This window comes from Kogia breviceps, chromosome 8 (genome assembly GCF_026419965.1).
Source record: "Kogia breviceps isolate mKogBre1 chromosome 8, mKogBre1 haplotype 1, whole genome shotgun sequence".
NCBI classification, from domain to species: Eukaryota; Metazoa; Chordata; class Mammalia; order Artiodactyla; family Physeteridae; genus Kogia; species Kogia breviceps.
In genome coordinates, this window is record NC_081317.1 from 112038665 (window position 1) to 112110753 (window position 72089).

At 39.5% G+C, this 72089-nt stretch overlaps 1 protein-coding gene across 1 annotated transcript; it reads left to right on the forward strand.

The window, feature by feature from the left end:
* Positions 1 to 7596: 7596 nt before the first annotated feature.
* On the forward strand, positions 7597 to 39795 carry HPGD (15-hydroxyprostaglandin dehydrogenase). The gene is made up of 7 exons (XM_059071052.2): positions 7597 to 8039; positions 8336 to 8459; positions 11610 to 11716; positions 19198 to 19294; positions 31973 to 32049; positions 34654 to 34817; positions 35832 to 39795. Exons 1-7 carry the CDS (start codon positions 7947 to 7949, stop codon positions 35968 to 35970), a joined length of 801 nt encoding a protein of 266 aa, XP_058927035.1. The 5' UTR covers positions 7597 to 7946; the 3' UTR covers positions 35971 to 39795.
* The last annotated feature ends 32294 nt before the right edge of the window (positions 39796 to 72089 follow it).

Below are 72089 nucleotides of genomic sequence, written 5' to 3' on the forward strand. Positions count from 1 at the left end.
TTTAGAAGTTGACATCAACAGGTTAACAGAAGAAGACCTTACAAACAATTCTGAAAAGACTCAAGAATTAGAGAGAAAAAAAGCATAGAGTGCAAGGTCAGGAAACTCAAGGCAAGAAAATGTTTCAAGAGCTAAGTGATAAAGAGGGTTAGGTGGGGAAGAGGAGTAAATGTGATCAAGACCGAAATGTGCCCGGGCCTTGCGGTGTGGGTACTGTCATCATCTTAATGGAAATTTAAGATGGTGCTGTTTCATCTGCCCACTCTCAGTGCCCAGCTCACTAACCACCATCCATTCACTTACTCAGAAAATATTTATTAAGGGCCTATTATGTCCCAATAAATGGAGTTCTTTCAAAAGAAAAGGTGAGCTTTTTCAAGTTGGGGATATATCAAAGACAAAACAGACCCAACTCCTTGCCCTTGTGGTGTACCCATTCCACAGGTAGGGAAGACAGACAATAAAAAATATATATATTTTTAATGGATTGAAGAATGAACGGAAAGTGATGGATTTAAGATAATGAATATATACCAATATGAAAATATGTTAACTAAATATGACAGCAAGATATTTTTTTCTAATTCAACAGAAAAGAAACTGGAAAATTTTCACATAGCATTGATGCTAGCAGAGAAAGAAGAACTGAAAATAAGGGGAGAAGAATACAGATAAATGGTGAATTAGCATTGCCATGAAGAGGGAAAGGACTAGATTTCAAAGTACAGATGGAGGGATTAGACTTACATCAAAGTGACTTTGCCAGCATGATCTGGATACAAGGAGAAAGGAAGTAAAGTCACAGGTAGGTTGATAATAATAGAGGAAATTCCATTTTATATTTTCAGGGAAAGTAAAAGGTTTCCTCCTGACAGTGAAAGGAAAAGAATAGCGATAAAGGGGTTAGAAGAGAATTCAAATGCTTGAATTATATAATTACCATCGGGCATGAGAGAGGACAGCAAAGACAGCCACTCCCATTGTTAGGGTTTATGATTTGCCCTCGTAGCACCCTAGCTGCCTGAATTTGAAAATAGAGAAGCTGGATAGTTGTGTCGTTATAGGTCCAGCAGACGGACAATGGCGCCAAGGTTACTGGCAAGAAGGTAATGCACTAATGGGTTGTGGGTTCTAGAAAAGATGAGGAACAGGGAAAAGCAAGAGAGGCCTGATAGGCAAGAAGGGGAATGCCCAAAGATCTAGAGTGCAAGTTTGAAAGCCTCACGAAGTCCAGCTTATCGATTCTTTCTTTCATGGATCGTGCCTTTGGTATTGGATGTACAAAGTCACTGCCAAACCCAAGGTCAACCTAGATGTGTACCTACGTTATCTTCCAGGAATTTTATATTTTTGCATTTTATATTTAGGCCTGTGGTCCATTTTGAGTTAATTTTTGTGACAGGGTACTGTGAAGGTCTGTGACCATTCATTATTTTTGCATGTGGATGTTCAGCTGTTCCAGCACTATTTGGTGAAAAGACTATCTTTGCGCCATTATATTGCCTTTGTTCCTTTGTCAAAGACTGGCTAAATATAAAGATCTTCCTTGACCTATGATGTTGTTACATCCTGATAAACCCATCATAAGTTGAAAATATCATAGGTCAATAATGCATTTAATACACCTAACCTACCCCTTAGGGGGACATTGTTCCCTCCTCTCTGACCCCATTTTGGCCAAGAAGACCCAGTCTGAACCAGCTGTATAAAAAAACAAATAAGATAAAATTTAAAAATTAAAAAAAAAAAAAGACCCAGTCTGGATATTGCTGGCAACTTGCAAAGAATTTTTTCTTCTCCCAGTTTTGATCTACTTGGCATTGCTGACAAATGCCACCTAGGAAAGACTACAGCACTTCGTGGTTCTCTTCTGTGGCCTGGATGCCAGGGTTTTTTGAGGATCCAGAAGTCACCCTGAGGAGGGGGAAGTTGTCATGACAACCTCTAGTGGTCTGGGGAGAAGGATGGATTGACTCCCTTTTTCCCAAGAGATGTCACATAACACCCAGCATAGAGAGGGGGAGCTGCTCCCAGGTACTACAAGGGAACATGCACCCTGATGTCCAGAATTTGATTTGCTAGAGTCACTTGTGGTAAGACTACAGGGGCCAAGCTGAAACCAAAATTGGTACAGAGACACTGTGCGTGATATGAATCACACAGGGGCTGGAGGAAACTGTACCAAACTAGAGAGGCAGTACCTTTTCTGAAAGTGCATCCACAGATGTCTTGGTGACTACGGTTATAAGAGATGAGTGTGTACCTATCATACTGGGGCTTTTCCTGGAGTTGAGGTCATTGTCAGAGCAAATAAGGGTTTGTTTACTCCTGCAGCCAATGAACTGTTCACCTCAAGGCTATTGCTGTACAGACAAGAAAATGAAAATGGAAGAAAGGGAAATCCTATAGTCGTTTATCATCCAGCCAGAGTGTTGTAGACTCAGAGAGGAATGATCTTTACTGCTTACCAATGTTGCCGGCCACTAAGGAGGGCTACCCTTCCCAAGGCATGGAGAGACAGAAGGTCAAGTCAATATAAGCTTGAGAAATCTTCTGGTTTCTGGAAAAAAAAAAAGAAGTAGATCCAAACTTTTACTGAACCATTTTTTAAAAAGTTCTACTGACATCTGACATGCTATAGACTGCACATAATTAAAGTGTACAATTGGATTTGTATGATGTACATATAAACACACGAAACTGTGGTAACCGTTCTAAAGAACACTTCCATCACCCCTATATTCACCATGTGCACTTTAGTAATCTCTCCCTGCCCTCACTGACCCTCCGGGAAACCATTGATTGACTTTCTTTGACAGTAAATTAGTTTGTATTTTCTAGAATTTCACATGACTGGAATCATAACATGTTTGCTTTTCAAAAAAAATCCTGGTTTCCTTCATGGCTCATAATTATTTTAAAATTCATCAACGCTATTTCTGTGAATAGTTCATTATCTTTATTGCTGAGTAGTGTATTCCACTGTATGGATACGCCAGTACTTGTTTACCTATTCAGCTGTTAATAGACATTGGGGCTGTTTCCATTCTGGGGCTATTACAAATAAAGCTGCAATTTTATTATTTTTTTTGCGGTACGCGGGCCTCTCACTGCTGTGGCCTCTCCCGTTGCGGAGCACAGGCTCCGGACGCGCAGGCTCAGCGGCCATGGCCCACGGGCCCAGCAGCTCCGCGGCATGTGGGATCTTCCCGGACCGGGGCACGAACCCGTGTCCCAGGCGCGGGCTCTCAACCACTGCGCCACCAGGGAAGCCCTTTACCTGTCTTTTATCTCTAAATCCAGAAATAAATATGAACATTAAGGAAGAACCTAATAACAAGGATTCATTGGTCAAAGTATACGTGGCAGGTCCTGTAATGGGTGCTTCACAGGACGCCAGTTTACTCTGCACCTAACAGTCCAGGGCACTTTGGGCCATAGACATTGTGTAACCAGCCCAAGATCATACCCTCAGCACAAAGGTAGGGACGGCATTTGAACGCACCTCTGTCAAAGAGCTGAGTTTGCTGGAAGGAGCAGAGGCTTGGGTTTGAGCCCAGGTGTGTTGCTAAATCTCAAAGTCTGACCTTGGGAGAGATTACTTGTCTTCCATGAGCCTCAGTTTCTTCATCTGTAAAACGAGGGGAGTAATATTTACTTTGCAGGATTGGAAAAAGGATACAATGAGATAACATGCAGAAGAACGAGAATATAGTAGCTATCCAAAAGTGGTCAGCTCCTCTGCTGTAGCTTGCAGAGGCAAAGCCAAGACAAGAATCCTTGACCCTGGTGTTAGAAGAAACTGCCTTATTTTTAACAGGGCTTTTCAGTTTCAATGAGGAAAAAGCCTATTTCTGTGTTGCTTTATATGTGATCATTTAAAAATTAAACAAGCTTTTATCTATCAGGTGACTGATCTGTCACAGGTAGATCAGTCACCTGACAGGCTGGGGCCCTCACAAGCTGGGACCTGTGACTAGGCATATTTTGGGATGTCTGTGCTCACCCCTGGGCACAGGACAAAGGAAAATCAAGTGGAGACTGGCCTTTCTTAACGAGGCAGGGCTGAGCTGCAAGCACTAGTGTGTGTGTGAAAATATAATGTGATCACGGAATTCTGATTTGAATTTAAGTCTGTTTTTAACTTGTGTTTCTTAAAGAAATCACTATCCAATCATGGTGAAAAGTACTGCTCAGCTACAATTATCTCAAAAAAATAAAAAGTTTAATTTAAGGAAAAGAAGAAGGAGGAGTACCACTCAGGAGTCAGCCACACTTGGAGTCAAAGTCAGCTCCTTCTATTTTCTAGATGAGTGACCTTGGCCAAATTGCCTAACCTCCCCAAACCTGTTTTCCTCATCTGTAAAATGACCACAGTAATAACCACCTCACAGTTTGGTAGTGAATAACCAATTCCATTACATATGTAGTGCTTATTTAACTCGGTATAGTCTTCGCAACAACTTTATGAAATAGGTACTATCATCATCCTCATTTTCCTGATGAGGAAGCTGAGATTCAGAGAAGTTACGTCACTTGCCCAAGGTCACACAGCCAGTAGGCAGGAAAGCTGGATTCCAGAGGCTATGCGTTTAGCCTTTATGGGATGACTGCCCCTGAGTAAATATCAAACACCTACAATTACATCAAAGGAAAAATAATCCCTTTTTTTTTTAAACATCTTTATTGGAGTATAATTGCTTTACATTGTTGTGTTAGTTTCTGCTGTACAACAAAGTGAATCAGCTATACGTGTACATATATCCCCATATCCCCTCCCTCTTGCGTCTCGTGGGATAAAAATAATCCCTTTTAATTCGACTGTTAATTAATTTTGGTTTTTATTTTAAGAGAACTTTGTACAACACACTAAATAAAACATAACCTATAAATAGGAATGCTTTCACAAAATTACATGAATGATGGTTTGTTTCAGATTTAACCTAGTTTTAGCTAAGAATTATGTTTTTAATTACACAAATTACATTGACAATAGAATTACAGAGTTAATGTAAATGAAATTAAATAATGTTATGAGCATGGAAGATGAGAAATGTTTATCAAAAAACCACAGAGGAATGTGGAATTTGTTTCCTGGGTAAAGAGTGCTTTCTTTGGTTTTCAAATATACTATACATAATGTCCTTTAGATATTTTGAAATCAAAATGTACATTTAATATAAACTATCAAAACATTCTTCTTCCAAACCGCCACACCCACGTATTTTTTCCAATCTTACTTTTAAGTTATATAAAAGGGTAATCACAGTATATGGGAATTTTCACCATTTTCCATCTTCTCTCAAACACATATCTTGTATTTCTCTGTTCTTTTCTTTATTCAACATGTATTAAGCACAGACCCTGCCCTGGATGCTCAGGACACAGCTTGAAGACACTCAGAGACAGGAAGGTAATTACAATAATGTGAGTGAGAAGTGTTTCCACTGTAGAGCTCTCCAGCTCCGTGGGAAGACAGGTGAAGAAAGCGGGAGGGGACTATACTCAGGTGAGCAGATACTGTATGGAAGAGTCCTGAGCCTGGACAGTGGGGTAGGTTGTAACTGATGTGGCTTCCCAGGCTGTAAAGAGGGGCTACAAGAAAGATATGGGGAGTGGAATGCCCCCCATGCCATGCCCTGGGGTTGAGATAGTCTAAGGGTTTTAAACATCAGAATATCTAAACATTCTGTGCTTTGGAACTTTTCTTGGGAGGAGTGTGGAAACCGAATTGGATCTAAGACATTTGGGGGCAAGGAAATCATTCAGGAGTCTAACTGCTGCTGCTGTCACAGGAAAAAGTATAAGGGTCTGAACAAAGGCAGTGGCCGTGGAAACCGACGGGAAGGAAAGGGGTTGGGGGTAGATCCCAGTCCTTCCTTTTGTGCTAATAAACCTGTTTCTCACATTTTTCTCCATCTCGTGTGTATTATTTGTTAATGACCCAGCAGTAATTAGTTGAACTAATATTGTTATTATTTTGTGCCAGACGTAATTTCATTGTTGCACGGAATCTGAGGCACAGAGTTGAAGCGACTTGTCCAAGATCACACAGCTGGGCGGGGGAAGAGAGACAAGATCCCAACCAGCTTCCTGTGAGTCCACAGCCAATGCTCTTCCAGTTCACCCACCCACTCCCACAATGCTTCCTGTTTCCAGTTCTTCTCTCAGTGACTGGTAGCCTTTTAACCAGAATCCGTCCCCTTCCTTTCTTAAAAGAATAACTTATTGGCTTACTAATCTTTCCAACTACTGTCCAATCTATTGCTTTCCATATCACGTTGGTCTGGAGCCTCTGCAATATTCATCTTCTCATCAGGCATTTTTTCCCTCAAATTTCAGCCATTTGGTTTCTGTGCCATCTAAATTTACTGACGTTGATTACTGTCTGGAAAAATTCAAAGTATTTCTTCATCCTTCCTTCCCTGTGCTTATCAGAGTACTTTGTGTGAGTAACAACTCCTTTACTCTTGAAACTCTTTTCTCCATGTGTGCTGCAACACTTAGCTTTCCCAACATGTCCCTGGGTCACTCCAGAGGCTCCTTCTCTGGCTTTTAAGGTGTTCTTTCTTGATAAAGAAAAGCAGTTCCTTTTCTCCTTCTATGTTCTGTGCCTGCCCCTAGAGGTGTTGGGTTTTCTTTTGTTTCCTATGTTTGTTTAAATCCTCTGCTGTTCTCTTTCAACGTGAAGACTTCTGTGTCAGTGATTTACTGACAACGTACGTTTCACACAACCTCCCCAAACATGACTGCCCTGCCAGTCACCTTGTCAGCCGGTGACGAAGAAGGTACACAAAGGATTCATTCTGCTGTGTAAGCTTTCTGACTGACCCCCACCTCCCCAGGTGCTTAAATTTCTTTGATCATGAAAATAAACGCCAAGCAGGTATTAAGCTTACAGAATTAGAACTGAAGCCTGCAGGTGAGAGAGAGAGAAAGACAGACAGACAGACAGACAGACTAGGTCAGCTGAATATTCCCGGCTGAATGCATCTCAGTTCACAGCTCAAGCTCAAGTTCCTGGAGGACCAGGAACCTCTGTCCATACTTAACTCATAGCCTCCAGAGCTAGTATGACTCAACCAGCAAGCATACCATTGAACCAGCACTTCACCAGGCTGACAGCGAGTCTGGGAGTCCTGCGCAGTCAGTGATGACAATTCTTGCTGAGCATTCTCAGGACGCCCCAGGATTGATACTGATCTGAAACATAAGTGCCAATAAGACTCCTATTTCCAAGATTCAAGAGTTCCAGCCTTGAAATGATAGGATCCAGGGGTTTCTGTTCCGAGCACAGTGCACCTTTCATCTCCAACATCTATACAGGTTTGTCCAAAACACAATGAAGAAAGAAAAAACAAAAAACCCAAGAAACCTACAACGGTGTTCGTTCGTGACCTCTGCTCCCTCCATCCCCACCCCAATGTCCAGGAGATGGGAATTCAGACAAACACTTAGACAAAAAAGCAACATCCCTAAAATTGTGCTTTACTGTTTGCTGGGTTTGTTTGTGGGTTTTTTTCCCGGTTTTATTTTTCTTTGGGGGGGGGATGGGGGAGGAGAGGGGAGGACCTGGGCGCAGAGGAGGAATCCAGGCTCTCAAGCCTCTCCTCCACCCTTCTTTTGTGGGGTGGTCTTCAGCGCACTGAAAGGAACACTTCTTGGGGAGCACCCTTTCTGCTTGGTGCCTCCCCCCGTCTGTCGGGCAGCCACAGGCAGAGGGGAGGCTCTGATCTGGGCTTGGCTGCGAGCCAGGAAGGCAAAGATCGCGGAGCCGGCGCGCTCAGGGCCAGGTGACACAATCGTGGGTGCCCGGCGCTGCTTGACAGCTTCATCCCCGCCCACTGGCAGGAGAGCGCGGCCGGGCGGCACGCGCGCGCGCAGGGTCCTTAAAAGCGGCGGCCGCGCGGAGACGCCGAGCTCGCCCACCGCGCGCAGGCGGAGACATGCACGTGAACGGCAAAGTGGCGCTGGTGACCGGCGCGGCCCAGGGCATCGGCCGAGCCTCCGCCGAGGCGCTGCTGCTCAAGGGCGCCAAGGTAAGCGAGGCAGGGCGCACGGCGCGAACCCCGCCGGCCCACCCGAGACCCGCCCCCCAGCCGGGGCCCCGGGGGATGGGGGCAGCGACCTAGGCTGAGCCCCCGGTGCCCGCCGTGCAGTCTCCAGAGCTGCCCAGGCTGGCGCGCTCGAGCTTACCTCGAACGCTCCGGGAGAGAGAACCCGAACTGTAAACTGCCCCATCTCAGGTCCCAAAGAGGAGCGTCCTGTGGTCTCGTCATTGTTGGTCTATTTCAGGAGCCCTGCGGGATCTCGCTTCCTCTCCTCTCGTCTGTAGGTAGCGCTTGTCGATTGGAATCATGAAGCAGGTTTAAAGTGTAAAGCTGCCCTGGATGAGCAGTTCGAACCTCAGAAGACTCTCTTCATCCAGTGCGATGTGGCCGACCAGGAACAACTAAGAGGTAAGGGCGGGGAATCCATCCATCCACGCGGAGCGTGCCTTGAGCAAAAGCAGCAACCTGAACGCCACCCCCGGCCAGAGATCCAGCCTGGGGCGGGCGGCCGGCTACCTCCTGGAGAGCAGCTACCTCTGAGCTGCAAGAGATAGCCGGGACTGTTACATTTCCTCGGACGTCCCAGTAGCCCTAAAAGCTAAGGGGGAAGAAAAGCCAAGCATGCTTGAGAAGTCCTTTTATTTTAGTTATTTGGCCGCACGTAATGTAATCAAGATTCCTTGGTGTATTCCAAGAATACAGGTGCTGCTACAGTAATTATTAAATGATTGAACTTGCAGATGGAACTGGGAAAGACAAAGTAGCCTAGGCGAGTATGGCAAACAACTTGTCCCAGAAAGCTGGAAGACACAGAGTCCAATGACAATCAAATGTGGCAGTGTTTCTCTTTGGAACATACTAGAATGAAAGGTCAAGGGTTGTCATCACAGACGTGCTGGATGCTTTTAACCACATGCTCGCTCTGGTGTTTCCCCTATGAAATGATACTTTAAGAACAATAATAGCTGTACTGTAGTCTTAGAATTGCAGAAGAAAAGTTTCTACCAGACTTTCCTCAATGCTTTCCTGTTTCCGTCTACTTACTTAAAATAGACCAATCTAGTTGTGAAATATCAGGGACCGAATCGGTGTAGACAATTAACAGATTTGGTCATATAGAAACCCAATAGATCTATATGAAAAACATACACATTCTTCTGGGGAAAAAAGGGAAAATAAAATATTTGTATTTCACAAAGGTTTTTTGAAAGACTAAGCAAATTATTAGGCAGAACTTTAGTCGAGGGACCAAAAATATCTTCACAAAAGTCACTCTGGTACTTCTGTTCTTAACGTGGATGTGTGTGTTTTCGAAAATGTTGGGCTGTTCTGTGAGAGAGTGAAAATGGAGCTATCTATATGTTCGAAGGAAATCAACTGCTGTTCAGGGAAATTGTTTTCAAGGAAATGGTACAATTAAAATCTGAAAATGTTATAAAGACCTATAACATGGATTACAAGCCTGAGCAGAAGAGACCTGTAAACACAGTGCCAGTTGCTGGAGGATAAAGCTTTGCTGGTCGCACAGGATAGTTTTTCATCAGGGATAAAGTCATGTCAAATCCCAACAGCCGTGCTGACGGACTAGGGAGCAGATTCCCTATAGATCATCTGAAAGCTGTTTCTGTCTGAATTTATGTAGTTTCACATGTGACATTTAACCTTAATTGTTTTGCTTCTCAGTATTTAAAATTAGTACCTTGACTGTAAACACATTCCTTAAGGATAAGTGATTGTGAAGGAGGAAACCAGACACATAATGAGTGACCCGCAGAAGACATGTTGGTCGTGAGAAATCCACATGTTGTCTGGACATCAGCGTCTATTTGCATTTTCGGAAAACATGGCATTGGCTCTTCCAGTGTCAGGATTTAATGCTGCCTACAACTTTTAAAGCTGCTTAGACATGTGGACAGAGAGACTTCATTGAAATCATAAAAATACAGAGGTGAAAAAAGTTCTTGGAGATGACTTACAGATGAAAAATGCAACCTAAGGAGTTTAGGCAAATTACAAAGAGTGCCACTGCATATAAATGTCAGCAAGAGTTATCAATAGATTGTTAGTTGCTTGAGCCCCAAATTCAGTGGTGTGTTATAAAGAAGAAGACACCGATGTATAATTTGGTGTGTTCTACATCGGTAAGGGCAGAGTATAAGGAATAGAGTGGACACCGAAAGAGGGAAGAAAAGTAAAGAAACAATCAGACGTCCGTATTTGACAACCTAACTTCCTGTAAGGTGGATGTGGAGTTCTGAAGAGTAGAATACATTTAAGATGAAATGCAAAAATTAACAATAATAATATTCCTTAGATCTTTTCTACTGGAGGACCTTTTCTGGAATCAACTTGAGATCTTAAGAAGCATTTTAAAGATTCTTTGAAAAAGTGAACAGTTTTTATATATTTTGTTGTTTTCCATTCCAGTACAGTAAAAGGTACTGTAAAGGGTACATATTAGAAAGTCTTGGCACTAGTTTTGGCAGATAACTTGCATAGTAATTTATCCATTTGGCAAATCAGTCCATATTCTGTCTTCAATATGTCTGGTGGCTGTTAATAATTCTTTAATTTTACTTCAATCAATATAAAGTTTATGCGGATCTGTTTTTTTCAAGGAACTCATACGTTGGACCCAAGACCCGAGAACACATTTCTATCATTTGGAAGAATAACCACAATTGTTATCTATAGTTTCAAGGAATAGAACTAGAACCAGTGGTAAAAGGCCCAGGGAAACAACAGAACTATGTAAAAGGCTACTTTGAGAAATAATGTTTCGCAATACCAAGGGGTGAAGCCTAATTTTAACTGGTCAAGGAGGGTTTGCAAGGACTGGAAATGTGGTTGGACAACGTAACGAGGGACCTTCAAGCCTCAGAATCTATGCAGACTTGACCTTCCTTGAACATAGTTGTTATACAAACTTGCAATACAAAGCTGTCAAAATAGAAAAAGAAAAGGCAAACAGCGAAGTTACGATAATCAAATAAAATCAACTGAATGAAAAATAGACTTACTAGGATATCCAAATGCACTGAAATGATCATAATGGATCTGGATACATAACTGTTTAATATGACACTTTATGGAGAAAATATGGCTTATTTTTAAAGGGATGCTTGTCCTAGTCTAAGCCACAGAGCGTCAGTAACTTCTTAGGGACAGAGATGCTGGCTGCCCAGACTGACTTCTAAGAGCTCTTAGCATAGGGTGCTCAGTTCTCTAAAATTTACACCACTGAGTTGCTGCTTACAGAACTTTAATGTGCATACAAATCATCTGCGGATCTTATTAAGGTTAAGATTCCGATTCCATAGGTCTGTGGTGGCCACCGGTTCTGCATTTCTAGCAGGTTCCCATTTAATACTGATTGATGCTGCCCGCTCACAGAGCACACTTGAGAAGCGAGGCAGGAAGTCACAGTCTAAGAGTATAACTTTCACGAGAAGGGTGGATGAATTAAAGCCTCATTTCAGGGCATAGACTGTGATAAGTGTGTCTGTGCAAAATAGGAACGTATCTATGATGTCTTTTTTCTTTTTTTTTTTTTACTAGATACTTTTAGGAAAGTTGTAGACCACTTTGGAAAACTGGACATTTTGGTGAATAATGCTGGAGTGAATAATGAGAAAAACTGGGAAAAAACTCTGCAAATTAATTTGGTAAGCTGTCTTAGCCATGTTCATGGTCTACAATTATTTAATAAAATGTTTTAAAAGGAAAAAAGGGTTTTTTTTTCATGGAAACAATACAATGACCTACAATGTAGAAAAAGGGAAGTTATAAAAAGCTGGGGAAAAAAGCATTTCCTTTTACAAATAGGAAGACATCTGAGGTTTTCAATTATGAAAATAAATCTGTCTTAAAATATTAAAAGGAAATACAAGAAAAAAAACATCGTTTACTGTATAACTTAGGAGTTGGTAAACTACGGCCCTCAGGCCAAATGAGCCTGCCACCTGTTTTTGTGACCTGCAAGCTAAAAATGGGCTTTACATGTTTTAACAGTTGAAAAAATAAGAAAAAGAAGGAAAAAAAGAAAAATATGAATATACAAAATTCAAATTTCAGTGTCTATAAAGTGTCATTGGAACACAGCCAAGGTCATTTATTTACATGTTGTCTCTGGCTACTTTCATGCTACCGTGGTAGAATCAAATAATGTGACAGAGGCCCTAATGCCTGAAATGTTTACCATCTGACTCCTTGTAGAAAAAAAAATTCCCAACCCCTGGCTTAACTTACGTACTTAAAAAATAAATCTTTATTCCAGGACTATAACAGAAAACAAGGCTAAAGTGACCGTTGGACTCTGTAATTGTTAAGATTTTTATCCTGAATGCTGGTGTGTGTGTGCATGCGTGTGTGTAATTCCCACAATGTCTGATGATTATTTAGCTCTTCCTTGAATTGTAAACATGTAGAATAAGGAAATAAAATTTGTTTTATTCGTTATATCATAAGCTTGCTGATTATCTTATTTTATAAACAGATGACATAAGATATTAGGGTCTAGTAACAAACTTTAGCTAAGCCAAATGTCAGAGCTGGGCGGGGCATGGGGTCACCCTGTTTTTGGTAAGGTTTTTCTTACTAGTCTTGCAAAGCAGGCACATGTAAAGTACGAGGGGCAGCTGTGTGTATAGAAATGCACAGGGAGTGGTCCCTACTTCACCACATCCAACTCCTTAAAAACAGGAACCATGTGATATTTTTCTTTGTTCTTCTCTCAGTAATCAACACAATATCTTGAAGATAGTGCTTAGTCAATAAATGTTTGACTTGAATTGACATTCTCATGAGTAATGACTTAACTGTAATAACTTGACAGGAGTAATGAGAATTAGCCTAACTCACAAGAAAGCTGAATCTGTGAGTACCACTTTGATAAGGTACAAGCTTGACAGATGCCTAAAATCCTTTGACCCAGAACAAAAGGTACTATTTTAAAGTACAAACACTCTCCTTCCAGTTCTTTCTAAAATTTGTCTCAAGTGTTCCTGGATATCATTATAGTTCAAAATAACTTTAAAACCTATTTGTCAAGTGTCCCTCAAAATCTTTCTGGTGTGTGTGTGTGTGTGTGTGTGTGTGTGTGTGTGTGTGTGTGTGTGTGTGTATGTGTTTAGAGACATGACAACTGCTGTTCCTGAGTTGAGATAATTCTGATTTTCTTCTACTTTAGGCTAATAATGTAGTGAAATAAAATGAAACATTTTCATACTCTGAACCATACTTACATCTCTTGGCTAAATCTTACTTTATCATGGTATATCCATGTCTAAGATACCATTGAATTTGCTTAGTTAATATGTAATTTAATTTTATATTTGTGTCTCTGTTATAAATGATAAGAGCTTATAATTTTCTTTTCTTAAAATATTTCTATTTGGTTTGGCTGTCAGCTATTCCTTTGCCTACTTCTATCTCCTTGATCTGTCTGTTTCTGAATAGCATGTAGTCATATCTCAAATGACAAATGTCAACTTGCCTACCTCTTTCAGTCATTCTGTCAGTGTGAATTCTACATAAATGGCTGGTGATTATAATTTACTGATCTTTGATTTTTTAAAGTTGTAGCCCCATTTGCAACCTGTGATTTTTGATTTGTTTTATATTTCCAGAAATAATATTGGTACCCTATGTTTTCTTTTGATTCATATTTACCTAGGCATATCTTTTTCTATTTCTTTATTTTGAAAATGAAAGTAACCTTTTATGTGAATTTTGTTTCTTGCTAACAGTATAATGTGAGATCTTAGTTTTCAAATCACATCTAGAAACAAATCCTTTTTATATGTGTGAATTTAAGCCACTCATATTTATTTTTACTCTTCTATTAGGACTTATTCCTTCCACTTTAGTTCATACTTTATGGTCACCAAATTTTCTTTCTGTTTATGTTCTTTTTCCATTCTTGTCTTAAATTCCATTGGATCACTTTAATTTTCTTCAGCTGGTAAGAAAACCATACATTTTATATGCAGTCTTTCGTGGTTATCCCTGACTTATTATGAACCATACTTCATTACATCCTTTGGTTGCCAGATTTAAAATAATTTTTTTTGGAATATGCAACCAATTGGAAACTGCAGCAATTTTTAAAAACATGTTTTTATAAACTTATGCCCCTCTCCAAAACCACATAAAGTGACAAGACTTTTTTTTTGAATCAAGCTATGCTAATGAAAAAGCACAAATCACACAGCAGCTCTCTCCCTAGAACATCACTACTAATTTTAGTTTCATCAGTAAAACTACAGATATTTTATAGATAGAGGTCCCTAGGGTATAAAGTTCCTATATTCAGTGCATTCATAATGGGCACCTACTGTGCCTTTCTTCTGAGAAATCAGCTGTCCGAAAACATGTGCAATGATTAGAGTTAATATAAAGAAACATGAAAATAGTGAAGAGATTGTCTCAGAGGTAACAGGATTCGAATTATCTATCTTCATCCAGTGGAGAGGGCATGTTTGCTTTAATATAATAAATATACAGGTGAATAAACACCTGCTCCAATCTGGAAAGTTCCTGCATTATCTGCAAATAGAAAATTCTGCAAGACGGGAATTTTATTTGCCCTGTTTGGTTACAACTCACTCTCCTGGAGCTGGCCTTTATTTTTCTTTGAACTCTGCTGACAAAGGCCACTCCTTAGCTTAACTCCAGGGACTGATGACATTTATTTAATATTACATAAAAAGAACAAGCTATAACCTTTGTTACCCATATATAACTTAAAAACAAGTTACTTCCCCTCCTACTTACAACACCCATTGCAAAAGTAGATTAGAGTCTGACCAATCATTATCCTTATAACTTGATTATCTCTCTTAGTATAATGCAAATATTTGTGTGTGGTTTGTATAATAATTTTTTTCAACTCTGCTCTGGATGTAATTTACCTCCTTGTACAATTCCCTGTGTGGTCTCTTGCATATTTTTCCATGTTCTTGTCCATGTCAGAGAGTAACAGCTTAAAGGACCTCACCATGTATCTTTCCCTCTTCTGAAATTTTATACAACATAATTTATACCATCCTTATAAGGCATGTCAATTTTTAAATTTTATTAGAATTATTTCTATACATGTATAACTTATGCTAGTCTACTGTAAGTTCCTTGAAGGCAGAAAATTTTTGTTTTGCATACATAGATGTTCAATTAAAGTGTATTAGAAAAATTAACTGCTATTCTATGATATTTTGCATACATGGATATTCATTTTTGTGTTTCAGCACAATGTTTGGATGGTTTCCTAACACATCAGTGTTGCAAACAGTGTACAACAAACAGTATACATGTCCTTCCACTTTTACTCCTTAGCAAATTTGCCCTTTCTTTATTCTTCAGCCAGCTGCTCTCACCACTCTTCCCACACAGGAGATCCAGTAAACCTCTTCCCAGTCTTTTGTTCCCACTAGGCCCCTCTGTGCTTCCTCACTCTGAAACCAGCCACAGCTGCCTTATTTATAGCTGCTCAGGCACACAGGGAATGTTCAGGAAAGAATGAGTCTTTGTGTAACTCTCAAAGGTTGGTCTGGCCATTGGGCAGAGGTAGACTTAACTCTGAATATTGATAAGGCCATTTGGTAATGTATTTATTTAATAAGGCCATTTGGTAATGTATTTATTTTACTTTTTGAAGCTTTAATAAACCTAAATAATTCATTCCCACTCAGATGGGACTTACAATCTAATTTGGACATATGACTAACTTACAGTGACTCCTTTAGTATAGTCAAATAAAAATTAAACAAAATAGATGGCTATTGTTGGGGATTTTAAAAAAGATTTGTTTCAGACCTGAATTTAAAATTCATGAACTTTTATTTCATGTCTCTGTTCTTGAGTTTCCCAGTTTGTGAAAGGATGAAGGTAATCCTCTTACCTCTAAGGTTGGTTAAGCATCAATAAACCATAATTTGTATGAAGCATCCAGCACGGTGCTACTACATAGCAGTCACTCAATAAATTGCATTTCTCATCCAGAGACTAAAAACCTACGTTTTCTTCATTTGCACTATCTCATTTCTAAACGAGGTGGGTCCCTCTGCTTTATACTGCCTCTAGTGAAGAGTTGAGGAAATGGATAGAAACAGTGTTGTCAAGTGTACTCCTTTTTCTTGGTTCCAAGGGTGTTGATTACACCTTAAATTAGTAACTACTTTCTGTTATTGCTACTCTGCCATATCTAAAGATCCCATTGAAATGTTATAGTTAGGGAAAGCTTGCTAAATTTTATAAGTAGCTTCTGCAGGGGGGAAGACAATCATATCTACCCCCTAAATAAGCAGGAATTTTAAAAGATTGAACATGGAAGAATAAAAGATGAGAAAAGGTTTAAGGAATAAAATGATCATCTATATTAGTATCCCTTGAGAACTGGCTGGAGAAAAAACAAGAAACCTGAAAGGCAGAGTATCATGATTTAGATGACAGAATCTTTTAAAAAACTGCTTTAATTACAGTGTAGCACAAGAACCATAAATAAACTAAAAGCAACTGCAGACTGGAGGGAAATTAAATAAAGGAAATGACAGATTAGGAAAATTCCGTAGTGAATACATACACACACATACACACAAATGTTATAGGAGCATATATACATATATGTGTGTATAACAGGAAGACATTATGCCTAATAAGAGGAGTTAAACAAGTTCATCTATCCATTTATCTGTATTACTAGAGAATTATTTCCAGGATAGGGGAATTTATGAGAGTGGTTTTAAGTTATAGAATGCTTTAACTTGTTAAAAAATAAAAAGTATGTTAACATTTGGAATACTATACAATTTCAGTATTACATATAAAAATTGTCTCTTCGTAACTAAAATTGTTGAGTAAGCATGTGTTAATTATATCACTTTGTCAATAACTGAATTTTCATTTATCCTCACTAAGTAAAAGTAGACATTGGATTTTCCTCTTTTTTTGTTTGAGAGTCAAATACAAAAATTTAACTACCTTTACAAAATGGACTAAAATAATACTATAGATTCCAGCTTTTTTTGTATTTGTAGCGAGAACATATCTGTAATTTTTGTTTTCTTTTTTTCCCAAGATGCTTGATATTACAATGGCCCAATCTATACAATGTATAAACATTGCCAAAAGGCCACAAATATATTTAGGAAACATTTTTATTCTATGTTTTTCTAACAATTCCATTAATATATGATCTGGGATATGGAAGAAGTTGTCAAAGTAAAGGAAAAGAGGTGAAAATTTCTTGTATGTACAGCTAAAACCTTAGGCTTTGTTTTGCAGGTTTATCCTAAGAAGGCTTTCATTTGAAAAGTTACTCAGTTCTTAACCTGATAATGGATGGCAAGAGAATCCTTTGCCTTCTCCATCAAAAACCAGGAAATAAGTCTGGCTTTTAAAAAAAAATTTAAAACATTCCCAAATTTTCTATTTGGCTGCATCTTGTAGATGTTGAAAACACAAAAGCAGGTGTCAGCAAAGCTATAAATACCTGAGAATAAAAGCATAGCGCCAATACACACAAACAGAAATTCTGTTCAGACATGCTGGAGACTTGGGCAGAAACACACAGAATCTAACTGACTTCAGTAATTTCAGCCATCTACATTCTTTTCCTTCTTATATAAACCATTAAGGTTTTGTTTTTCCTTTTTAAAGGGAATCATGGGCAGGTTTCACTCATTCTCCCTAAGCCTACTTAATATCAAACTGCTGCATGGCTTAAGTGACTAGAATCTTCAGCTGACTTTTTTTGTGCTAGAACTACTGTTAGGTAGAGAGGCAACTCTGGATCCTTGTCCAAAAAACTCCAAAAGGACTTTTTAAAATAAAAAGAAGGTAACCACCAATATATACCCTCAGGTTCAGACTCGTTATCTCATTATCTGTTGTATTATTTTCTTTGCAGTGTTGTAAAGAATGAGAGATGTAGGAATTAAGATGTTGAAAGCAAATTTTCACCTTTCAAAAGTCTGAGTTGGAAGGGAGAGGAGTTCTTAAATCTAAAAGGGAATGTAAGGTTTCAAATATGTTTCATGTCACAAGTTGATTTTGATAGTGGTTAATTCTTAAGTGTTAGAATAAAACCGAAAAGGTGCCTATACATGGGTGTGAGTAGCAAAGCAGAGTAAGTTTTCAAAGGGACAGCTGCAGGAGGGATGAACAAAATTAAGTGATTTCATTACTGAAGACCCTATGTCCAAGGGACAGAAACCCCTTGCTCAGACTGGGTACAACAGCTATGTGATCTCATGCGACACAGAGCTCAGGATTGCTTGACGCCGCAGCTCCCAGATCTCATTCCCATCTGCCAACCATCCCGGTGGTTTCCTCTTAAAGATGCTACCAATATAACTTCATTCCAGCCATCGCCCCCATACAAAGCAATGAAAAAGGAGTAACGCAATCATTTCTTCCTGGTTTTCTTAAGAGCAATGAAAATTTTCTCTGCAGAGTCCTCTTCCATCGCCCTCCCCAACCCAGACCCCACCTCCAACGGATTGCTTCTCGGGTCTCGCCAGAAATGGTCACAGTTGGCTCCTAAACCAGTCACGGGCAAAGGGGAATGGAATTTCTGTGACTGAAATAGATTAATCACTGTCTGTACTCAAACAGGGGAGATCACCTTCCTCTGTATTACATGCAGAAGAAGTAGACACAAATGCAAAATAGAAGAAGGAAATCAAAACTGTGTAGGAAATCGAGGGTATCCACTATTACGTATTCCAAGATCCAACAGAATGAAACAGAGCAGACAGATGTGGAACAGTTGGACAGGAGAACCATGTACTAAGAAGGGTGAATACATTTTGTATCCAGTATTTAGAAAAGAAAAGGAATATACAGAACCCATGAATATGCTGAGGATTCGTGAAAGTAACAAGACACTTGGAAAATAACCTTTATCATAAAATCTCAGATCAGGCAACTAAGTGAAGTTTTGCAGAGATGTGATGAGCTCTACACGTTTAGGCAAATAAAAGAATCTAGTCAATGTGTCTAAAAAAACACAGCCACTTCAAAACCTTTCATTGATAACATGTGCAGGAATCTCCCTCGGTGTCTGGGATAGCAATAAAAACTTTGGTGTGTGACCATATGATAAAGTGTAATAGCTCTGTTGCTTTTCCCATTTCTGCCCCTGGACTAGGTTTCTGTCATCAGTGGAACCTACCTGGGTTTGGATTACATGAGCAAGCAAAATGGAGGTGAAGGCGGCATCATTATTAATATGTCCTCTTTAGCAGGTAAGGACAATTATCATGTTAATAATGATTTCTTACTGGTAATTGGGACCACAAAAGTAACTCTTCAAAGTATATTTATTATCAACTCAGGTTTGAAATTGAAACTTGGTTTACTTTTTTTTTTTACTGGTTCTATGGAATTTTCTATTGTATAATATCAGAAGTTCAAACTCTAAGTTTATTCCTATTATCTTAAATTGTGACTTTTTAAAGTTATCTTTCTGCAGTATTATTTTTTTTTTAATGTATAGATATTTTCCCAGAGTTGCTATTTGTCAAAGGTTATTGTGAGATTCCTAAGCAGTAAAACATGTAAAAGCACCTCTGATAGACTAAAAAGGACTAAAACAAAGTTAAGGTATCTCTACTCCTGTGTGATTTTAGTAAGCGTGTCTAATTTTAAAATATGGCATATATAGTTAGTTGGGATATACTGTAGGGGAAGCCAGACTTGATCTCTACTTTCTTAGCCTCTCTGGCCTAGCCTGAGAATGAAATTGACATAAGATAGATCAACAGGAGCAAAGCATACAGGTTTTCACATGTCCATGAGAGCCCCCCTAGGAAAATGAAGACCCAAAGAAATGGCAAGGCCTCGGTGTTTATAAACGAGGTTGAACAAAGTAAGGCAATTGTGGGAAAGTGACTAAAATATATGGGGAGACTAAAGAAAGATAAAGTTATTTTAACAACGTCTGTACAGATGTCTCTTGGCCTTGACTCCAATCTCCACCGATAAGGTTTCTTTTCTCCTGGTACCGGGACAGAATGTTTTTCATGGGATTCTGTGTCCTGCTTTCAGGAAGAAAAGGGAGATTAAAGTGCTCCCTTGCACCTGCTGTTTTACAAGTGCCTTTATCTCAAATTCACCCTTATGCCCATATTTTGGGGTGGCATATTCCATCTTCCTTCAGTGCTAAACTGCAGTAATAAATAGACCCAAAGGTGTAATGGCTTAAACATAGCGTAAGCTTATTCCTCACTCATGTATCAGCGCAGGGCAAGAACCATGCCGCAGGGAACCTCTTCTGTACGCACTCTCTTGGGAAACCAGGCTGGCGGAAGCTCTTCAGCGTGGCACTTCCAGGGTTACGCTGGCCCTGAGGGACTTCCTTCTCTCTTAACGCAAAGAGCGAGAGAACCCTGAGAAGGTGTGGCTCCTCTTCTAAATCCCAGCCCTGCCGTGGCAAACCTCACCCTGCCCACCTTCCTATAGGCTTTGACCTCATGGCTCACCTCACGACAGGGAGTCTGGGAAATGTAGTCTAGCTGTGTGTCTAAGGCTGGATGTCGGAGGAGAGCTGATCCTCCTTGCCACAAAGGGCAATCCAAACTGTGTTTTATTCGGGGCAGTGTGATTTACTACGGTCGGCTGATGCCGTCTTACTCAGTATCACCTATAAACCGTTGGCAGGAACTTTTGGAGCAGAAAGACTTTACTTTGAAAATTCTGGGAAAAAAATCATTAATGGGTCTTGAATAGTTAAAAGTGAAATCATGAAATTTTAGCACCCTGACCAAATATTGACAGCAAGTCTGAAGTATCTGTGTCCAGAAAACAGTGAGACTTTCTTCAGCCATTTGGTTGGCTTCAGTTGCTGTGGTCATTGCAGAATCGGTGTTCCTCGCCGCCCGCCGCCCCACTCCACCTGTCCTCCACCTCCCAGCTGCAGTAGCACCGGGGGAGTCAGGTTTGGAGGTACCTGTGACCACACTAGTGTCTGAGGCTCAGCGTTTTTCTCATTCCTCCAGGAATCATTGTCAGATGGTCTTTAAGCCACTGTGAACTTAGCACGAGTGGAAACTTAGACATCTCCCTCTTCAGAAGTTCTCAAAAATCAACCCGCATCTCATTTTCTGAGTTGCTTCAAGACAAAAATGTCACCCCCAGAGTTATTATAGCCCTAGTTCTCTAAATTGTTCAGGGTAATCTGGTTATTTTTCCTAACATGTCATCTACTTACAAATTGTAACATTTCAAATCCAAGAGTACATGAAAAGGTGAAAGCATGGGCAATACTTAAAAGAGATATTCAGCCCCAGAGAGGGCTGAAGTTTAGAGTCTCAGAGGCTGGAACCCAAAAGGCAAATTGTCACGGCTAAATCTACACTCTTTTGAGATGAAATCGTAAGAAAACTGTATAAATGATTGGAGAATTAAGAAGAAATATTTAATAGTTTAATACAAATGTAAATGTACAAAAGAACCTACGGTGGTGATTGAGACATAAGTCCATGAATTCTCTCTTAAAGTTAAGGGGCTGGTGACACTTGGAGAACCATGAACACCACACCAGGAGACTGCTGACCTTGTATCATTGGAGGCACTGACTGCAGTCTCAGGAAGGAGAGAAGGCCTCAGGGTTGAATCAATATAGGACTCTCTGGGACAGCCTCTGTACCAGAAGAGGCTTACTTGCCCCAAAGAGCATGAATAGAGAAATGCAGGGAAGTACTGCCTTCTATCCAAGAAAACTATTTAAATATATAGTAACAATGAACTTTCACTGAGCACTCACCATTGGCATGATACTCTTTTAAACACTGCGTATGTGTTCTCTCATTTGATACACTCAACAGCACTCACCATTGGCATGATACTCTTTTAAACACTGCGTATGTGTTCTCTCATTTGATACTCTCAACAGCACAGTGAAGTAGATTCTATCAGCTTCGTCTTGCAGATGAGGGAACCTAGCCTGGGGAGTGTAGGGTTCTTGCACAACCTGACATGCAGGGAAGCAGGGGACCTGCAGTTCTCAGGCTAGCAGCCTGATACGAGATCCCCTACTCTGCACCACTTGATTTTCTCTCTCTTCTATCTATGAGTCTGTCAGTCTGTCTCTCTTTCTGTGTCTATCTCAGCCTAATTACAGAGAAAGAAAAACGGAATTCCTGTCACTTGGTTAAGCCAGTGCAATTTGCTAGTACCTTCAGGCCTCCTGGGCACTGCTTTAATCTCAGGACTATTTATTAAACCTTCAGCGAAAGCTTAAGCTTTTGCCCCATTTGACACACACAGAGTAAAGCCCTGGAATCATCTGGGGAGCTTGCCAACACCAAAGTGAAAACATGCCGTGGAGAAGAGTAATTCAGGGATTACAATTAGATGTCCACTGGGCTTTCTTGGCTAAGAGCCTGCTTTCTCACAGTACCCTTCCTGGGGGAGAATTGTCTTCTTACTTATCTCAGAGCCAGTATTGGGAACCCTGTATGGATCCTTCTCTAATCGTGCACATAAAACAATGAATGGATATAAATTCAACGAGGAGACAGACCACTTTGGCTTTGAATTACCTTTCTGACACTCTTACAGTCTAGTGAATAGCAGAACAGTCTAAAGTGGAGTAGCACTGACGTATACACACCACCAAATGTAAAACAGCTAGCTAGTGGGAAGCAGCCGCACAGCACAGGGAGATCAGCCCTGTGCTTTGTGACCACCTAGAGGGGTGGGATAGGGAGGGTGGGAGGGAGGGAGACGCAAGAGGGAGGGGATATGGGGATATATGTATACGCATAGCTGATTCACTTTGTTACACAGCAGCAACTAACACGCCATTGTAAAGCAATTATACTCCAATAAAGTTATTTTTTAAAACAAACAAACAAACAAAAAAAGCAAAGTGGTTCTCCCTCTGATTTTCCTCCCAACAGGCAGGGTAACTCTGTTGATCATGGTTCAGTAGTTCACCTCCATCTATTATGCCTGATTGGGTACCTTCATAATGCCCGTCCTCCATACCTGTGGCATCTACACCATTTCCTTGTTGCCTCTGGCCAATCCAGACAGCCCCTCCTACCCCTCCTCTGACCCTGGGCTTTGTCACTGAGGTGTCCTCATCTCAGAAAGAGTATTCAAATGTATTGTCTTGAATTTTATCCACTCACCAAGAGCTTCTGTTCTTCCCATAATGAGATCAGTTTGATAAAAATACAGGATTTTGTAATAGTAGCAGAAGATAAATGTAGACGTCTCACATCCTCATACTTTCCTCAGAAATAATATCAACAATTTTGTTCTCTTGAAGTCGGAGCATGTCGGCAGAGGTCAGATGCCCAAAAAAGTCTTTGAGGGGTTACTGGAGTCGAAGTAATTCTTTTTTTTTTTTTTTTTTGACTCCTCAGCTTATATGAGGTATAATTGACAAATAAATGTGTAGGAAGAGTAGTTCTAATGCTTGCTTCCTCTGTGTTTTCCAAATATTCCTTCCTCACAGACTTTCCCTCTTTTCCCCCTATGGCTCACCCTGTTGAAGGAATGGTAGGTAATATTCAACCCAACCAGAGTCCATCCCATGATCTCTTGCACAGATCCAGTGGAATCATTTCGTGTCATAGTAAAACCTCAAGTTGACACACTGGTTTCGGCAGACGAGTTAATGAGTAATGGCCGCTGACGCAGGCCGAGTATCAGATGCAATTAGTAAGTTTAACAAACAGAGGAGTAGTTACAGTGGAGGGTGGCTCCTCGGTGTATTGAGGGAAGGGTGTGCTTGCCCCTGAAGTCCTGGAAGTTGTTCCAACCTCTGTTAACCACATAGATTCTTCTGTACGAGTTTTTGTCTATAAACATAATATATAAACCTGCACTCATTTTACCACATCCATCCTTAACTGTCAAACAAGAAAAAGTTGAACAAGAGAGAAGAGTGAAGTCTGGTTTAAAGCAGGCAAACAGGGCTTCCCCGGTGGCGCAGTGGTTGAGAGCCCGCCTGCCGACGCAGGGGACGCGGGTTCGTGCCCCGGTCCGGGAAGATCCCACGTGCCGCGGAGCGGCTGGGCCCATGAGCCATGGCCGCTGCGCCTGCGCGTCCGGAGCCTGTGCTCCGCAACGGGAGAGGCCACAACAGAGAGAGGCCCGTGTACGGCAAAAAAAAAAAAAGCAGATAAACAGCTCTGCCCCCATGAGACATCCTATAGGAGTCAGTTATGCTTCTTCTCTACTTAGTGGGAAAGGAGGAGTCGTCATCCCAGGGAAAGGAGTCTGCCCACCAACCCTGCGCCCACCTGCTCAGCTACTGAGGTCTTGGCGTTTGCTATGCCTCAAAAATAAGTCACTCGGTAGCATTTGGTGAGTGACACCGCAAAGGTCATATCTGCTCTGAATTGAAAACATTAGAGTCTCAAGAAAATACCTGAAAATCTTAGAATCTGTTCAGCATGTCTTAAACCCAGCCCAGTGACATACTCACTTGAGCTCCAAGTTGTATCCACAACTATGTAATTCGTTTGTGTTACAGTAGAAGTGCTAAAGTTACCACTTTAAATAACACATTCAAGTTAACCAAACATGTTAAACATGGACAGAAGGAAATGGGGCTATGAGCGTAACTGGCAAAGTTTCTACCCCAGGAGCTATACGTCAGCGTTTCGTTAACCTGGCAGCACCAGTTAGCGAGGCATAGGTGAAACAGAAGCACGGTGAGAGGTACAAGGCTTTAGAACTCACGTGGCCTGAAGAGCAGCCACACCTGGAATGTCACAGCAGGCCAGACATTTCAGGTAATCACGTGGTAAAACCCTCTGCAACTACTTTTGCTTCAAAGAAGAGGGACTAGCATATTTAGCAAGTGCCAAGTTCCAGGCACTGTGATAAACTATTGGCCCTGTGATATCACATGTAACGTTTACAGATCCCTACAACAGAAGTCCGTTTAATTATCTCCAATTTATAGTGGAACAACTCATCTCAAACAAGCTGCACAGGGCTTCCCTGGTGGCGCAGTGGTTGGGAGTCTGCCTGCCGATGCGGGGGACGCGGGTTCGTGCCCCGGTCCGGGAAGATCCCATGTGCCGCGGAGTGGCTGGGCCCGTGAGCCGTGGCCGCTGCGCCTGCGCGTCCGGAGCCTGTGCTCCGCAGCGGGAGAGGCCACAACAGTGAGAGGCCCACGTACCGCAAAAAAAAAAAAAAAAAGTTACCTGTGAGGGCTTCCCTGGTGGCTGGTGGCGCAGTGGTTGAGAGTCCGCCTGCCGATTCAGGGGACGCGGGTTCGTGCCCCGATCCGGGAAGATCCCACGTGCCGCGGAGCAGCTGGGCCCATGAGCCGTGGCCGCTGAGTCTGTGCTCTGCGACGGGATAGGCCACGGTAGTGAGAGGCCTGCGTACCGCAAAAAAAAAAAAAAAGCAATTTTATGTTGCTCTATTTTAGTGTATATCGTACAATGGCTGAATCTGCATTATTTGGACCTTAACTGGTCAGATGTCAACGGCTATGAGTACATGGGCCACCTCTCCCGCTTAGTACCAGCGAAAGTCTTCGTGGTGTCCGTTTTGCTGTCTTAGGGCTTAAAATTATTAAGAAGACACACACTGAAAGGAATCGGTAGGAAAGGCTAAATATTTATAAATTGGCCTTTTGAGGAATGGATAAAAGATTTAGGGTTTCCTAGCCATAAAGACTATTAAGAAAATGAATAGTCTTTAGAATACAACCTGAGAGACATTACCCATGGGCTTTGTTTAGAGGCAGATTCTGACTCAGTTAAGTCTGGGGTGGATGCTGCCTTTCCGATGCTGGTCCTTGGCGCACACTTTGAGGAACCAGGCTCTACTTTGCACAGGGACATGCTTTGAGTGGCTGAGAAATCTCATCTTGCTTTCGTCTGATCACAGCGTAGGGGATGTCTGAACTTTTAGGAAGGGGGATTGTGATGGGACCTTAGGGACAACTTTCTGAGAATTAACAATCCCTGGAAAGTGCTGCTGGGGTCACCTTTTCTGGAAAGATTTTTATCACGGAAGATGTAGTCGTTCTGTGGAAGTTTATGCCACTATTTATGTCAGGTCATACTTTAAGACATAATTTGTTAACGGCAAGCATGTGACCGAGGGGCAAAAAAGCAGCATCAGGTAAGGTGTTCTGTTGTGTGGAAAAGCATCTAATAAGGAAGCCCACCAGTTACTCTGGTCCACTTTCTGCACCAACACAGATAAATGGATTCTCACCAGTTCTCTCTATTTTTCCTTATTAGAGAAGTGCTGGTTAAACACAGAAAGATGGGTAGACCATTTCTTTTTTGATTATAAAGAAAATGTGAGGAATTTCGATCCCTGCTTTTTAGCACAGCTGCTGAACTCAAATTTACCATGCAAAGATCAGTATCCTTAGATTCTCAATTTCCTTTCCTAAGTTGAATTTCTTTAGCACTTCTGTATAGTCTATCTCACATAGTTTCTATCCATTTAAAAGAAAATACATTTAAGGATTCAGTACGACTGCCGTCTGAGCAGATTTCAGTTTTTTGCACAAAAACTTTTTGAGCGATTTACCTTCTGTGAAATGGAGAATTAAAGTTACCTTGTAAATACAGGTAGAAAGAATATTAAAGATAGAGGAACTAATGTGGAAAGGGAAATGATATTTTACTTTTCCAAATGACTTCTTTATTTGTTCTATAATTATATGTCATTTTCAGGTATTTAAATTTTTTTTCACAATTATCCCATCAGTCGTTGCCATTTGGTGTTATTATCCTGAGTGGCTGTAGAAAATATTTCTCTGTTTCCGTGGGTAAAATTTCTCCCTCTGTTGATATTATTTTTCTTAATCTACCGTTAGGACGGACATAAACCTGCAACTAATTACACGTGTTGTATTTTGGAGAGAGAGCCATTTCACAATTCTTTAAGTAAACTTGCAGAGTGCTGGGCCCAGAATAGATAAGTATTGAAAATCTATTCTTAACTTTTTAAATATAAGGCATCCATTTTTAAGCACAATTAAGGATTCCTCACAACATCAAACAAAATGACATTTTTTTAGAGACTGTTCTCTCATGGTCTCAGTCCTTTGTTGTGTTATTCTTAAATCCTTTAACATGAAGACAAAATAATTTTGCTGTGCATATGGGAATTAATTTGCAAGATTTTAAAAAATCCAAATTCATTCCAGCAACTGGGCCTGTAGTCACTATCCTGGCAGAACTCCCCGTGAAGTCAGATGGGGTGTTCTGGATGGTCAGATACCAAAGTTCTACCCTAGCCCTGCGCCAGAGGCTCTCAATAGAGCAGATATAAAATACTAAGTCAATATCCTTTGTATTTAAAGTTACTAAATACATAGTTCTTAAATGGATGCACTTCTGTAATACTTTTGAATTAGGATTAGCAAGAGTCCACGGTTTGCCAAGGTTCAGGAACCAAACCCAGTTAGGATGCTGTACCAGATTTGTGGCATTTTAGTGCAAAAGATACATTTTCATAAAAAGGTACGATGTGGATAAACAGGTAAATAAAACAATAAACAAGACTTGAGATGTTTCATCTTTAGGAAAAATGATTACATTTATATAAAGATAATAGCAAATTGTAATGCTTATTATGTGTCAGGCACAGTTTTAAGTATTTTATGTAAATTAGCTCATTCAGGACTCACAATAGCTACTATTGCTACTCTATTTCACAGAGGAAAAACACCATGGTAGGCAGCAGTAACCCCTCCAAAGGTAACAGAGCTCATTGTGGTGGATTCAGGATTTGAGATCAGCCAGTCTGGCACCCAAAATCCAAACTACTGTGCTATAATCTGTCTCGACCGATTCAATTAAAAGGACATTTTTAAATGGTTAAGTAGTATAAGAAATAAAATTCTAGTCAAATGGTGATCCTCCCCTTGGTTTTGTACATTTCAACTAACTATTTAAAACATGTTTTCATTATATTTGGCACTTACTTGGTATCAAACACATATTTCTAAAATGAATTCACTCCTGTAAAACCTTTTGAATTAGCACACACTGTATTTTAAGGGAAGAAAACTAAATTTCCCATCTCAAGACAGAGTAAAAGATCTTGGCTGGACATCTGGAATTTAAATTTGAAAATTGTGTGTGTGTGTGTGTGTGTGTGTGTGTGTGTGTGTGTGTGTGTGTGTGAGAGAGAGAGAGAGAGACAGAGAGACAGAGAGAGAGAGAGACAGAGAGAGAGAGAGGGAATGAGAATGAAAGAGACATGGAGAGAATGAATTTCATCCACAGGAGTGGATAAGGTCACCTAAGAAAAGAGTGTGCATAGAAAAGCAGAGAGGACCAGGACCAGCTCTGGGGTCCCCCAGCCTATTTGTGGGTCTGGTCGAGGAGGAGGCGCTGCTAGTGAGTGTGAGGTGGAAGGACACCAGCGTAAGGAGGGAAGTGTTTCAAGGAGAGCATAATTAACTGTGTCGGTTGCTACTGAGCAAAGTATCACGCAAGATGAAGACCTAGCCTTAGCAGACGCCCGTCACCTGCAACCGCCACCAGATCAGAGGAAAGCCTGGTTAGGGTGAGCTGTGGGGCAGTGGAGAGGTAGCTGGAGAAGGAGGTGAAACCAAGAGGGCTACTATTTTTACATGAGTGATTTTGAGATGTTAATATCCCAAAGAAGAGCCATTCTCTTTTGATTCTGCACATGATAAAAGTAACCACTCTGGGCTTCTTAAACTATTCCCATCTTTAATTTCTGTGACACGATGCTTAGCTTGTTCTCTTCCTACCTCCACTGGTTCATCCTTCTCAGTCTCTTGCTTTGGCATCCTCCTCTACCATGGAGGGCTGCCATGTATAGTTGTGCAGGTTGCAAACTGCAGGAACTCTGTGGGGAACAATCTCCACAAACTACCATGTGAGTGGTGTCCCCAGAGGCATATCAGACACACCCTGAACAATTCTCTGAGCTGGCCTTTATTACTAGCCTCAGAACAGGTTTTTATTTGAAGCACGTGGAAACATTATATGTTGGGGCTGCAGGTCTAAGGTTGGTAACAGAGCTATGGCTAAGCAATAGGATACTGAAGTCGACCACAACAGCAGGAATGTTATACTTGGAAGGGAGAAATGGATCGTGGGACCCAGTAGAAGATGTTGGATTTCTGAAACATTTCCACCCCAACTAAAACCACTGTCAAAAAGAAAAGCCTTAAAAAAAAAAAAACAAAAAAAACCCCAACCTTTTATCTTTCCCTTTAGCCTCCCTTTTCAAAGCAGCAAACTGAGGGAGAGACAGCAAACTTCTACACTGAAAGTCAGTTGGCAAGTTGGGGACAAAACCCCACACATCTTTACCTGTCTGAAACATAAGGAGCCACAGTTAAAATCTACATGTCCTGGGGAGATAAAGAAAAACTCTCTACTTAACTAAATTAACTACAACTCACCTAAACAAAATAATTGTAAAACAGAATTCTCTTTTTTTATAAGACCCCCAAACTGAATATATCTATCAAAAGAGCAATGCATATGCAATTGATAGGTATATCCTTACGATGTAATACCATTCAGGAAAAAAAAAAAAGGATGAAAGAGAAAAAAAAAGGAAGAAAGAGAAATGAGCTATTGATACACATTACAGCATAGATGAACCCCATAAGAATTATCCCTAGTGAAAGACGCCAGACAGAAAAGCTCACACTGTATGGTTACGTTTATGTAAACTTGTAGAAGAGGCAAACTAATCTATGGTGACACAAAACAGATCAGTGGTTGCTTAGGGGGAGGGGAAAGGCAGGGCACGACGGGGCACGAGGAAACTTTTAGGGGATGGCTGTGCTCGTATCTTCATTGTGGTCGTGGTTTTGTGGGTGTAGGCCTATGTCAAAACCTATCAAACCACACACTTTAAATATATGCAGTTTATTGTATGCCAGTTATACCAAAAAGCTGGAAAAATATCTTAAAAGGATGCTTGATTTCTGAATGTCTGAAATGGATTTATGCAGCCTTTGATCTAATGCCAGAGTGAAAGCAATGCGAGAGGAAACATTCTGCAGGACTGCAGTGAAAATGTCACTGGAATGCCACAAGAGTCATAAAGCCAAGTGCCACTTTAAAAATGCAAACAAATTCTCATTGCATCTGCAATTCTACCTTGAAAGGAAAGTATGTGTTTTGCAGCTGGCTTCTTAGACAGAACCAACACAACAGTTATTTGCTCTCTTTTGCTGCTGTGACACTTTGAACCAGTTTGGGTTCAAAAGGTCAGTGCCTCCCCAAACATAACAGAAATTCATTCCCATTCATCTTGGACACCCTTGTGTTTTCTGTGGCTGTCAACAGCTCATCTCTGACTCTGGTTCACTCTGCATTTCCTGCTGTCCCTGAATGCCACCTACAACCACTACCTTGGTCTCATAAACATTGAAGGAGCGGGTAGAACAGTGACTAACTTACAAGAACAAGAAGCAGCAACGCCTGGCTGCACCTGTTTATTCTCTTTATCTCGATCTCCTAAGACACCTATTCACCCTGTGGAGGCATCATGAATTCTTGTTGACTGACACTGACAAACTTAATTAACTTGCACGTTACTGATCCGAAAAAATCAAAACAAAACAAAAAGGGAACCGCGTTACATACTTTTGAGATCACCGGGAGGACGCACTGTGTGTGTGTGTGTGTGTGTGTGTGTGTGTGTGTGTGTGTGAGTGATCTACCCTCCCCAGGGATTTAAACTGCTCTGGAGCAAACGTACTTCATCGGTTGAGACCTGGCAGGCACCCAGGGAGTGGCTAAGGTCCGCCTTTATTCCTGCACTTCGGTACAACACACCCACCATCGGTGGGGTTCTGGGACGAGTTAGCTGGGTGGAGATGACCACGTCTCAGCAGAATCGTTTAGCAGTATCATGACATTTGACACGAATAACATTAAGGTAATCAGGGATCGCTCTTCCTTGGAGAAATCACAAATTTTTGAAATGGGAGAATGCGTTAACTCAAGAAATTCCTTAAAAGCCAAGATGTACGAATGGCTCTAGTTGAAAGTTTCACTGTTGACTGAGATAGAGACTTGACCATTGTGAGAAATAAGCTTGACAGTGACACTAACTACAGCAAAATCAGTTTTTCTTGTTTTGTTTCTTCTGGTAGCGGGGAGGGGGTAACGTCGGGCTGGGAGATAGGGGAGAAAAGATGCCATACCTGCTGCAGTACCACTTTTTCTCCACACCGTGGATTTAATCGTGTTTTTGAGCAGTTACTATTGTGTGTAAATGGAAAATTAAGCCAATTCTAAAGCTGCTTGAATTCTGTTGCTGAGTACATAATTATGAAAGGAAATAAAATAGGATCAAACATTTTTATTTCTGGTTTTCTTTTCCTAAGTCATGAGATGAGAAGATCTAGGCATCTGCTACAGATCAGAATCAAAAGAAGTTAACTTTTAATTTTCTTAAACACTTAGCGGCATTGTTCAGTGCAATTCGTGACAGGGAAATGCTTACCAACTTATAGTGAAGACACATAATACTCTCCAGATCCCGCGTAAGCAGTTTAAACGCCTTCAGGCACTTGGAAGCCTTAAAAAATAAAGAATATACACTTTTTAAAAATCCAGACATAAAAACTGAAAATTAGATAGTAACTTACTGGATGTTAAGACGATTCTTTCGGGGTTTTAGATAACACTGACTTCTCATGACTTCATCAGGGAAGCAGAAAAACTTAGGTACAAAAACTTGGCTACATCCCTAGGCGGTAGCTTACTGACCATAAATTTTGGACAAGATAGTAGAGGTTATAGGAGGAATAAACTATGCCCGGACTAGTGAGTTTTACAAAGTTGTCCAGTGATTACCTTAGTGGATTTTCTAGATTAATCTTAAAATGGAACAGGCACAAATTATTCATTTTCATAGCAAGTATTGGGGTTTGTCTGCTTATTTTTTTAATAAAATCTTTTTTGTTTTTTATTTGTTTGTCTCAGGGCTGATGCCTGTTGCACAACAGCCTGTTTATTGTGCTTCCAAACATGGCATAATTGGATTCACACGCTCGGCAGCGGTGAGGATACAACGACCTCAGTGTCTCTTTTTCTCTTTTCTGTGCATATGTGATACATGAGTCCTATGAAGTAGAGGGGAACAGAGTCAGAATTCAATACATCTGGATTAAAGATAGAAAAATAAGTTCTACTTCACTATATACTATTAAAAATAGTTTTCAGATCATGTAAAGGACCAAATATAGAATAGATAATTTTATTTTATTTTAACATGAAATTAGCCATTTTATTTATTTATTTGTTTATTGGCCTCACCGCACGGCATGTGGGATCCTAGTTCCCGACCAGGGATCAAACCCGTGCCCCCTGCACTGGAAGCATAGAGTCTTAACCACTGGACTGCCAGGGAAGTCCCTAGAATAGATCATTTTAAAATGAAGTAGATTCTAAACACAGCTTACTGAAAAATATCCTTAGGGGTAAAAAAAATGGGAAGATAGTCCTTATTTTTTGAAATTGACTCCAAATTTAAACATCATTGACTTCAGACTTCCTTAAACGGAATATGCAGTATGCTCCAGGTGCTACTTGCCCATGAAGATATGGTAAAAGTGAGTGAGAGCGTGGAGAGCGGAAGGAGGGGTGCGGCCAGAGTTTACCTGATAGGGTTGTCAAGGATGCTGTCTCCATGGAGACCTAGGGTGAAAGTATACAGAGCTTAGAAAACTATTTTGGAACTAATTGACCACATGCATTGATAGCATGAAGTGCCTTTTTATAAAAACTGAAAAAAAAAAAAAAAAAAAAAAAAAGGGCAGCTTGAATGGAGCCTGATGAGCGAGGGGAAAGTAGCATGGTGATTGACTGGAGACGTAAGCGGAAGCCAGACGAAAGGCGGCTTATGAGTCAGGGTCATGAGCTTGGATTTTATTCTAAATGCAGCCGTCAATGGGTTTTTTCTGCACAGCAGTGACAAGGTTATATTTCCATTTGAAGAAGACCATTTTATCTGCTCTTCAGAGAATGCATGGGAATTCCCTGGCAGTCCGGTGGTTAGGACTCTCACTGTCAAGGGCCTGGATCCAATCCCTGGTCGGGGAACTAAGATCCTGCAAGCTGCGTGGCATGGCCAAAAAAACCAAACTAAGACAAAAAAAGAGAGATTCAGAAAGAATGTATGAGAGAGGACAAGTGCAGAAAAGGAAAGAGCAGTTGGGAGACCTCTACAGTGGTTAGTCTAGGTGAAATGGAGAGAGGGGCCAGACAAACAGGAAATCATTGATAACAAGAAACGCTAGGGATAGAGAAAGCAGATGGTGAACGGTAAATGTTCAGTCAAAAAGGAAGATTGGCAGCTCTCACACTCTTAATTGAAATCGCTTGGAAATTTTAATTTAATTTGCAAAGACTTAATCTTTAATTCAACTTTTAATGAACACATAACACTACTACAAAGCAAAGTAAATCAAAGCGAAGACCAGAACTGTTGCATTTACAGTTATAAGACTGGGCACCTGTACAGCTGATGCTCATTATTTGTGAGTTATGTTCTATAAATTCACTTGCAAACACTGAATTAGAGGGTACTAAACTGTTGCTCATAGGGGAAATTCAGGGTTAAGTTCCTGTGAACCTCTGGCTACAACATTTTGAATAACCAATCAACACATAGCCTAGTCTTATGTATATTTCTGTTTAAAGACACCTTATTTAATATGCATTGTGTTTAATATGTATTGTATTAGCATGGCCAACAGCATTTATACCTCATGCCCGAAGGAAGCTCCTCTAACGTGTATTTTATCCATAGGCACACTGCAGCCTTCTTGCACTTAGAAATACTAGACAGCACTTCAGCACTATGCCTTGCAGACATTTCAGATAGCAGAATCACCAACACAAGCACAAAGATGAGAAAAACACGGGCAAGTACCGCGAAAAGGACACTTGTTCCTGGTGTAAGAGCTGAAACGAGAAAGCAGAGCATTGTTTTATTTGACCTCAGTCCACATCGGGCAACTCAAACTCCTGATTCCTCTGTGCTTGTCCACAGAAAACCTTGAAAGCACCACAAGTATTGATTAGGGGGGTTATGAATAAATTTTAGCAAGAAAGCAAATGGAATCCACAAATAATTGACTTACATTTTGTTTTATAAATGGTTCAAATAAAAGCCAAAGAAGGTTAGTCTAAAAATAATTAAAATTGTCTTCCAGATAGTGCAAATTACTGAGTGTCTTTAGAATCAATCAAAGTCCTAAAATTTTCCACTAAGTATTTTTTAAGTAAGTATTCTCTTTAATACAACCCCAATTTCAAAGAAAACTTGGGATATCAATTCTAAGCCTCAGCTTATTACCTTTGGCTGCCTGCAGTGTTCAGTAGATAAGAGCGCTTTAGATAATCAAGTATTTTCAGGAGTTGTCCAGTAATATTGATTTTAAAAAAAAATGTAATTAGATGAGGCTTGCCAGAATTAGTTCAGCACTTCAGTTATGTATTCTTTTTTTACTTTCTACCACGAGGCATCGTTATATAGCTAGAAGGATAGCTGTCTAGTACTTTCCAGATCAGAGTCTTTTAACTAGCTTTAATTATCAGTTTATCCTGTTATACATTTACAAAACTCCTGAAATCTGCAACCTCCTACTTCCAATTGGCAGATGGCTGCTAATCTCATGAACAGTGGTGTGAGACTGAATGCCATTTGCCCAGGCTTTGTAAATACACCCATCCTCAAATCCATTGAAAAAGAAGAAAACATGGGACAATATATAGAATACACGGATCATATCAAGGATATGATGAAATACTATGGAATTTTGGAGTAAGTAAAACTATACCTATCTTCCTTTATACAATGGAGCAAAGTGCTATCTAGACATAAGCAATCAAAAGGAAAAAAAAATAGCTTTTAAATTTGAGAAACTCATGCAAGCTTCAAAGTTTTGGCTTGACAAAGTCTCTGAAAAAAAATACTTTTTCTGGGTTTCTGAATAGAATATGTTGACACATCATGAATTTTGCTTTTAGGTATAAAGAATGCGTCATTAATACCTTCAACCATAATCAGATACTTTCTTAAAAAGGTGATGTTTAGTTGTCTTTGGAAGCAATGATACCTTATCTGCCTAAATTTCAAGCAATATTCATATATACCCTTTGTGAAATTAAATATGCCCCCCCTAACTTCAACCACTTTCCTAAGAAACAACTGATCAACACACATGTTTGGGGAACCATGTCTGAGTTAGAGCAGTTGGCGTCTCACAGGACAGAGTCATCTGGATCTAATCCTGACTCCACCACATCCACCATGAACTTATCCATCAACCTCTACTTACCTTGATTTTCTTGCATGTAAAATGGGAATAATACTAAAACAAACTTAGGGGACTTTGGAAAGTCCACAAATAAGTTGATATATGTAAGGTACTTAAAATAGTAGCAGATAAATAATAGACGTTCAATAAATGTTAGCTACGATTCTTCAAATCGTAGCTACTCTAATAAACATTTCTATCTGATAAGTCTAAATTCTAAAGATGGAATTCTAAAGATGGTTAAAGATGGAAAAATAATCATTTACTCAGTGTAAATAATAAATATAAATTTATGAATCCTTCCTATAAAATAACAGAAGGGTGGGTGTGGAAATCTACCACTAAATTTATAATTTAGTTATCTAATTGAATAAAAAACGAAGGTAGCAATAGCTGCATGATATACATTTCCCTATTACATGTTAAAGGTGATAGACACTTCAAAAATAACTCAAGACGATGTGATAATTATGCCTCATTCTTTAATTGTGAAACCCTGATGTTTCCTTTACTTTTAGCCCGTCAATGATTGCCAGTGGATTAATAACACTCATTGAAGATGACGCTTTGAATGGGGCTATAATGAAGATCACAACTTCTAAGGGAATTCATTTTCAAGATTATGATACAAGCCCATTTCACACGAAAGCTCAGTGAGCATCTTATATGTCAGCTTTAACCGAAAATAAGCACAAATGACTTAGACCACGTCTTCATTTGAATACAGCTTTTTAAATGAAATGTTATCGTTTGAAGCTTTCCTTTCATGCATGTGATGTTCATTTTTTCTAATGATTAGTTAAGTATATAGCTCTAAAAAATGAGGAACTATCAAAAATATGACATGGACCAAAGCTAGGTTTTGATCTTTATAGTCTAAGTAATGATTAAAACAAAGGATATTCCAGGAATATTCTGCCTTGCAGAAAATATATTTAAATTTGTGATTCATAAATGTTAATGTTTTTCAGAACATCATTTTAAAGGAGATACTTGAATTGTTATTTATATCAAACCAGATGTGAAAAACTCATTTTGTTTCTATGTTCGCACTTTAAAAGAAGGAAGCTACCTACAATGGCAAATATTTAGTAACAATAACTTTTACTTATATACCATCTTTCAGCTGAATATTTCAGCTCTTTGAGGATGTGGCCCCTTTGGGGGCCCGTAGGTAAGGAATAAATTACAGTGTGAATATATCCTAAATGAAAAACCTAATGTATGGAAAAGTGACAGAAATTAACTGGCTGAGATGTTAATCCACAGTTCAGCCTCCCATCTGGGGAAAACATTTCTTTCCTCTCTGCTTACTTTAAGAATTTTAACTACAAAAATCTCAGGAATGAAACTTTTAATAGTTATAGCAAAAAGGATAGTTAGTGCTCCTAAAACATGCTTGTTAAGAAAAAAATACAAATGTAATTTTTTTCAGATTACTTCTTTGTTTATTTGTACCAATTTCAAAAATGCCTACTTTTCAATAAAACTTTTTTTTTTCTAATCTTCAGAAGTTACTTAGTGTTCTATGTATAGCTACTGAGAGGAAGAAACCAATTTTGTCAACACCTCAACTGAAGATGCTTTTGTGTTTTCAAAGCGATAATAACAAGAGGTAAAAATAGGTGTGATGTTTTGCCATTTTCCCTGTCAGGTATTTTAAGATAGGATCATTAAATGCACCTGCTTTGGGTAACACTATTTGCAAGCAATAATTAATGCTAATAATAGAGCACAAGATTTCCAAATCAATCATTTCTTCATAGACATATTGTAGAAGTAACACATTCTGCCTGCTAACTCCAAAGCTCCCAGGTGGGAGCAAAATCCATCCATGTGAGATAAATAAGGATTTCCTAGAGATATTGGCATGTTGTCAGATCTTGCTCTGTTTTAATTCTGCCACAGAGAACTGCTGACTTCACTTTTAAGGAGTGCATGGAATATGAGTAACTGTTGTCTAGATGTCCACATAACGTCATTGAAAAACACCAAGTAGTGAACGTCGGTGAACATCTAAGAGAAGTTGTATAATTAGGCACAAATTTGTTCATACCTTGTGGCAGTAACTAACCAGTCGATGATATAGGTATGAGGAATATCATTTATCTCAACTCTTTTTTCCACGGTAATATTCAAAGCTATAGCTGAAACTTTTCCTTTGCAGATAAGCCTTTGCACTGGTGGGGTCTTTAATATACTTTGTGCTTTGAATTATTGTTTTTAAATCAATAAACTAGGCAGACATTTAAAACCACATACTAAGTAGAACTGAAAAAAATATATGCATTACATTTTTAAAAGTTATTTTTACATTAAAATGTATCTTATATAAATAGTTTCAAATAAATCTATAATGTTATACGTGTGGAGCCCTATATCAAGGGCACAGGACAAAAAGTCTCCGGAATTAACTGAGCCCACACAGCAACTGTTGCCATGGGCTTTCCTGACCTAAACCGGACAGCCCTCAAGTCCATATTAGGTAAAATATTCAACATGTAGCAACCATGTAGCATCCTGACCAATCACCTAATGCCATCCCGCCAGCAGGAATTTTCTTTGTCTTGAGGCTATAGAAGTTGGCTACTAGCCCACAAAGGGGGTCGGCTCTCCCTGGTCCATCAGGAAGTCGACCCCTGTATTTGCAGCCCCCCTCACTAACTCTGCTCTTTGTTCTCAATAAACTCACCCTCTTCTAAAATACTTTTGTGTCTGGAAACTCTTCTTCCAACCCGCGCATGGACCGCAACAATAGGGTGCCTCTATTTACTGGTTGAGAAAAAAAATAAATATTAAATTTGCGGGTGGGGTGGGGAGTCTTAATTTCCTTAATTGAATTTTTCAGTGAAAACCCTAACGTAAATAATTTTTTTCAAACCTATTTTTCTTAATAAATGAAGTAGGGCTCCCAGTGCAGCAAAACTGAAAATATGTTGGCACTGAAAAAAGGTTAAGAGACTGGATAATGCCATTGAGATATTCAACACAATTTTATAAAATTATAAACATAATTTTAAATATTTGCAGTACCATTTAAAATACAAGTGATTATGTGATGATTTCAGTCTAATTTTGCCCTATCTGTTTATAAATTTGGGATACTGAAGAGGTCTGAAAGTATACCTTTCTAATTTAAGTCATTTCACAAATTAAGTATCATTTGTAAATAGCTTTTTACTTACGTTAGAATTTCAGAACTCAGTTTACCAGTGCTCAGGAAAAATGACCGGATCCAGGATGACAAATGTCATCATCCCTCCATCCCTTCCCTCTTGGTAGCTTCTCTATTAGGCAGCTCTCTCAATCTGATGGCTCCCGGGGTCCATCCCTGATTCTCACCAGCTTCCAGTCTGGCCAAACAAGAAGTTGTTTTTGGTGACAGAGTTCATTGGCCTATCTTAGCTTATGTGCCAACTATTGAGACATTCCTTGTGGTCAGAGAGATGGCTTCTCTGCTTGACCAAAACCAGATGACATGCTTCCCCCAGAGCTGGTCAAGTTGGAGAGTCGGGGGGACAGGAGAGGTGGGCAGGAAGTTGACCTGAACCCTATGGACTAAGAAAAGGAGAGGGATAGTTTCCAAGAGGAAAGCGGGTGAACACATGCTGAGATAAGCAAAACAATAGGTGGCCACTATGGAGGAAGACAAAGAAAGAGTGAGCAAAGGATGAGTTATGCCTTAATCCTTTGGATACATTTTCAAAGATGATCACGGTTCCTGTAATATGCCGAGACCCATGTTTTCAAACTGTGTCACACTGGGTAGGATATGCTAGAAGAAAAGAGAAGAAAATGAATAGAAAATATAGCAGGTATCTCATGCATATATGATTGCACTCATTCTCAATATATTTCTTATTGTGAATCAAAGTGGAAAAGGGTTGAAAAGCTACTTGCTTTAATAATGGCTGTAATCTTTGCCTCTAGATTTCCTTCTTTTTTGAATTTCTGACTGTATTACCATTTTAATTCTAGGGCTCCATTCAAATTTATTAGCACCATTTCTAATACCTCTTACTAAAATTTCCTCCTTAGCATATAGTTATGTAACAGAGAAGAGCAAACCTGACTCCTTATTAAGTATTTCCGTTTAGTTCTAACATTTGTGTTCTATTGCCTGTGCTTAGTCATGTTGGCTCTGTACCTTTTAGAAAAGAATATACAGGATAGCCCATTCTCAAGGCTCCAACCTTTGAAGGTGTAACACTTTTCCATTCATTTAGAGATAAAAAGTTGCAGAACAGAGAATAACATTTGTGTTGTTGGAGGCTTATAGAACATCGTGACCTGACCCACGTGGACAGCTGCAAGAACAAAGGATTCCGGCACCAAGAAGTCTGCAACAGCCAGCCACAGCCCCTCCCCTTTTAGTACAAAAGATGCCTGAAATCTAAGTGGGGTAAGATGGTTCTTTGGGACACTAGTCCAGCATCATTGCGGGCTGCTGTCTTTCCAAATAAAGTCGCTATTCCTTGCACCAACAAGTCGTCTCTCGATTTATTGGCTTGTCCTGTGGTGAGCAGTACAAGCTTGGACTTGGTCACAGTTACACAAAATATTCATAGGGATTTCTAGGTTTAACTTTGAAACATTAAAATATCTCCCCCTCCCCCCAGTTTTTCAAGTAACCCTTCCATACATATATTCACTCATTCAACAAATAATCACTGAAAAGATATTTTGTTGGTAAGTTTCTATATGCAAGTTGTGTTATATATTGTGTTCTATGTAGCCATTAGCGCACACATATATTGATTAGGGTCCTGTCTGGAGAACAGCATTCAAGTCTGAAGGACTCTAATATGAGGAACCAGTTACAACGGTACTGGAAGAACTGAGGAGACACACATGGGATGATGAAGTAACCCAGCAGCAGCAGGAAGGCACCACCACCTCTAGAACTGGTGGGATGCAGGGTATCAGCAGCACCAGGAACCACCAGGGAGGCTGCCATGCAAAGTTGTGACTACAGAGCAGGGGCTGTCCTGTGGGCGTTAGGGATGCCACCTGCCTGCCAGGGATGCCACCTTAAATGAAAGTAAGGGCAGGCAGCATCCTGCCTGCCCTTCAGTGTCCTGTCAGTGTCTCCCAGCTGAGAAGGGGGTCAGGAAAATGTAGCTTGTAGGGTCAGCCGCTTGCGATACAGAGCCAAGCAGTGGAGTGGAAAGGAATGGATTTGAGAATAAATAGGCAACTGACAGGCATGACATACATGGGATCTGCTCCCTGATACAGTCATAGATTTGAGCTTTAGCACCAACTTGCTTTTAAAAGTCATGAGTAAAGATATCACTCTAACTCCACAATAATATAATGGTGCAATATTCTGGGGTCTAATTCCACAATAGCTAGTGACCTTACAGTTATCTTGCATGTATGTAACAGCCTATGCATTTAGGCATACAGATGCATGAATTTATTATCAATTCCTATCACTAATCCTTAAGATCATTTGTCTTCTTTGTCTTATACTCAAGAAATACTGTGTCTCCATCACTGTACAGATGCTGTGAAGGATACAATGATATTAAAACACGTTGACTGTCTTATTAAATCCTATCACATGTTTGGGTTCAACCTCCCGACTTTAAACTGTAAGAGGATAAACTGGTATATTCCTAGATTTAGGTTGCCCTAAAGCAACTGCATGCTAATCAGACACCATTATCTAAAATCTAAGTGTATAAGCTTAAGTAAATTTTTATTTCTTTGCCCTTAAATTTATATATGTGTGATATGTAGGGAGAAACACAATAGAGTTGTTTTTCTTTGCTCACACAGAGTCCATTGCCGGTATTCAGTGAGCATATTTCTACGAGGTGGTTTCGGCTGCTTTGCCTTGTAGCTCCACCGTCTAGAGCTTTGCAGTCATTCAATCCAGCCAGTGGACTGGAGAAGAAAAAATGGAGAACGTATACCTGCTTCTTAAACATTTCAGCCCGAAAACAACATTCATTATTTTACTCATAGCCCACTGGTGAGAACTAGTCTAAAAGTCCTATCTAGATGCTGAGAAATGCAGACACATATATATGCCTTCCAGAAACAAGTCTACACAACAGAAAGGGCGCATGAATTTTCAAGGGACAAACACATCTTTTGTCTTTGCCACATCTACTGTCTCTATGAATCCCGCGTTCCTCACGTTGAATACACTCACTCCCACTCCAGGGAAACATCCTAAAATCGCATGCAGTTACTATACCCAAGTCAAATCCAGATCTCCAATAGCGGCACTGCCCTCTCCTTTAGGACACTGTGGCTTCTCATGATCAAGGGACGATCTGTCTGGCCTGAGCACACACTCTATAGTCATGAGCAGAGAGAAAATCCACAATCAAATCTCTCATTTAGAAAAGGGAAGAATGGGATCACTGGTCAATAGCCATGGTACAACCCTACAAGTAGGCATTGTGAGGTCTTTGCCCTGAAGTGGGGACTTTCTTGACTTTCCTACAGTCTTCAATTTGGGATTAATGATTTCACCATTGTGCCGGAAAGGGGAGGGGGACGGTGACTCTGGCTTTGCCCTAAGGGAGAGGGGGACTCTGGCTTTTTTTGCTGTATTATCCTCTGTGGTTTGTTTGTTTTTTGGGGTTTTTTTTGGTACCAGATCTTCTGGGAAGTGATGTAGTTTTCACACACTCTATCCTGTCAATGCAAGTTTCAAAACCCAAGGTTTACTTTAAGTCTTAAACAGTGAAAAGCTTTTTCAGTCTGGCGTGTGATTTCTTTAGCTGAGCAATTTAAAAAAATGAGTAGGCTTCTGATCTATTTGCTTCCAGTTGATTTCATTTGCCCGAAAAACACCCAGATATCTTGAATAGTCATAATCCTCCAGGATGATATATTTCTTTGAATCTCCTCCCCCCGTTCCTTCTCTTCTTTCAATATAAGGGTAGTTACATTGAGGTAAACCAGCTTGGAGGGAACTCTACACTAGTAGTTTGTGGCAGAACTCTGCTTTAATGGATCTTTAATACAGAAAACATTTCTGAATCTTACCTTTTCATATTTGGAGTCTAAAACCATTTGAGTTTTCAATCCAAAAGGCTCCAAATCTCTGGATTCTCTCTTCTCCTTTTCTTTCCATTGTTACTGCCAACCAACCTATATCAGCCTGAGCTTAACTCCTAGTTCTATCCCTTGTTAACGTAACCAGAAAACACCAAAAGATACCACTAGCATTCTGTCTTCCAACCTCTTCGTCTAGAATCAGCCTGAGTAGGCAGGGGAGACAATACACCTGTCAAATGTTTCATCTTTGCTTAACAAGTTCCTCCAGTTTTGTAGTCTCACTAAGTACCCACCCACTAAGCCAATGACACTGCTGAGAAGCATAACAAAATGGCTATATCCAAAATGTGTTGAATAGCTGGTGTTTGCCCTCCCAGGTTGCTGACATCTAAAGACTAACTACTCCTTTGCCTGTCAGCACCTGATTTGGTTCAGTCAACAGGAGGCTCTCAAAAGAGGTTGGAGGACCAGAGGAAAGTGAGGTCAGGGTATTTTTCCTTGGCTTCATTCCTGAGTTGTTGGTATTAGCATCTGTCTGGGAGTCCTTCCCCTATAGCTACTCACAATACGGCCTGGTAACCATTCTCTTCTCCAGGTCCTTGGGTGGTAATAATCTCGTGCAGTTACTACTACCCCAGGGTCCTGCACTCCCCCTTGCTATTTCCCTGAACACCACAGATAACTTTATAAATAAATGTTTTACTCAGCTCTCTTCAAATCGCCCTGTTTGAGAGGGCCATTTCTCTCCTGCCAGAACTATAACTAATAAACTCTAACTTATCAAATGACTATTAGCTAGAGCTGTTACTCTTTCACTCAGTAGCACCCTGTGGATGGAGTTTAAATTCGGTGAAACTGGGGTAAAACACCTCACACGATTGGTAGTAAAAGGAGAATTCATGAATAACAACTTCAGGAATAAAAACAGGTTCTGCAGAAAATGAAAAGACAGTACAAGGATATTATTAAGACATTTCAATAGTAAATTTGCATATTTACATTAAATGGGAAAATACCTAGAAATATACAACTTACTAAAATGGAAACAAGTAGAGAAAGAAAATTGGATTAGTCAGATAACTACTAAAGAGATTGCAAACTAGCCAATTTATTCGATCTATAATTGGATACTTCCCATAAAGAAAGTCTTTACCCAGATGGCCTCACTGGTTAATTCTCTCAAATATTTAAGGAGGAAGCAATTCCAATGTTACGCTGACTCTCGCAGAATACAGAAGAAGCCAATTCCCAATTTATAACCTTGATTTCAAATATGGACCTTAAAAATAAAAGTTATTTTACCAGCAAAAATGGGTTTATTCGGGAATAGCAGAGGAATAGCAATTCAGGAAAACCAAGGTATGGCAAAAGCCATAGGCAAGTCCAACACACAACAAAGAGGAATGTTATTTTATAGAGAGAAAAGGAGCAAGATGGAAGGGGTTATTTTGAAAAAAGTCCATCGGAGAAAAGAGAGCTCCCCCTTCTGGCTTCCTGACTCCGTCTTAGTGAGGTTTTCCTTTATTAATTTTCACCAAAACCTGCCAAAGACATTATTTTTAAAAGTGTAGATCAATAACACTTGTGCCACCATAAACATAAATACAAAAATTCTGAATAAGTTAGCAAAAAACTCTTCCACATCAAAAAATAACAGAAGTCAACAAGTTGGTTAATATAGTAATTAAATTTGGTCTAATATTCAAATTGAATCAGTGAAATTATCATATTAACAAAATAACTTTAAAAATCATATGATCATTTTAATATATGCAGAAAAAATACAAGTGTCCACAAAGTACAGCATATTAATATTGAAAAGTTTTTCAAAATCTTTTCTTCTGCAATTGGGAACAAATCAAGGATGTCCACGCTCTCTCCTTTTATTTTAAACTGTACTGAATGGTCAATCCAGTGCAATCAGGCAATGAAGGGAAATGGCATTGTAAAGAATTGGAAAGGAAAAGATAAAACTATCATTGTTTGCAATGGATGTGACTATCAATGAGCAAAAGTCTAAGAAATTTAAATAATCAGAATTAACGAAGACTTTAGCATTGCAGACTACCAAAAAATGTCCACAATTCTTTGCAGCTTCTCCCAATGAGAGGTGGAGTCTATTTCTCCAACCCTGAATGTGGGTTGGCCTTGTGACCTCCTTTGTCACAATAGTGCAGGAGAATAGATATTGTGTGATTTCGGGAGAGGTCTTTGCATGTTTCTGCTTTTGTACATGGAATCCCGCCACCTCGTGAACAAGCCTGAAGCTAACCTGCTGGTGGATGAGACATCACATAGGGAAGAACCAAAACCCTCCTGTTAGCCAGTTCCCAGCCATGCCCGCAGCTGGCAGCAGATACATGAGTGAGCCCCACTGAAAGATTAGCCAAGCCTGACTCAAAGCAGCTGAGCCCAGCCCAAATCACCAACCTCCAGAATTGCAAGATACATAAATGGTTTTTTTAATTCATGAATGTATGGCTTCTGTGTTATGCAACAAATGCTAACTAATGCAGGAAGGCTCTGAAAACAAAGAGAGTATAGAAAAATATGGGAAATTCCTAAAAACAGAAATAAAAAATATGTAGTGTGTTCAACAGCATAAAAACTACCAAGTAGCCTCTGGCTTTGATGGGCTTCAAGAAAGACAGAAAGAAAGAGAAGAAGAAAAGAAGAGAGGGGGACATGGAAGGAAGAAAGAAAGAAAACTAAAAAAAGCTTGATTGAATGCAAAACAAAAATTGTCTCACTGATGGCATCGGAAAGCTATACAGGCAATCAGAATTTAAGGGACCAAGATGCTGGAGAGAAGATAAACCCACTGAAATGAGCATGGTGTTTTTGCTATTTTCTGTTGAGACACCACCAATCTGTAAAAGCACAGAGATGCTTTTACTGAGCAGAGCGTGGTTGCTAAACTGCAGAGAAGTAGAATAGAACAGACTTAAAGAGTTACATGGCGCGGAGAAATGGAGCTTAGGACTACCGAACAGCCAGGACTTAAGAGGAAAAGATTGTGAAAAGAAAGGATATACAGAAAAGAAAGCCCAACGATCTGAGCCAGTTTCCCCCCAAGCCATTCGCAGCTTGGTTTGAGAGACAGGCAAACTTGGTGAAAAGCTAAGCGTAGCTCTCATCAGTATCACTACGTGAGGGAGAAAAAGTAAGAGCCAGTTCCCGTTATGGTGGTGAGGTAATAAAAAATAGCCCAGGCTTTCACCTGAGGCCCTCAAAAGGTTATATACTTTTTAAGTGAGGGCAAACCAGAAATAGAGACCAGGCCTTATGAAGACTAAAACCCAGACTCAAATCAGCTTAATATCGTATATTAGATTTAACTGATATACTATTATTCTCCTTGTCTGCCATACGCTATTAAAAACCTTCTCTGGAGAAAAATTATCAGCCAAAGCTGCCATAACTTTTCATACACAGTTTCTAGTATCCCAATACAAATTAATATACATAAAAACAGATAGTGATAAAATAATATGTATTTTTAAAGACAGTCCCTAAGGGCCAGATATTGCAGTCATCAGAAATGGACTTTAAAATAATTATGATTAGTATATTTAAAAATCAGATGACAAGATTGGGAATTTTGCTAAAGAACTAGAAACAATAAAATAAGAGTTCTAGAACCGAAAATACAATAACGGAAATTTAGAAAACAATAGATGAAATTAAAGATTAGACATAGCTGAAGAGAGAATCTGTAAGTCTGATATGTGAATAAGAAAATAGGTCAGCAGAAAATGTCTAGACTGAAACAAAAAGAGGAAAGGGGATGAGAAATACGGAAAACAGTATAACGGAAATATAGACCTTAAAACAGTCTAACGTAGGTTCAATTAGAGTCCTAGAAAAGAAGGAAACAGAAATTGAGGTAGGAGCAATATTTGAAGCCAATGTTCAAGAATTTTCCAAAAGTAATTCAAGCTTCTGATTCAAGAATCAATACAAATGACAAGAAGAAAAGCACGCCTTGCCAAATAGATAGTAAAACCCACTGAAAACCAATGACCAGGTGAAATCTTAAAACCAGCCAGAGGGAAGCAAAGGAGCAAAAATAAAATTGGCAACTGACTTCTTACCAGTAACTGCCTAAGTCAGAAGACAATGAAATAATGTTTCAAAACAAACAAAAAACCTAGAGTTCTACATGCAGGAAAAAAAAAATCTTTGAAAATTGAAGGTGCAATAAAGATATTTCCAGAAAAAAAAAAAAAAAACTGGGAGAACTTATCACAACAGATCCACATTCAAAGAAATGCAAGCAAGGAGTTTTTCAGGTCAGCAGAAAGGATCCCCAGAAGGAGGAAGAGAAATGCAGGGAGATATGAAGGATATTGGGAAAGGAAAGAGAAGTGAGGAAATAGAAACAAGTATTTATTTTATTAAGCAATGAAACTACTGACTTCCAGGATTTAACATATATGAAAGCACAAAAGTTAAGAGTAAATAGAGTTAAGGTGCTCTAAGGTATCTGTATTTTCTAAAATTTGCTTAAAAACCACTGATTAATATTAGATATCAATAAATCAAGCATGCCTAGGGTAATATATGAGATAAATCATGTATAACTAGTAAGCTAATTGAGAAGAGATCTTAATAATAATTAGCTGATGAGTCCAAAGGAAAGAAGAAAAAACAGTACATATAATGGTGGACCCAACCGAACACAAATAGGTCTTTGAGTGAGCAAATTGTAATTTGTCATCCCACACTTCTCTTTACAACCCCCTTGGTTTCCCCCCCTGCAGTTAGGACAAAAATTCTCATTTGAGTTATTGTAAGGAAGACAGAATAGACATAGTTTTCTGCAAGGAACAGAACTGTGAGTAAGTGGAGGTCCAAGGGATGTGGCATAAGGTACCATCAGAATTAGGATACTCCAAATGAAATACATTTGCCCTGGAAGCAGACAATTCATTGCTCATTGAGATGATGGAGGCTGATACCAGTTAGCCACCTGTTAGGGTTACTGTGCACAGCATTTCTACCTAAGTGGAAATTGGACCAAAAGAGCTTTAAATCTCTTTTAACTTTGTTTCTATTCCATGCACTATATAATGGTCTTTGCAGTTTAGTTTATATACAAAGTAAATACCATCCATGATAATGCTGATACTTTCCTTAGTCACAAAAGGTCATTATGGTATTCCTGCACTATTTTGTTTCCTTTCTAACTTTTTAAATGTCTTCTTTTCCCCTATCTATTTAATAGATGAAGTATTTGGTAGGAGGCTTTCCAGAACTGTGTACCTACTTTGCTGCTTCTCCATCGTATAGCCAGGTGCCTACTTCCAGCCTATGGCAGGGACCTTTTCAAATGAATCACAGCGGCTGCCTAATTTCGGATAAATCCAAAGACTACTTTATTCAGATTGCGTGGCTAAAGGCTCACAGAATGTTGGCTGATTAATGGCCTGCTCCATTCTTCCTGCCCATGGGGATGGGAGGGGGGGAGGTTTTCTTGGCAAGGAGGATGTTTTGAGCACCGTTTTCTTAAGTAAACTTTATCACCCTTAGCTGATGGCTGCTCAAGTATTAGGGTAAAAATGATGTTTTTGGTCACTTCCTATGTCTTACCAGTGAGGGGATGTTGAAAGTTTACAGGAACAACACAAGCAGACACCTAGGGTTTTATGGGGATGAACATGCTGCCTTATATGAAGCTGAGTCGGCAAGTTGGATTTTTCTGGTCTCTGATCTTTCGTTTTCCTCGGCCCTCTGACCCACTTCCACTGCCCCAGATCAAGTTCTCATAACATCACACATGCGCTAATGTATTTTTACTCTTCTCATTAACTGCTCTGAAGCCCCCAGTGTCTGTCCTAGTCTATTAACCCGAAATAGTGATTTGGTGTAAATGAACACACGCTCTCACTGGGTCACTCCCCGGCTCAGAACCTTCTGCCTTCTGTTCCCAGAGGCATGAAGTCCAGACCTTTCCCAATCTGACCACCACTCACCAGTCCTGCCTTATCTGAGCTCATCCTTATCAAATTATAGGCTTCCCCAAATCCAGCCCCACCCCACCCCAGCTTTTGCTTATTCTCTTTCCTTTTTATCCTCGTCTGTAAATCTTCCCTATATTGAAAGGAGAAGGAGAATGTGCCAGGGGATGCTTTGGATAGAATTCCTGCAAGTGGAAGAAAATTAAAATTGGGAGTGGGGGAGGGGATGATGGAAGTTTTAGGGCAAAGATGATAGGAAAAAAATTTGGATAAATTTCAGAGAAACATGGTTTTCATATTTAGCCTAGTATAAAAGCATAAGGAATAGATTTCTGAATTATCTGCATACAGATGTTTGTAATCATTGCTGATTCAGATGCAACTGAACAATGAATAAGCTTTTCTTATTATAATCACAGCACCTAAGACAGAAAAGCAGGCCTCTCCGTGGCGCCCAATACCTCGCTGGTTGAGTGCTTATCACACAGTTAAGTGCTTTTTTACTTGCTGGTTCACCCGAACTGTTTAGTGGTGAGGGGTGAGCAGTCACAACCTGAAACGGCCCATCCACCATAGCGCTTTATCCCTGACAGTTCTTTCTTCGTGTTCTAAAACGTCTAAAACCAGTCAGGCATCGGGGCCGCTGGGTTGCTCTGTCTCTCGGCATCATTTCACACACAGGATGACGGAGTCCTGCTTTGTCCCCGCTTCCCATTATCTTTTTCATCTAATTACCAGTTGTGGTGAGTGACTAATGAGGATTGCTGAACTCCGACCAAGCCTATTTTTCTTGTCATTGCTGTAAAATATTCAAAACTTAAAAAAAAAAAAAAAAAAACCAACAGAAAACTAAGCAGAATAGCACTATTTGGAGACCTCTACACACACAGACACGCAAATGCACAACTTGATTGGGTAGAAAGCCAGAAAGAAGAGAAATGGCAGATTTCCAATACAACTTTCTCATCTTTTAAATAACTCCTATTGGAGTCTAGTTGATTTGCAATGTTGTATTAGTTTCTGCTGTACAGCAAAGTGAATTAGTTATACGTATACATCTATCCACTCTTTTTTAGATTCTTTTCCCATATTTATCACAGAGCATGGAGTAGAGTTCCCTGTGCTCTACAGTCGGTCCTTATTAGTTATCTACTTTATATATAGTCATGTGTATGTGTCAGTCCCAGTCTCCCATTTTATCCTTCCCTCCCCCTTTTGCCCCTTGGGAACCGTAAGTTTGTTTTCTACACCTGTGACTCTATTTCTAAGACTTTCTCTTTTAATAGGCTCCTCATTTTTAGAGGTTTCTAAGGCAAATGCTAGTATCTTGTTTCATGCACCTCTTCATGGCTCCTTAAGCATTTTATAGAAAAGAGAAGAGGCTGAGTCATCCCGAGTAATTCTCAGTCATAAGCTTCCCTGAGTCCATCCCTGCTTGTGTTCTCCCCCTTTACACCGAAACAAAATGTAAATAAAGGGGAAAACTAGCCCTTCTTTAAACTCCCCCTTGTTTAACTTAAATATAGTCAATCAACCCTGTTGTGTTTCAGCTTATTTGTGACAAATCTTACTTTAATGACGTTTCAACCTCATGTGAAAAACTAAAGGAATAAAGTACTTTTCTATTCTTCCCTGTCCCTCTATCTCAAGAAAGAGACAATCTTGCTTTACTTTAATTTAGTGCTCTGTTACAGTCTAAACCAGTCCTTTCTACCCATAGAAGAGAAATTTGTAAGGAAAGTTAAATAATTTTCTTAGGGCTCTGAAGTGGGATATTTCCTGAGTGAATTTTTAAATTTAAATTACATTTAATGTTGTAAATTCCAAGAATATTAATAGATCCACCTTCAGTTCACATACGTTTATTGAATAATCTCCTTGTTTCAAGCACAGCCCTAGAAACCAAGCAGCCAAGGATGAATAAGTTACGTGTCTGCCTTCAAGGAGCTGACAATCATGTCTGGGAAGAAAACATGTAGAGGAAGAAATTACAATTCTATGCTATAAAGATTGTAACAGATTTCTGTACAAGGCGGATGGGAAAATTGTAACGGAAACTCGGCTTGGGTGGATCAGGGAAGGAGAGACTTCATAAAAAGGAGACACTTGAGCCCAGCCTTGACAGATTTTTAAGAATTTGGAGGACGATGTTCCAAGGAGAGGGAAAGTGCATAATTGGTTCAACAAACTGAAATCAGTTCCTTATGATTTCAGCATAAAACTTAGGGTGGAAAGCTGGTGTAAAGCATCCTCTGTGTCATTCTAATAGGTCTTGCACTTTATTTGGGCAGTTGGGGACCTTCCCTGGGCATTGAGGAGAAGTAATATGGACTTATCTGTGTTTGAGAAGATGAGCTCGGGGTGGGTTCAGATCGGAATAGATAAAAGCTGACCTGAAAATCCGGGTAACTAAGTGGGAAAATCTCACAAAGTTCCATAGGAGAGATGATAGGGGCTTCAGTACATGCAGTAACCATGGAGATGAAGAGGTAAACACAGACAGGGGCACAGTTAGGAATCAGAATCAGCAGTGCCACGTGAGAAATGAGCAGTGACAAGGAAGACAACTCAAAGTTTCAAAAAACCACAAAGTTTGTAAAAGCATCATCAGCGTCACTGAAATGCAACAGTAACATCAGCAACCTTGAACCATAATCATTCCCTTTAGCACATTTTGAAGTTGATTATTTCCTCCATAGCCACAGGAGGCAGGGCTCAACTATCAAATCTACTTATTTTTAATAAATAGGGAAATGGACAGATGTGGGGAAAAAGGATGGCAGGTCAGGAGTGAAACAGTGTCTCATCATTCCCATCCTGGAGAGGTTTTCTGACGTTCATAGTTACTATGATTAGAGATGACAGTGTCTCCAGTCTGTGTTTCACAAATTACATTTCTGCAGAAGAGAGTCTAGGGAAAAACATGAGTTTGGGCTCTTGGTTTCAAGAGAAAAAAAATATAAGGACACCAAGGTGTCTTCCAGAGCTCAAGGGCAGGAATGCAGCTGATGGCAGACAGGAACCCCCGGGATCAAGATCTCCAAAATATCAGCAGTGCCCACGTCTTCTCATGTGTTGGAAACTTCTCTCTGTGTCTCTCTCTGAAGACTTGCTTTTATCAATGCCAGATTTCATGTTCTCTGAGGGCGTTAATTTTTTTTTCAAAGAAAGGACAAATTACAGCTACTGGGATTCTCTTAAATTGATATTCAATTTACTAAAGTAAAAAATTCTAAAACTTAGTTTCCCTTAAGCCCTTAATCATATATATATGTATATACATCATATACTTGTATTTATAAATTTAGTAGAATTTAACAACAACTTTCAAATTGGTCTTTGACTGCTCTTTGAGTCACTCAAGTTACAGAACTCACTAAACACACAGGCTTCTCACAAATTAGTTAATTTAATTGCTTTCAACATTTTAGATGCATTCGTAAGATTAATACATTTGTTGCCTGATCTGACCTGACAAGTGAAATTTCCCCCAAATACTTTATCAAGTATTTACACTACTGTAGTAAACCTAATATATTAAATTCATAAATATGAAGTCCCCTCAAGCATCTCAGTAGTCTTTACAATCTTAGAAAAAAAGTCTCTCCTGTTTTGCAACATACATCCCAAGTTCAAAAGTTCAAGTTCTTTAATTATGATTTTAAATGAGAATTTAAAAACCTCAACTGTCAGATTCTCCAACAAGCTAGATGTGGTAGCAACCTTTAGGCTGCCCCCCCCCATGACCCTTCCCTCCTGATATTCACATTCTTGTGCAATACCCTCCCCTTGAAGGGCTGGCATTTAGTGACTTCTAGTGGATAGAATGCAAGAGAAGTGATGCTATGTTACTTCCAAAATGAGGCTATGAAAAAACTGCCTTCTGTCTTTGGTGGCCTTCTACCTCTCTTGAATGCTCACTCTGAGGTAGCCAGCTGCTGTGTTGTGAGCTTCCCTATGGAAGACCCACGTGGCAGGGGACAGAGGGAAGCCTTCAGGCAACAGCCAGTGAGGAGCTGGGACACTCCTATCAACAAACCATGAGGAACTGAATCTCGTGAGCAACCAGGGGACTGAACTTCGAAGCAGAACTGTCTCCTCCCTAACCTCAGTTGAGCCTTCAAATGAGACTGCAGCCCCAGCTGACAACTTGATTGCAGACTTGAAGAGACTTTGAGGCAGAGGTATTCAACAGAGCTGCACCTTGATTCCTGATCTACAGAAACTGTGAGATAATAAATATTTGTGCCTTTAAGCCACGAAGTTTTGGAGTCATTTATTATAAATATGTGTTAGTCAGGGTTCTCCAGAAAAGCAGAACCAATAGCTTGTGTGCATGCGTGTGTGTGTGCATTGTGGACACAGAGAGAGAGAGACAGAGAGAACTGGCTAGTCCAAAGGGCAGACTGACCAGATGGTAGTTGCAAAAAAAGTTCACACTGCAGCCTTGAGTCCAAAAGCAATCTGGCAGGGAGCACGTTGAGGGTAGGGCAGTTGGCAGAATTCCACCCTCTTTGGAGGACCTCAGTCTTTTCTCCTAAGGCCTTCAACTGAGGCCCATCCACTCTATGGAGGGTTCTCTGCTTTGCTCAAAGTCTACTGATTTAAATGTTAATCACACCTAAGAAATGCCTTCACAGTGACATCTAGACTGGTGTTTGACCAGACAGCTGGGCACCAGAGCCAAGTCTCAAGCTGACATATGAAATCAACCATCATAGCATCAATAAATAATTTACACATATTAAAACTATAAATCGGGCTTCCCTGGTGGCGCAGTGGTTGGGAGTCCACCTGCCGATGCAGGGGACATGGGTTTGTGCCCCGGTCCGGGAAGATCCCACATGCCGCGGAGTGGCTGGGCCCATGAGCCGTGGCCGCTGGGCCTGCACGTCCGGAGCCTGTGCTCCGCAACGGGAGAGGCCACAGCAGTGAGAGGCCCGCGTACCACCAAAAAAAAAAAAAAAAAACTATAAATAATTTATTACCAAATATGAGCATATTTTTCCTACCTTAATACCAAAGTATGTACTTAACCATGTCTATATTTAACTTTAAACCTCTTCAAGGAGATTGTTTTGTTATTCAGAGAAGAACTGGTATTGTCATCTCAGTGTGTCAAGGTTGCTACTGACCTGTGTGATTTGGGTTCAGGATGAAAGGTCTGGGGCAGCAGACATACAGACTGATACCATTCCTGCCTTGAAAGCAGGCTTCAGACATTCCTTTAGCTTGTATTTCCATCTGATTTGGATAAATGGAATTTTGCCACCTGAGGCTTTAGCTACATTTTTTTCACCACTTAATCGGATTTTGTATTTTTTTGTTTGTTTCCTTTTAGATTTAGGTATATCTGTTGGAACCTGCATATCCTTCATGATTTTGTTTGACTCAAATGCCACAGTAGTAATTGCATCCTGGCTTGTCCCATCCACAGAGTAGAAAATATGGCCACTAATAGCTCCCATGTTTCTACCTTTATACCTACATGTCTGGCGTCCTGAAAGATATTAACTTCGTTTCTATTTCTAAAACTGTTTTAAGGATTCCGGTTGATCTGGTTCAGGTATGTCCTGTCCAATGAAAAAAGACACACAGCCAGGGCCAGACAGGCAAGGGCCAACCATATTACATTCTAAGCCTGGCACGTGATTTAAGTCACATATGAACAGCATGTTTTACTCTGTAGTCTGTATTAAGAATTCTAAAAAGTAACTTGCTGGGATAAGGTCTAAAAGCAAACAAGGAATGATCCTACAGATAAGAATTTTAGGCACTAGAAGAAGATAAAGAGGTACTTTTAGATGTAGAGACTCTGGTAGCCATAAAGTTGGGGACTGGAGCATGGCTGCTCTAGGCCTACCTGTCAATACCAAGCAGAAAAATACTTATTTGCTGCTTTCTGCTACGTGGATTGTCTTAAATATTTGAACATGATGATCTGAAAGTTGAAGACAGGTTTTCTTCTTCCTTTTCCCTTCACTGTAATAAAGTAAGAGCTATCGTAAGGACATCAAATTAAAATTTCTAACGATTGATGTTTAGAAGACATAGTAGCAATAGAATCAAGAAGAGAAATGAGAATAAAGGATATCGATTCCTAGGCAACTCTTTAAGCACTGAATGGGTTCTTTCCTTAGAATTACCTTTTTATAAATGGGAGACACATACGTGCCCTGCATTCAGTCACAGGATGGGCATGTAAATCTTACACCAGTTATGTGGAATTCATAACTTTGGCTGGCTACCATCTTTTCCTCTTAAATTAATCATATGCGGCATCTCAGAACTTTCCCACACAGCTGGGGGCCGGAAGTATCATTTAACCATGTGCTCCTTGGAATCTCTCCCATGATTAAGTACGTATATCCAGTTCTAAGAAAGAGTAAAGATTTGGTTACTAGAGTAGAATGGAGCTTTCTTCAATCTTGAGAAATAAAAACGAAGCTGGAGGAATCAGGCTCCCTGACTTCAGACTATACTACAAAGCTACTAGTAATCAAGCTAGTAATCAAGACAGTATGGTACTGGCACAAAAATAGAAACATAGATCAATGGGACAGGATAGAAATCCGAGAGATAAACCCATGCACATACGGTCACCTTATCTTTGATAAAAGAGGCAAGAATATACAATGGAGAAAAGACAGCCTCTTCAATAAGTGGTGCTGGGAAAACTGGACAGCTACACGTAAAAGAATGAAATTAGAACACTCCTTAACACCATACACAAAAATAAACTCAAAATGGATTAAAGACCTAAGTGTAAGGCCACATACTATAAAACTCTTAGAGGAAAACATAGGCAAACACTCTGACATAAATCACAGCAAGATCCTTTTTGACCCACCTCCTAGAGAAATGGAAATAAAAACAAAAATAAACAAATGGGACCTAATGAAACTTAAAAGCTTTTGCACAACAAAGGAAATCATAAACAAGACTAAAAGACAACCCTCAGAGTCGGAGAAAATATTTGCAAACGAAGCAACTGACAGACAAAGCAACTCCAAAATATACAAGCAGCTCATGCAGCTCAATATCAAAAAACAAACAACCCAATCCAAAAATGGGCAGAAGACCTCAATAGACATTTCTCCAAAGAAGATATCCAGATTGCCAACAAACATATGAAAGGATGCTCAGCATCACTAATCATTAGAGAAATGCAAATCAAAACTACAGTGAGGTATCACCTCACACCAGTCAGAAAAATCTACATCAAAAAATCTACAAACAATAAATGCTGGAGAGGGTGTGGAGAAAAGGGAACCCTCTTGCACTGTTGGTGGGAATGTAAACTGATATAGTCACTATGGAAAACAGTAGAGAGGTTCCTTAAAAAACTAAAAATAGAACTACCATATGACCCAGCAATCCCACTACTGGGCATATACCCTGAGAAAACCATAATTCAAAAAGAGTCATGTACCACAATGTTCACTGCAGCACTATTTACAATAGCCAGGACATGGAAGCCACCTAAGTGTCCATCAACAGATGAATGGATAAAGAAGATGTGGCACAGATATACAATGGAATATTACTCAGCCATAAAAAGAAACAAAATTGAGTTAATTGTAGTGATGTGGATCGACCTAGAGTCTGTCATACAGAGTGAAGTAAGTCAGAAGGAGAAAAACAAATACCATAGGCTAACACATATATATGGAATCTGAAAAGAAAAAAGTGGTTCTGAAGAACCTAGGGGCAGGACAGGAATAAAGATGCAGACATAGAGAATGGACTTGACGACACGGGGAGGGGGAAGGGTAAGCTGGGACGAAGTGAGAGAGTAGAACTGACATATATATACTACCAAAGGTAAAACAGATAGCTAGTGGGAAGCAGCCACATAGCACAGGGAGATCAGCTCATGCTTTGTGACCACCTAGAGGGGTGGGATAGGGAGGGTGGGAGGGAGACGCAAAAGGGAGGAGATATGGGGATATATGTATATGTATAGCTGATTCACTTTGTTATACAGCAGAAACTAACACAACGTTGTAAGGCAATTATACTCCAATAAAGATGTTAAAAAAAAAGCTTTCTTTGCCGAACCAGATATGAGTCACACACAATTTTCCTGTTTGACAAGCAATTAACTCTATACCTCTGTTTTCCTGTGCATTTGTCAAAAAGTTGAAAGAATGCACTCCATGTAAAGGAACTTGGTGAATAACATTTGGTTACATACTTAGAATTTATTCCACTTTGGCAAATTGCCCTCAGATTCTCTTTGGAAATGTCCCTCACTCAGTATGCCATATGCTATGAGCTTTGGATGGATTGACTCCATCCCAGCTCCAAGCTATATTATTTTTTCCCCATTTAAAACAAAGGTTGGTTCAATAGAGGCTTTCACCCAAACCCAGATCACTCAGCATATGGATTCTTCCTGGCCACAGTGATTGGCCCAATCAGAGTAAATCTCAAGACTTTTATTAAATGGTTATAGGAAGTGACCATCTCTCTCCCCTCGGATGTTGCCCTGGTTGCTACTGGCAGCCATTCTGAGAATGTGATGGGAACCACAGTGAGAATATGGGGTGAAGCCAGCATGCAGAGGAGGGCACAGCCAAGGGAATCACAGAAAAGTGGGAGACCACCTTCATCGAAACACGCCCGGACTTTTCAGACATGGGAGCCGGTAAATCTGGTTTGTTTTTTATGCTAATTTGTGTTGGAGGTCTGTTACTTACAACCAAAAACATCCCAACTAATACATAAATCATCTGGGAAGGTGGACTTATCCAGAGAGCAAATACTAGAATATAGCAAAGGTTAAATTAATCACTACTGTTTATTTTCACTCACTGAAGCATTTCATGAATTCAAGACCATTAGATGGAAAGAAACTAAGTTTATCAGGACCAAGCACTCCTTTGATAGTAGATATATGTGGTCATCAATTCAAGTGCTTTTTAATAAATGTTGGATGCCAACTTTGAAAGTCTTGTTTGAAAAATATGCCCAGAAAGGGGTGTGCACCTTTGGGAGGGTGCTTAATCTAATATGTTCTCTCTACTAACCAGCTTCTCTATTCTATAAAATACCCAACGTTAGTCATGCTTTCAAAGATAAAGCTTTGAAAGACCTTACTATTCAAAATTATAATCTTAGATGGGCAAAGTAGGGGCAATTATTTATTACTTAACAACTCAGCAGGCATTACCTTATCAGATTAGCTCCAGCAGAGAAATAACCCTCAGGGAATGGAATACAAACGTCATTAGGCGGAGGAATGGGGTGGAAGAGAGTTTTGGATCTCGGGAGCCTACAGGGGAAGGCAGGTCTCAGGGGAGACCAGATCATAAGGTAGGGGTGAGGAAAGAGTAGTAAAGTGACAAAGAGCATTCAAAAACCTAACCTCACTTTCTGTAATTTTCTCCAGAGCCAGTCTATGTAGAGAACGTTGATAAATGATACCTTAATATTTGGACTATGTATGTCTACATTTGAGTATGAACCCTGACACCAACAATTGTCAAAGTCCTAAGAACATGTCCTTGAACTAGAAGAGGGTTCAAGCCAAAAACCTGCTACAAACAAACTGAATCGATGCCACGCTTTAAGCCTTAGGCTTTGCCTTCCTACTCCCTTTCCCCACCCCCTCACTTCACCCGATCCTGCCAGTCAATGACTCTCTTGGCAATCTGTCCTTACAAGATATTTACATGATTTCTCTGCTGCACTTTCCATCCAAACTGGAAAGGAACCAGCTTTGCGAAAAACTTCTACTTGTCTCACCGGACAAAAAGCAATGATTAACTACTAGAATTGCAACCAGACATAGTTAAAAGCTGGCTCAGCTTTCACTTAATAAACTTTGCTTTTCCAAAAGAAGTGGGGTCCTTCTTTTTCCTTCCATTCTGTTATCTGTCCACTACATCTTTAACTGCCTTTTTTTGTAACATATCAAATAAAAGGTCATTTGATTTAAGGGAGGTTTCCAAATATTTATGGAGTAGCTTGAAAGAAGAATGTCTATAAAATCAGTTTGGGAAAAACATTTTTTTCCCTACAGATAAAAGACCTTAAAAAATATGTTTTAATTTCTTTCTAACCGAGAGAGAGAGAGAGAGATTATATTAAGGTATAAAACTACAACCTGACCACTTGGTATTGAGTTAATATTTTATATAGAAAAATGATAATAGTAACAAAACTCTATGGTGTGTAAAATTAGAATATTAAGAAAAACTAATGCCATGTACAATTTTTGGAAATGAAAACTCCTGTCCTATATATCTGGTTTATGGTTTGCTTTCAGGAAGAAAGGTATACCATTCAAGCCTCATTTGAACCATGGTACCAATTTACCAGTAGATTAACATCATTTCGTCCTGTTTTTGAGATTCTGACTTTTTATTTTGTTTAATCAGGAAATATTTAAAATTACACTGTTTAGGCTTCTAGGTTTCACATCAGCTGGTTTGCCAGCAGGCTGTTCTCCTCCACAGGGGTTCGGGTAGAAGCCTGGTAGAATACCAAAGTTTATCCAACCACAGGGTCCACGGAGTCATAATTTTCCCTCATTTCTCCCCAATCCACCCACCCACCCACTCCCACCCTAGCAATTAGTAATGCAATCCAGAAGGGAACCTTGAAGTTACTAAATCAGATAGAGGGTAGCAGAGAATCCTAGACTCAGCAGAAAGATCCATTTAAATTGGTTCATAAATCTCTAAAAAAAATTTCTAAAAATGATGCTGAAAAATTAATATTTAGAAAGTTCATTAGTACACCATTCTTACGATGGCCCCTATGATCAGTTGATAATTATACTTTATTCTTATAGCCAAAGAATCTGAATCCAACTTCTAGAAAATACATGAAGAACTTATCAGAAAGAACTTGAAATAATGGTATAAGGCAAACTCAGGAACTTATTTTTTATTTCCCTCTGAAAATGTCTACCTCAAAGATAGAAGCTTTGATTGTGTAAATGATAGCCTTAAAATATGACATTTGCTAAAATCTTAGAGAAGTAATTCCTCAGTATGACTTCTAACCTTCAGTATACTGTCATATTTCCAAGAGGAAAAAAAACAAAAACAAAAAACAACTACAGAAGTCATGAGATTTTATATGGAAAAAATACTGAATATATTTAACTTAAAAAAAATAATTTATTATTCTTACCTTTCTAGCTACCCAAACATCGGTAGACAACTTCTAAATCCTAAAAAACAGATAAATAATAAATGTAGCTCAACGGCAACCTTTAGGTTTTGAATATCTAAATGCTCCTGTATTTTCCTACCGTGCTGTTCTTGGATAACCCAGGTACCTACCTTCTTGTACTTCTCCTCTGGCTTTCTCACACATTTGCAAGGAAATGGACCAAAACATTCATTAAACACTGGGAAAATTAAGCTCCAGAGGAAATATTTTAGGACTACAGCAATGGGTTTTATTTTCTTATTCTAAAAACAATAATGATAATATCTTGTGTTTAAAATGTCTTTCTTTGAAAGCATTTGAGCATGTTGTTTTTGTTTGTCCTGTTAATAGATTACCCACTGTTCCCATGACACACTTCAAGCTACTTGACTCACTGGTAGAGCTAAGTCTCGAACCTCAGCCTCCCACATGGATGTCTAAGGTTCATTCCACTAGGTTATATATTGGCCAATTCACAAGGTAGCCACCTGAGAGACAGAGTCCAAAGGCCTCTGAGTAACAGCAGAAGGTCACAGCAATTAAGGTTACTTTCCTCCCCTCTGGGTGTGAGCTCTGTTCCTTCATGACAGAGCTAATTTTGATTTTTAAAATCAGCTCCTTGCTTTTCCCTGCATAATTATTATCTAAAGAAAGAACTGTCTGAGCTGTTGCCTTGGGGTCTAACTTCAAGTCCATCACTTGCCTAATACGGCCTTGAGTCTGCCAAATACGTTTTAGTACATTTCTTCCTACACAGATAAGCAAGAGGGCCTTAGCACAATCCAGGCCAGGAAGCCAGGTCTCCGTAGTAAAGAATGGGAGAATTTCCATTTACTATAAGTAACGAATTTCTTTCTACCTCAATTTTTTTTTTTTTTTGCGGTATGCGGGCCTCTCACTGTTGTGGCCTCTCCCGTTGCGGAGCACAGGCTCCGGACGCACAGGCTCAGCGGCCATGGCTCACGGGCTTAGTTGCTCCGCGGCATGTGGGATCTTCCCGGACCAGGGCACGAACCCGTGTCTCCTGCATCGGCAGGCGGATTCTCAACCACTGCGCCACCAGGGAAGCCCTCAATTTTTTTTAATACAGAAAATTGGGTTAATCAAATTAATAATAACTATCTCACAGGATTCCTGTGAATTTTAAAGAGAAATGATATATATGCCATATATCATATATATATATATAACATAGTAGATGTAGTATATTACCTATATGCATGTGTAAGTTTCATGAGTGCTCAAGTAATTTTATTTTAGTCTTACTTTTTAATTTGTATCATTTATTTTTATCTTTATTAGCATTTATCCCGACAGGTCCAATACTGAGCTCAGGAACACCAGCTGGCCAGGTCAGGGACTGTCAGGGCCCCACTGCAGCCTGCATAGACTTTTACTCCTACTCTACCCTGCCCCTCCCAAAAAATGATTAGGAAACTTTGGCAGAATGACTGTGGTCATCCTAGCACATTTACTCAAAGCTGAAATTATCTGTGAATAGCCTGGCTGTTCCTGAATCTAAACATACATAAACTGTTGTAAAACTCATTCATGAATTTTTCTATTGAATTCTCAGAATATTCAGAATATTTACAAAATATGGGTGTTTGAAGATTATGTGAATATATATTCCTATATTACATGTATATATGTATTATATATGTATATATGTGTAATATATATTCAATAAAAATGTGAAAGAAATCTCCATGTATTAAATTGTCAAGAATTAAGAATGTTTGGCAGTAATAAAATGAGTATGTTTAAATTGCTGCATGCAGAAGATGATTATAAAAGAAGCATTTGTTTTAAAGGTTAAATAGATCTCCTTTCAATATTCCAGTGTTAAATATGGCTTCGCATACTATGTAGAGTGTATGATACTGAACTTTTTAGTTCTCCATTTAAAATACATGTATCTAACATTTTCCATTCCATTTTTTCTCTGGAAACACTACTTTTTTATTTTAAATTGTTGATATAGCCAAGATGGAATTGCAAGATCTTTAACTAAGGGCTTTTTCAGTTTTCCTTGTTTAAAGTGGATATTGTAAAACAGAAGAGCAAGTCTATGAAATTCATATACATGCTTTTGCTAAAAGATAAAGTCAAGAGGCTTTAAAAATACTAAACTTTATATTGAAAAGGAAAGTTTTAATTTTTAGGAGTTAGAAGTTTTATGTTTATAAATTTATTCCACATAGTATGTATCTGGATTGGTGAATGTCTGCCTTAGGTAAGCCGTCAAAATCTTAACTTGCTTATTCATACTGTTTCTTTCCTCTCTCTCTCTTTTTTTTTTTTAGTTTTAATTTTAAACATAGTTTTATTGAAGTGTATAGCAAAGACTCTAGGACACTAGCTGTTTGCAAATATACTGGATTTGAGATGACCTCAGAGGCTAGAGCTACATAAAATTCAGACTGTGCTAAATCATATAAACATTTCAGTCTTTGTTTAAAAAAAAGGTCATTTTTATTATATGCCTTTTTTTTTTTTCTGGGCAGAGTGCCTTCACCTGCCCTGTTTTCTCCTATCAGTCTTCTTTATTTACATAACAGTTTCCTTCAACTTATAACTTACAAGTTGACTTGACATGAAGCAGTTTCTTTCTGGATCAGAAAAAGAAAATATGTCATGTATTATTATTCTTTTTTTATTAAACCATCTGGACATCTGGAAGCAGAGTCCAAACCTGTCAGCCTCGCATGTTATAAAGCAAATATGCATTATTCTATGGAGGAAACGAAAACAGGGGTGTTCTTTCCTCATCTCCCCACCTCATGGAAAGAAGTTTAATTTCTGGGAATTTCTGTGATAGACAGTCTGTGCCAGAGAGGAAGGGCATAGCAATTACCTAAAGAAAACCCCAAAAGCACAGAGTCTCAGCAAACGCCTCCTAGATCTTCGAGAGTTTGCTCAAACCCCATTGAATTTCTGACAGAGGGTTTAGGTATATAGAAAGGGAAGGACAAGCTTCCAAGCCAAATGTTCTTAATGGATGCCAACTGAGGGAGAAACAATGGCGTGTTGTTTCCTCGGCCATTCGGTCAAGTTTGTACTATGAGACTTAATAAATAAGGTGTGTTTACAGCACACAGTGGCTGTGAGACGTGCCAGGTGGCGTGTTAAATACACTCATAGTTAGCTAAGGTGTTCCATTTCCTAATCTACGTGTCTCAAAGTAACAGGGTCACACCCTGGCGTAGTGCTCTGAACAATTAAAAGCAACAGACAGACACTGGAGGTAACAGGAATCAACCTATTTCAGTGTTTTCAGACAGCTGCTATTACACAACTGAAAAAAAAAATGCGTTCTTGGGTCCTCTGAGACTTAAAGGGACATAATATACATGAATCGTTTAGCCCACTAAATCCACGGCTCAGTTATCAAGGTATCAAAGAATCAGTCATAGGAGCTGAAATAGCCAATGCCCTTCCTTCTCTGTGCTAACATAGAATTATTCTCTATGAGAGAATCACATCCAATCTTAAAAACGCACCATTTTTTTAATATAAAGCTAATGCCTCCCACTCACCAACAGTACTTTCATAAACAGAGTAGTTTTACGGTGTACGAAGCAACGGGTCTGTAAAGCATTCATGTCCACAACTGTAGCATACATAGACAATGGTCTGGTACCTAACAGTCTTCTAAAAATGCCATTCAACCCTATTTATCTGGACAATTCTATGATTCTCAGAGTTGACCCAGGATGATTATTCTAGTCTAACCCCTGTCACTCATACAGAATAATAGTGCATACCAAAACCAAACTTGAAGATGCTTCTCTTGATCTCTGTGGACTGACAGGCTATCTTTTCCCACCTTTCACCTTGGTCAAGAGACTAGTTTCTTCTCCCCACTACTCCTACCACCATTTCTAAAATCAAAGAAGCATTTGGGATTCTCTGTGACCCATTCTGCAGATTTGTCTGTTTTATGTCACCTTTTACTTGTGAGAAGCCTTGTGGCTGCCATTCATGCTATAAAAACAAGACTTAGGTTTAGGAGAGCCTAGTCACACACTAAACTCTCTTGCCAATATTTTAAAAATCCCCTCATTGTCTATAGCGTCCCTTGATAGCTGGACCCATGCCTGAGTGGGCAGGTTAAGTCTTGTAGATCTCTGAGATTTTAGGCTCCTTCAGGCTAGATTTCTAGAACTTGGAGGCAATTTTGAGAAAGCAATTTCAAACCTTTGCTCTAAGAAAGAACTAACAGAATTTCCCATTATAACTATTCCAACATGCATCTTTAAAGAACCAAAGCCAATGGATTTTCATCAGGCTCAAAGAAAATATTGGTGCTTTTCAAAATCTATCAGAGATCCTTTACAACCCAACTCTTTTCCCAGGCAAAATTCTCTGGCTTATATTCAGAACCTCCATAGACAGATTTTTAAATCACAGGTTGATGTGTTTCCATTTAAACGATAACTTCCCACATTTGCTACAGAACAAGATTTACCATGATCACTGGATGTCTGCACCTGAAAATAAACCTTAAGCCACACCTTTCTATGACGTTTGACAAAAGAAGGCAGCCAGATTTGGAAGGTTATGAATTCTGCCACGGAACTTGATTCATGGCTTCTAATAAAGATATTTTAATGCTCCTGCCAAGTTCAGCAACAAGGTTTGCCAGAAACGTAGAATCTCAAGTAAGCCTACCCCTTAATCTTGTGTGAGAAGAGAAAACAAGCCCAACAGCGACAAGGGTTGGATATAAGGGTTCGTCTCTATTACCTTCCCCAGTAGAGGTCAGCTGTGCCCCCCCCCCCAAAAAAAAACCATATCAATAATACCTGGCAGTGTTCAGAGTCAGCAAGAAGAGGGGGCTCTGATCAGTTGAGTATCCATCTACACAGGAAAGCCCCATACATTAACCCTCTTAATATATGTGTTTTCCCCATTAAACAGAGACAGCTTTGTGATTACCCAAGTTAGTTGGGGTGAGAAGCAGGGGGCAGGGAACCAGACCAATCAAAGTGACAGGCCATAAACTCAACTGTGGTTGGCTTTCAATTTTGTTTTTGTGCTTGTGTTGGAATACGGGTGTGTCTGGCATTCTGGGAATCTGCATTTCAGACAAAGTAATAAAAAGACCACAGAAACCTAACTCAGAAAAGCTGGAGAGTCATTTTAGCTCTCCATCTGCTCAACTTCTGCTTACCCCATGCCCTGCTGGGCAGGGAGTCATCTCCACTTCTCCAGTTGTTATCTGACTGAATTAAGTGAAGTGGCATAGTTCTTGTTTTTCAACCACAAAATGAAAGCACAATTTTCCAGGGAATGATGATGTAAAACTTGAGCAATCAAGACATGACTGTTTCCTAAGAAAATCAGTGGAATAAAATCAATTTGATTCTTGAGAAATTGTAACTTGCCACACATTTCAGAGATATGTAGCCTAACGCACTTGATAATTGCATACATTTTGCAAAACAAGATTGCTTCTGGAACTTTTACCTACCTCCTCACACACATCCCCCATCTCTGAGACTGAGACTGGGATAAACATCCAGGTAGTGACGCAGAAGAATAAAAATCCAGGAAAAGCCAGTGGGAGATCTGTTGCCTAGCAACGAAACAGGGAGCGACCACTCAGGAACATCTTTCACCTGGAAGGAAAAACCCTCCCCAATGCTGGGTCAATGACCTTCCAGGATAAAAATATTTTAAAATTTATTTAACCTATACATTTTTCTCTTTTCCAAGAGGTAAACACATATATTTGGCAGGTGGAATAAACCAAATTTATCTGTTTGGTTACTGGAATAAACCAGTATCTGTTCCCTTGCACAGATACTGCCATTTTTGTGGCCTCTTAAAACATTTTTTTTAATGTATGATTTTGATGTTTTACAATCATTTCCCTAACGCCAAGTCCTTTGAATTACTGTTTGGGATGAACTGAACAGAGTGCACAGATTCCTGAAGCCTGGAAAATTGTTCACCAGAAAGCGTTTCATTTTAGTCAGGGTTGTCTCAGGAGGACAGATATCTCTAAACAATGAGAATTCGGGGACTTGGCTGATATACCGGATATGGAAAATCATGCTCTATTGCCAAGTTTCAGAGATGTTTGCACAGTATCTAGATGATTGGATTATATACATGGCAAATCAAAGTGACAAATATCAGTTATACAAATTAATTTCTTAAAGGTATCTAATGATGGTATGTTGTAAGTTAAAAATTAGAAATTCATCCCTTTTCGAAAATGAAAGCAAAAAGTTAACATCATTTCTTGTTTTATCAATCCATGCAAAAGCAAATAATATAAAATACTGTTAAATTGTCAGACCCTACTGATTTTATAATTGATGCTTTCAACTAACATCTTTGCTGTAGAAAGTGATAGTATATGTTAGATAAGCACTCACACGGCTATCGGTAGGATCCAGCTTGACTCAACCTGGCATTTTTACTCAATGAAAATAATTTGTTCTGATAAAACAGGTTAAGGAAAACAGCAGAAATGGGGAAATATAATTGCATATTCATAAGCCAACGCTAGATAGAAAATAATCAAAAAGAAATGCAAGTGCTCTCTGACATAGATGGCATAAATAATGACTCAAAGTATGAGTCATAAATAAAAAGTCTAAATAGATGAAACAGTGTGTATAAAAAGATGGATATTTCTTCTATGATGCATATAGAACTTACTGTGACAGACATTAGAAAAACACATTATATAACAAAAAGGAAAAGATGGTCATGATTTTTCAAAGGATTTGAATTTAGTCATCCAAAGGGTTATGCACAAACTACAGATCGCATACTATTTTTTTTTTTAGAAAATACCAGTTTAGATGATTTCTTATATCCTTCGGTATCGTTATATTGGAATAGCTGCACTTAAACTACAAATTTACACAGTAACAGGGCAATCAAAGCCGTATGTAATTTCAAATGACTTACTCTGGACTTTGGAATGTATTACAGGGCTTTCAGCAGGTTCACAATCCCCATTATACTTTGTATTTACAAAAAGAAGGTTGTGGGCAGAAGAAGTCAGAGATTACAAGCAGGAGAAAGATTCCAGTGCTCCCTTTCTGGCTTGAAGATGGGCAGGTGGTGAGTCAAGGAATGCAAGCAGCTTGTAGATGCACAGAGCAATCCTTGACTGGCAGCCAGCAAGTAATCAGGGACCTCAGTCCTACAATCACGGGAACTGAACGCTGCCAACAATAAGAATGAAGTTAGGAGGTGGATTTTTCCCCCAGAAGAATCCGGATGACCACTCAACTCAGTCTACACCTTGATTTCAGCCTTGCGCTACTCCGAGCAGAGAACCCAGCCATGCCACACTGGATGTTGATTTACAGAACTGTGCAAGCTGTGGTCCTTTTGTTCCATTATTGCCCAGGGAGCCAAACTGTTCATTTAAGCATCTTGTCAATTCACAACCCTGGGAAACAGAGAGTCCTCATCATGTCAGCGTTAGAGGAAGCAAACAAGAGATTAAGGGTCTGCCTCTGAGGCTACGCAAATTTTCATCTATTTGAATAATGAAATACTGACACATTTTCATTAAGTTTGTGAGCTGATTTGGTGCTTTAAGTATAAAATTGAAGTTGATGGGGAAGAAATAAAATGGAATAGGAGTTGCATAAGAGAACCAAGGAGAAAAACAAAAAACACACAAAAACAATAGAAACAAAAGACAGGGAATAATAGGCTTTGAGTAAGTGTGACTGAAAGGGTCTGAAGATGAACCATGTTTTTATTGTTTTTAGAAACTACTGGTGCTACTTCCTTTGAAAGTCAGTGGTGCTATTATTGTACTATTATTGGAAGTTTAATATTTAAAATAGTTTGTGGCATAAGCAAACTGTAATTCTTTACTCACTAACAGCCAGACTCTACGTCTAATTCTAATATTTTCAAAGTTAGAGAAAAGAAATTTGAAATAGTAGGTTGAACCATTGAAACTTTGAATACATAACAAGTTATGACCTACAAAAATGACAGTCTCATATGGTTCAATCTAATAGCTTGTTAGGAGAACATTAAAAATGTGACATGACTATAGCCACATAATCTTGGTGAAGAGAAGTCTGAATAGTGATTGAACAACTGGCAGGTCTCTCCATTGCGGACATTAAAGGAAAAACTGGGCTTAGCCTTTAAGGAAAGGACCTTTACAATTTACATTTACAATAAAGAATATTGGAGAGAGGGATGCTATTTACTGTAACTGGCTACCTTTCTTGAAGCTTTTGAGCAAGATCGAATACTCCTGTATGGCAATAGAATATTTTAAAGTAAAGAATATTAATTTTTCGTTAAAGAAATAGGATTGTATGGTTTGCACATACATTAAATGACAGCGTAACAAGATAAACCAGAACATTTTACCCCATAGAAAGAAGGTACTATATCTCAGAGGACTCCCTCTAAGCTCTTCCTATGTCCTGTTGACCAAAAAAATAATGCAGGAGGCTGCAAATAAGAAAAGAGTATATTTGGGGTATAAATAATTGCAATTAAGAAGGCACAGATTCAGGTAACCCTGAAAGAGTGTTGCAGGGACGAGAAATAATCAGGGGCTTATAAAGACAAAAAGCCACGAGGTTGTTAAAAGTTGCCTGGTGAGAATTGTGTTTGTCTCTGATGTGAGTCAGGAAATATTTGTCCTTAAGAATCACAAGTTATCTTAGGGTAGGGGTCTGGTAAGTATATAGGCTGTTCCAAGGTATTTTGGAGTAAGGGTTCAATAAGTATCTTGAGTTTCTGGCAGATGTTTTGGATGACATCATCAGGACAGTAAGTGGTCAAAAGGTCTGATCCATCCAGGCTGAGACATACATTAAGTCACACATTATTAATGGCCTCCCGCCTCCATTTTAGAGATTCTTTCAGCAACACCAACTCCATTTTTATTTTCCTTCCATAGTCCTTTTGTATCTCTGCCCCATTTTTTATGGTCCCAGCCTAGCCTTCATGGTAAGTCGTTTCAGAGATGTCCAAAAATCAACGTAGAATCTTTTGTTCACCTGGCATTTTGTTATACCAGCAATGATAATCCCATCTTGGGTTAATCCTACAGTTTCCATGTTCTCATACTCATGATGGTTGATTGTACTCATTTAAAATCATGCTAACTAAGTTCAACCAGGTTTAGTTAGCAATCTTTTCTTCATTATTTCCCCTAGAGTCTATTTTAAATAATTTTCACATTCCTCAAATTCCTAGTATGTCTTCTGCACCCAAACCCAGAGGCTATTTCACTGAAAAGGTTTAAGTCATTAATAAGCTTGATTGACTTCCTCTTTTCTAATCTGAAAAGTTTACCTTATTTCCTCCTATACACTTCTTCAATTTTGTCACAAAGAAAGAAATACCCTGCTCCCATTTTCAGAACTAATCCCTTCACCTGTCCTAACAACCCCATTTTCACCTGCCTCTTCTGCCTCCTTATTTATAAGGTATCTCTTGAATCTCAAGTAAACTATTCCCTAATGGCTTGATTCCAAGCTACTTCACTGCCCTAGTTTCACTCTGTCTGAATGGTATTCCTAGGTCTCCCTCACAGGCTTTACTCAATCATTTTGATTCTTCAATGAGGGATTTCTTAGGAGATTTCTTTTGCGTTATCACCTCTCCAAATTCCTCACCCTGGTGTCTTCACGTCTAGATACTCTATGTACTTCTTCTGCGTAAACTGCCATGGCCTTTACATTGAGCTTTGTTAAGGAAAGCAACTCTGCTACTGTCGCCAAACCAGCCTGAACTAGGAGAAATGGAGAGCCTGAAGTACCATCAACATGAGGTAGCTTCATATCTCTCAAACTGTAGGCTGGCCACACTTTCTGCATAGCTTCAGAAAGCCTGGTTTCAGACCAATACTTTTACAACCAGAGCATCATACTTGATAAAAATCCTCAAATTCTCACTGGTTTATGGTTAACCACAGGGCAAGTCCCATCATGCAGTTAGTTGGAAAAATATTTTATAATAATTATCTAGAGAAGTTCGTTTGAAATGATAATGGCCTAGGTTAGACAATCTTGGAGTATTGTATTGAAAATTCTTGTGGCTAAGATGGTCCTTTAGCCACTCTTGCTTGAAGTTTGTTCCCAGGTGAAAATGCCTTGGGTCACTTCCCAAGAGACCCTGATTGTCCACTTGAGCTGAGCAACAATGAGAAGGCATCTCATTCTAAAGCGAGCTCCTCAGGAGTCTCTTCTCTTTCTGTGGCACAAGCCAAGTTTCTGTCCTTCCCCAGCCACCCCTGAGGTCCACTCAACTTCTCATCTTCCAGGAAGCCATTCAGAACCAAGGAAGGTTTTCTTCCTCTTTGGAGAAAATTTCTTAAAAATGAGTGAGTGTGAAGTAAAGGAACAGGGCTCCAAAAGTCAAGTGAAAGAATCATAGGACTCTCTTAGGGAATAGGGAATGAATATTCCATAAAAACACTAAACTATATTACAAAAAAAGTGCCATGGCTCTCAGGAAAGAATAGAACTGCTTTCTACCTCTTACCTTCAGCAAGCCTGTTATGTGCCTTTAAGTTTTTCTTCCTTGTAATATTGTAGATGCAGTTAAACAACATGGTTTCTCGGATTTCCTCTAGAGCTAATATAATACATAAATTTACTCAGTAGTAAAATATTCTAATATTATAATGCAACATATATTTTTTAATCTATCTATTTATTTATTTATTTATTATTTTTGGCTGCATTGGGTCTTTGTTGCTCTGCACAGGCTTTCTCTAGTTGCAGCAAGTGGGACCTACTCTCTGTTGCGGTGCACGGGCTTCTCATTGTGGTGGCTTCTCTTGTTGCAGAGCACGGGCTCTAGGCAAGTGGGCTTCAGTAGTTCTGACAGGCAGACTCAGTAGCTGTGGCTCGTGGGCTCTAGAGCACAGTCTCAGTAGTTGTGGCGCAGGGGCTTAGCTGCTCCGTGGCATGTGGGATCTTCCCCGATCAGGGCTCGAACCCATGTCCCCTGCATTGGCAGGCGGATTCTTAACCACTGAGCTACCAGGGAAGTCCTATAATGCAATATTAAAAAGAAAAGTTCTTAAGTGTATTCTACATATATGGACATGTATACTAACATAAACAGGCTGGATTATTTCTCAGTAGCATTATTAAGCACAAGAGCATTATAGAAGATTGTCTGCTCTTCTAAGAGTTTAGGTAAGACTGGTAGCTATAGAGCTACCTGCCACCTGCCATGCCCCTCACAATTCTAGGGAAATAAAAAGTCTGATGGTAAGAAAAACAGTGGCCAAAGCAAAAAATATGACAATAATTTAGTTTTATTTTTTAAGTCTATTCACTTTACATTTCTAAAGTTGACAGATCTATTTCTGTAATTCCCAGAGTATGACTGGAATTGTAAAATTATTTAGTGTAACCCTGAAATTAATGAAGAAAAAGAAGGGGGTGGCAGTAATAATAGTAGAAGCAGGAAGGAGAGGGGGAAGGGAAAAGAAGAGAATGTGGAGCAGAAGAGAGGATGGGGGAGGAGGAAGAGATTAAAAAGTAAATGGGAAAGTAAAGGTTCTTTTGTTTGTCCTTCTGGCACACTTCCAGAGGTAGGTTCAGATGACAAATAAGAGGGTGACAGCGAGCCCTCTGCTCCAGCTAACCATTATGTAGATTCAGAATTGTTTTCCAGGTTCTACCAATTGGCTTCCAGCTCTAGTTAACAAGCTTGTGTATGCTGGGAACAAAACTTGAGCATTCTGAAGGTGTCTGTTACCGCTTCTCTATAATCACTTGTTTCAGAGGTTAGAAATATTATTATGGGCAAACACTTTTGATGGAATTCTGCACCAAGCGTTGTTAGAATTATACAAATATGGACGGTACAGAGTCCATTCTATGAGATCGTGATCTACTACCAGAGGTGAGAAAACCATGAACACAAATCCATGTTATAAATACATTATGTTGACAGCTACATATATCCAACAGAAATGGTACAATAGGAAAAAAAAACAATTAACCGCTGGACAAAAGTAGAAATTATAAAGGTAGGAAGCAGAAAAGACCAAAATTAAAAATCAGGGTATTGGGCAAAACTGCAACTAGCAGACAGTATCTGGAAACAAACCGAAAAACTTCTTGGAAGAAACGTGGCTCAAGCAGAAATTTGAGAAGGTAGAATATGATTTGGAGTAGGCATTCCAATGAGGATACATTACATTTATAAGGAATTACGAAAAAAGGGAAAAGGAAAATAGGAAACAGTAAATTCTATCACTATTTCTAGTAACAGAGATAAGCAAATCGGACAATGAGTCAGCATGCCCCCGAGATATATGACGCCCTGTCATTCTTGTTCTGAGACTTGTTAGTACCTATTACTCTAAAAATAAGTTTATTGTCCAATCGGTAAACTAAGATAGATATGTGTTTCTGATTCAAAGTTTTCTCAGAATTCAAATATTTTTTATAACAAATATTCATGGTGAATCTCTTAAAGGAAACTATGGTATATTAAGAATACTTGGGCTTCCCTGGTGGCGCAGTGGTTGAGAGTCTGCCTGCCGATGCAGGGGACACGGGTTCGTGCCCCGGTCCGGGAGGATCCCACGTGCCGCGGAGCGGGTGGGCCCGTGAGCCATAGCCGCTGAGCCTGCGCGTCCGGAGCCTGTGCTCC

Excerpts from the sequence above, each read along its gene's own strand:
- HPGD (XM_059071052.2), top strand. The coding sequence starts at position 7,947 with ATGCACGTGAACGGCAAAGTGGCGCTGGTGACCGGCGCGGCCCAGGGC. Across the intron at positions 19,295-31,972 it reads TAATATGTCCTCTTTAGCAG|GGCTGATGCCTGTTGCACAA; the intron begins GTAAGGACAATT and ends TGTTTGTCTCAG. Across the intron at positions 32,050-34,653 it reads GATTCACACGCTCGGCAGCG|ATGGCTGCTAATCTCATGAA; the intron begins GTGAGGATACAA and ends TCCAATTGGCAG.